The 72,089-nt window shown below is 38.9% G+C and overlaps 2 protein-coding genes and 3 pseudogenes across 2 annotated transcripts; 2 read left to right on the forward strand and 3 right to left on the reverse strand.

Annotated features, from left to right (window-relative positions):
• The window catches only part of LOC143555805 (uncharacterized), a 3,935-nt pseudogene extending 3,830 nt beyond the window's left edge, over positions 1–105 (forward strand).
• A 5,768-nt stretch (positions 106–5,873) lies between these two features.
• Positions 5,874–6,978, forward strand: LOC143555801 (uncharacterized). The gene is made up of 2 exons (XM_077045296.1): positions 5,874–6,147; positions 6,350–6,978. Exons 1-2 carry the CDS (start codon positions 5,874–5,876, stop codon positions 6,976–6,978), a joined length of 903 nt encoding a protein of 300 aa, XP_076901411.1.
• Positions 6,979–19,317: 12,339 nt separating this feature from the next.
• On the reverse strand, positions 19,318–21,334 carry LOC143555810 (protein RTF1 homolog pseudogene; annotated as a pseudogene).
• Positions 21,335–25,017: 3,683 nt separating this feature from the next.
• Positions 25,018–27,072, reverse strand: LOC143555806 (protein RTF1 homolog pseudogene; annotated as a pseudogene).
• Positions 27,073–51,603: 24,531 nt separating this feature from the next.
• On the reverse strand, positions 51,604–52,044 carry LOC143555803 (uncharacterized). Its single transcript, XM_077045297.1, has one exon. It carries the CDS (start codon positions 52,042–52,044, stop codon positions 51,604–51,606), a length of 441 nt encoding a protein of 146 aa, XP_076901412.1.
• Positions 52,045–72,089: the final 20,045 nt, after the last annotated feature.

The following is a 72,089-nucleotide window of genomic DNA, read 5'->3' on the forward strand; positions in this document are numbered from 1 at the left end:
ACCTACAACTTTTTTAGTGGTTTCTAGCTTTTCATGCCATCTAAATCCGGCCTTTTTGGTTTATTATTTATGACTTGTCCATTTTTGTGATTCTAGTAACTACGTTAAAGCTGAGCATTCAAAAAGTCTTTTTAAGAATTGTCATATTTGTGTATCTCATCTTCTATTAGTCTCTAAAAATGTCATCCTCAATTTAGGAAGGTAAATTGGTTTTTAACGGTCCAAACTATGCCGTATTGGTATATAATAGCCCCAACTTAACATTTGGATGGTGATGGTCCCAACCAAAGGTATATTTATTTCCAACGGTCTAAGACTAACAGATGGTTAATGACGTTAGTTCAATGATCACGTGGCACGCCTAGTTGTCAAAAAAGATCTGAAAATTTTTACTTTTTCTTAAATTACATAGATTCGACTTAAATGGGCAACAACTAAATGAATTGATCCGGATTTGCTTGTCAAAACTGGTGTAGCAGGCCGACGAACACCCCTAAAATATATATTTGACTACTAAGAAAAACCGAATCAAGTAATACACGGATAACAATCATGTAAACTTCTTTTCACTATTAAACATAACTAAAGTCATCAAAACACTTTCAAGTTTGTACAAACAACATAGAAACTACCGAAAAACACCATATCAAAACAAAGAAATGATGTCTTGCCTAAGCCCATCTGAGGGTGGTAGCAAGGCTACCACTAAGGGCGATTGGATTAAGTCGCATGCCCAAAAGAATGCTGGATCTGAAATCATAGTTCTAATTAATTCGACACATATATCGATGTTGTTCAGGTCAGCATAATAAAAAAATTATTTATTTTGAACACAACCTGCGTTTTTAATAGAACTTCTATCGAAACACTAAAAAGGAAGAACCTAACGACGTATTTATTTATTTATTTGAATTAATGAATAGAGCAAAAAGAAATCAAAAGATTAAAATAAGTAATTAAGGGATACTGACTACATTGAAAATAAAAGGTGGAGTAAAGTGCTAAAATCATCCTTGAAGTTTTCTCAAATATGCGATTTTCGTCTAAATAGTTTGTTTTTCGCAACTAGACCATTGAGGTTTCCCATTTATTGCCGTTGTCGTTCAAATCACTAACTTCGTTAGTTTTTTAGTGTCAAGTCAAGGATATTTTAGTCTTTTTATATTTAAAAAAACTAATATACAACTTATAACTAATTAAGTTAAATTATTATTTATAGTTTATAACACTATAATAATTAAACTTAACTTTATTTGTAACTCACTACCATCATCAAATTTACAAATTACAACCCACCCTCCACCATCATCAGTTCCTCCCTCATCCCCCACACCACCGCCGTTGATCCGGCCGACACACCTCCAACACTGCTCCTCCTACACTTGAACAATCGCCGTCGTTCACATGGATCACCGTCCGCCTTTGTCTATTGGTTGTCGGGAAAGGGTTTGTACCTCAATCACTGTTACAGACCACCGTCCGCCGCCGTTTGATGCCCCGATTCCGATCTCGTTTACAGATCTCCGATTATCTAAGGTGGGTATAAGGAATTCAGGGCTTACAAAACAGATCGTACGGCGATAGGAACAATGAATCGAGTTTTGCCGATGAATAAATTGAAGTCGGTGGTGGGTACGACGAATTTAGGACTAACGAAAAGATTGGTGGTGCGTTGAAATTGAAGTTGGGGTGCTAAAGATCGATTGTTGAGTGTTTTGCCGATAAGATCGATGATGGTGGTGTTGGTTGATCCTATCATTTTGTGTGAATGGGTTTGTGATGGGTGATTATTGAGTTAAATAATTAATTAAATTCATGAAAATATAAAAGGAATAAAGTACCCTTAATTTAACATTGAAAACTAACGGAGTTAGTGATTTGGACGACATTGATAGTAAATAAGAAACCTCAATGTTCTGGTTGTAAAAAACAAACTATTTGGAGCAAACCTCAAGAACAAATTTAGCGCTTTACTCTAAAAAGTATATAAAAGATTGCAGTGGGTTATTGACTTGAATCAAAGTCATTTACGTTTTTCACTTTCAAGAAAGCTTTCAATTAACGATCATAAGCATGAATACGAACATTGTAAAAGTCGCTAGACGGCCTCTAGGTGACCGACCAAGGAGTTGGGAGTACTCGAGAAATATTCGGACATGATAAATACAACCAAAATTAATTATTGGATAATACATACATTTCAAAACAAGCATAATTTTAAGTCAAAATAAGCATAATTCATGTAAAAAAATAAACATAATTCAAAATGATACATGTTCAAAGTTAAAACTTTAAGTACTAAAGTATTTCAAAATAAGCAAAATTCATGATTTTATTCGGAAAGATTTTAAGCATGCAAAAGACTATACCAAAGTTAGATTAAGCATACATAGAACCAAAGCATAACACTCATGATTTGGTTCAAAATAAGCAATTTCAGCTAACACTAAACCAAAACATCTATATACACACACACTCTAGTTTTTAGCCCAGCGTGCGGGTTACTTTTATTTTTTTAATTGTTATTATTATGAATATATCTATCTATCTATCTATATAATTGTTTACCATAAAATTATACGTGTCGCTCTACTAAATAGATTTGTAGAAGTATACAAAATTTTGTAAACGAACGAACATGAGCAGATCTATCTTTCGTTATTTTATGTTTGTTTATGTTCATTTATTTATGCTCATTTATGAAATACTTAAATACTATCCGGATGAGTCATATGATTAATGGTTTATATGTATTCATTTATGTTTGCTAGTGTTCATTTATGTTTGTTTATCTTTGTTCGGTTATGTTAGTTATCTGTTTGTTTAGAATTTAAACAAACGAACACGATTGCGGGGAGAATTCTCCCAACATGGAAGCTACACGTGGACAAAATCCATGCTTAGAACATGAGCATAGTTAATTACTCTTGCAGCTAATTTATGTATAAATCCAGCAAAATGTTTTATGTTCTGCGTCTCAGCTCATAACTAAATGTGCAATGGCATGAAATATAGGATACCTTAGAAGTAGCCTGCGTAAACAGCTCCTCCACAGCCAAACGGAAGACACGAAACCTGCCAAAAGAATTAGGAAAATAAGCTATCTCATACATACCAACAATATATGCTTGAATAAAAAGTAACAACATAGTTGTTGGCCTAAAAAGTAATAAGTTGCAGGCCTATATATGCTTGAATAATCTGGGCTTAACTTTTAATGCTAAGCACATTTCACAAAACAAAACTAATGATTTCGGCTTTATACATACCGACACAGTAACTAATTTATAATGTCGATGATAGGTGTAGCATCATGTATCTAGAAGCAAAAAATAAATCACAAACGAAATTATAAGTTTACGCGGGTTACTTTTTTTTATTACTAAAGCACCTTTGTGCAGAAATGACAAACGTATTATATACAAGAATTAATAGGTGACCGTTTGATGTTTAATCAGATTTCCCACAAGTTTATACCAAAACTTGTCTGTCGTAGCCGTATTGACCAGCTGTTAAATAAGAATCCGACCATATACAAATAACATCCCGGTGAATAAGATATGCCTGAAATCAATGCATATGATTAAAAACTTCATTATTTAAAGAATACCATTACCAACATATCAATAAACTAGCATACCAATTTAATAGCTTGAATCCAGGAAGCTGTTTGTCTTCTATTGTCATTTTCAGGTGTGAATTTAGAAACTTCATAATTTTGTTCCAAATGTCTGCCACCTGTCGTATTGTTATACGCTGAAGGTGAAAACCATTGCTGACCCTGAATTTAAAAAGAAAATTACAAAATTAACACACATGCTTGCAACAGTTAAAACATACGAACATTGTTAAGATAGTGATCATACTTGAGATGCTCTGATTTTCTGCTGCATTTGATCATGAAATGCTGCGAATTAAAACAATGCATCGTTGAAATGCAGATAAACATCACATACGTAACTAATAATATGGTTAATAACAACTCTTAAAACTTGGTTTATTAGAAAAAGAAAATTAGTTTGTGTTTGCTTAAGTTGGTTCGTTTATATTATTAATATATTCTTTTAAATTATTTAGCTCATTACAATTTACTCTTGTTTTAATGACTTTTTAGGCTTGACACATGAACAATGTAGTTCACATAGCTCAATTATGTCTGTTCGTCTATATTCAGTTATGTTCATTCGTTTACATTCACGATCCATTCGTTTATAATATTACAAATGATAAAAGCGACTGTTCAAATAATAACAAAAATTAAAGAAATATATTTATAAATAGCATTTAATTGATCTCAATCTTTAACCAATCTAGATAGCAACCCTGCTTCTTACTTTGACTTCTGAGGTCAAACTAACCAAACAGGACCATCAAAATTGAAATGGGTTTTTATATATACTGCATAGTTTCTGCATCAGCTCAATCTGTTTCGACCTATAAGCTGAACATGTTTTGACATATAACCAGACCAACCCGTTTTTGCACATGTGTAATAACCATAATAATTACAAAAGGTCCTCACCGCAATTTGCCATTTTTCCAAATGTTAGGCTCTATATGCTTGTTGCTCCCAAACTCTGCACACAAAACATAAAGCGAAGTTGACCCATTTTCATATAAGTTGAAATATCTTTAAGAAATTAATTGGATCGTCACCATGGCAAATAAAATCCCGATAACTGATTGATATAAATAGAACCTAGTCAAATAATTTAAACAATTTGTATGATACTCAAAACTCAAAAAGTGAAATAACCCACAATATGCATTTTTAACATGCAACATACAACAAAAGAAACTAGAATTCATTCAACTGACACAAATTCCCCCCCAAAACATATTACTCAATTTTTCATCAAACATAGTGAAAGATGAAAACGGAACGACCTAGTCCTTCTGGAGTTTTTAAGAGTACAATCATAAAGTGTTTTGAGTTGTGTGCCATCATATGCATTATGAAGCGAGTTATAAAACCAATGGCACACCACATTATCAATACAATCACTGCTACATGATCAAAACTTAAAAAACATTTTAGAATTAACAAATTAATTCGAATTTGGACCATAAGTTAAGTCCCATACCAATTGATCTCATCGATCACACCTTAAATTGTCCATTTGCGAACCAATATTTGTAGAAAAGTAATCCAAACCCATGTGTCACAGGAAGTCCTATTCTCATGCATGCAGTTAGGGGCAGTCCAGTTTTTTTCGTTTGATTATTATTTGAATAAGTTGTAACAGCTAGTTTGTTAGCTTTACCTAGTCTTTGGGTAGTTCAGTTTTTTTTGTTCTTTTCCAGCTATAAATAAGCCTTCATCTGGCTGCATGTAATCATCAGAAAAACTCCCTTTATAAAAAATACTTCCTGTGATCAATTGTGTTCATTGTTTGTGATCTTTTGTGTGATTGTTTGCTCTTTATACCAACATTTTTGGTATCAGAGCACAGCTCTCTCACTGCACTCAACTCAACTCGCCTTCCTCATTATTCAAACCTTAAAAATGGCCCACTACACTTCTTCCGCTGGTGCTGCTAGTGCTACCGTCATCCCTGTCTTTAAGGGTGATGGTTACGAGCATTGGAGCCTTCGAATGAAGACTATACTTTGTTCGAAGGAACTTTGGGACGTTGTTTATCTTGGTGTCACAGCTGCTGCAGATGGATCCGATCTGAGAGAACAAAAAAAACGAGATGCCCAAGCTATGACTATCATCCAGCAAGGTATTCATGATAACCTGTTCTCAAGAATTGCTGCTGCTGAAACCTCCAAAGAAACCTGGGGATATCCTTCGTGTTGAGTTCCAAGGGGACTCCCAGGTACAGTCCGTAAAACTCCAAGGCTTACGTCGAGTCTTTGAAAACCTGAGCATGAATGAAGATGAGGCTGTTGGTGACTATTTCTCACGTGTTATGAACAACGTGGGGCAGCAGAGATCGTATGGAGAAGAACTCACTGATCAAAAGATTGTGGAGAAGATTCTTAGGAGTCTCTCTCCTAAATTTGATTATGTGATTCCCTCTATTGAAGTCACGTTCGAGTTGTCTGAGGTAACTCTGGTGAAGTTGATGGGGTTGCTGCAATCTCAGGAGGAAAGAATTAACTTCCGGTTATCGCTGGGTAAACCGAGCAAAGGGTTGAAAGGTCTGATGAGCAAGGACTGCCGGTAGTGCAAGAACAAAATAGAAATTCTTGGAGAGGTCGTGGACGTGGGTCTCCAAGTGGAAAGAATAGTGGCCGAGGGAGGAATAACTTTGACAAAAGCAAGGTTCCCTAGTGTTTTGTATGTAAAAAATTCGGTCACCTTAAAAACGATTGTTGGTACAATAATGAATCTCAAGTCAAGTTGCAAAAACTGATCAAAAGGAAGAGACCAATGAAGAAGAAGAACACCACCTGTTGATGGTAAGCACAATCCAGAATGATAAAAAGGAGCGGATCTGGTTCATGGACTCAGGCGACTCTAATCACATGATCAGTAGTCTTGAAAACTTTATCGAAATGAACGAATCATTCAAAAGCACTGTGAAATTGGGAGATAAAAAACCCTTGAAGGTTGAAGGTAAAGGCACAGTGATTATGTTCATAGAAGGGGATGACTTTAAAGTACTGGAGAATGTTTATTATGTACCTTCACTTGAGTACAACCTTCTTAGTGTTGGTCAGTTTATGAGAAAAGGGTACTCTGTTTTATTTGAAGATGGGTTCTGTTCGGTACGTAACAACTCTACCAGGAAGAGAGTAATTCGAGCTCCTGTTGCCAACAACAACATGTTCATGGTAGATTCCTCTTTCATGCTTACCATCCAAAACTCACCTGCTGTTCGTAACGATGCTGAAGCACTCAAATGGCACTATCGTTTTGGTCACCTTCATTTTGGAGGGATGAAGCAACTATATGACCACAACATGGTGCAAGGCCTTCCAAGAATCAATCAAAACTTCATATGTGAGTCGTGTATCACATGCAAGTAGGCAAGACTTCCATTCAAAGGTACAAATATACGTGCAAAGTCGAGGCTGGAATTGATCCACACCGATCTCTGCGGACCCATGCAGACACCGAGCTAAGGTAACAGTTTATGTTACCTCCTCTTTATTGATGATCTAACACGAATGTGCTGGGTATACTTTTTCACTAACAAAAATGAAGTTTTTTCAAAGTTTAAACTGTTTAAAGCTATGGTTGAACGAGAAAGTGACAATTCGATCAAAATTTTAAGATCGGATCGTGGTGGGGAATTCTGTTCAAACGAATTTAACATGTTCTGTGATCAAGAAGAATCAAACGTGAGCTCACTGTAGCTTATACACCTCAACACAATGGGGTGGTCGAAAGAAAGAACCTGTCATGAACCTGGCTCGTAGCATACTGCATGAACGTGGGTTACCAATTTTTCTATGGGCTGAAGCAGTCTCAATTGTTGTGTATACGCTCAATCGATCTCCTACCAAGGCACTAGTAAACCAAACCCCGCTTGAAGTTTGGTCCGGAAAGAAACCAATGGTCTCTCATATGAAAGTGTTTGGATGTGTAGCTTATGGGTTGGTACCTGGCCAATTAAGAAGAAAGCTTGATGACAAATCAGAAAGGTGTATCTTTATAGGATATTCCAAGCTGACCAAAGGCTACCGACTGCACAATCCCAAAACAAAAAGATTCTTCATAAAAAGGGATGTTGTATTCCTTGAAGAATCCAAGTAGGGATGGGATGAAAACCAAAAAAATATGCAGGTGGATCCTTTTCCTGGTGATGCGACTACTCAAGAAAGTCAAGAAAGTAACGTTCCCCAACAAGGGTCTGCTTGTACTCCCATTACCCAAACAACTGATGATCTACCTTCTCTTTCCTCACCCACATGTCATAACTCACCCCAAATAGTACACATATATCACATGATCCTAATTCCTACTCACCCATACCTCACCTACCAATTTTTTCCACAACTTCTCAAAGCGTCGACCCCACTAGTAGACAACCCAAGAAACCCACATGGCTAGAAGACTATGTTTCAGGGGAAGGTCTATCATCTGATGGTGATGGAGACTTAAATGCATGTCAATTTTCTTTAAGTACTCTAAGTCCTACCACCTTCCATGAAGCAATTTGTTGGGACTTATATTTTAGACCGACGCATCGAATTATTATTATTATGGGTGAAAAATAATTAATATTTTTGGTCTCAACCAAGGGTGGATGGCTTGAAGACCAACATATGCTAGACTAGTATAAATAGATGTATTTGTTAATTTTTCTAGTATGAGTGTATTGTGTATTGGGTGAGATCTAGGATTTTATCTCTTAGAGAGAGCCACCGCCTCCAGGATGAGCTCTCCTGGAGGTGGCTGATCTTTATTGTATGTATGTGTGTATGTATGAGTGCTCTGAATGACAATCTTTTGACTAATGAAATCATACTACCACTTCTTTATTTGTGTTTCGATTACATATATTTGTTCATCCAGTCTATTGTTCATTGTAATCGATTTAGGCTCTCTCCCAAACACCACTCATCAGTCCAAAACACCTTTCAAGAGTGAATACGATTCGATCCTAGCTCAGATCCGAGCTCCACCGTTAATAACGACCATTATTCACGCTTCCGTACCGGGGCTCGGGTCTTGTTACAATTAAATCTCAAGAGTGGCAAAAGGCCATGCAAGCTGAACTAGATGCAATTACAAGAAACAATACTTGGGAATTAGTGTCTCTCCCTCCTAGAAAGAATCTTGTTGGTGCGAAATGGTTGTTCAAGCTCAAGTCATCTGTCGATGGGAAGGGAGTAAAACACAAAGCCAGGCTTGTGGCGAAAGGCTATTCTCAACAACCTGGGATCGATTACCAGGAAACTTTTGCTCCCGTTGCCCGATTTGAAACAATCCGACATCTTCTTGGTATAGCTGCTCACATGAATTGGCCAATCCACCAACTGGATGTCAAGTCAGCCTTTCTAAACGGTGACTTAAATGAAGAAATCTATCTAGAGCATCCACAAGGATTTGTGATACCAGGGAAAGAAGATAAAGTATACAAGCTTCGTAAAGCCCTATATGGTCTAAAGCAAGCTCCCAGAGCTTGGTATGCAAAAATTGATGGGTATTTCATGGAGCATGGGTATGTTAGAAGCTACAATGAGCCTACACTGTATGTGAAAAGGGATGGTTTAGGTAATGTCATTTATGTCTGTCTCTATGTGGATGACATTATCTGTACATCCTCTTGTGACCAACTTATCTCAGATTTCAAGCCAGGCATGAAGACAACTTTTGAGATGACGGATATGGGGTCATTATCATACTTCCTTGGTCTTGAGGTTATTCAGACCAAGGAAGGGATTTTCCTATCACAAGAAAAGTATGCTAGAGCTTTGTTGGAAAAATTTGAGGTGCCAAAAGACAAGCTTGAGATAACTCCATTGAATACCAATGAAAAGTTGGCTAGTAATGATGGGGCTGACAAAGTCAATGAAGAAATGTATCGAAGTTTGGTTAGTGGACTCATCTACCTAACACACTCCAGGCCTGATTTAGCTCATGCTTTGAGCATGATTTCAAGGTTTATGCAGAAACCTTCGAAGATTCATCTTGGAGCTGCTCGTAGAGTGTTGAGGTATGTTGCTAATACTGTTGACTATGATATATGGTATAGGAAAACGCAAGCTCTTAAGCTGGTTGGGTTCAGCGATAGTGACTGGGCAGGTTGTGTTGACGACCAAAAGAGTGTGTCTGCCTATGTTTTCAACTTGGGGGGTGGTGCAATAGCATGGAGTTCAAAGAAACAAGCTACTGTGGCTCTGTCTAGCACGGAGGCAGAATATATTTCAGCCACGGGAGCATCATGTGAGGCAATCTGGCTAAGAAGAATTTTAAATGATCTTGGTTTCAAACAAGAAGAGCCTGCTGGAATTTATTGTGACAACAAATCTGCAATTCACTTGTCTAAAAACCCGGTGTTGCACAGTAGGTCCAAACACATTGAACTAAGGTATCACTTTATTAGGGAAATGGTAATGCAAAATGAGATTGATCTTCAATTCTGCAGCACTCATGATCAACTAGCTGATGTTCTAACCAAGAGTCTCACAAAAGAAAAGTTTGCATTCTACCGACAGCAGCTTGGAGTTATGGGTTTTGGATTAAGGAAGGGTGTAGAAAAGTAATCCAAACCCATGTGTCACAGGAAGTCCTATTCTCATGCATGCAGTTAGGGGCAGTCCAGTTTTTTTCGTTTGATTATTATTTGAATAAGTTGTAACAGCTAGTTTGTTAGCTTTACCTAGTCTTTGGGTAGTTTAGTTTTTTTTCTTTCTTTTCCAGCTATAAATAAGCCTTCATCTGGTTGCATGTAATAATTAGAAAAACTCCCTTTATAAAAAATACTTCCTGTGGTCAATTGTGTTCATTGTTTGTGATCTTTTGTGTGATTGTTTGCTCTTTATACCAACAATATTCAGGCAAGTGATGCATATCCCTATTTGTAACATTTCGGATTTTTCATATTCATAACCATATTCGTTTACCCGACCCGGTAATATAAATAGGGTATTTTGTATTAATAAAAACTTGTATTTTTTAACTTGGTTTAACTTAGTTTATAATTTCATAACTTTCAATCATGCCAAATAATCCTCAACAACTCTCAAAATTAGGGATGGCAAAATAACCCGAACCTGACGGGTATACCTGAAACCCGAAGCATTCGGGACGGGTATACCCGAAGCCCAACGGGTATTGGCCGTGTACGGGGTTAGTTTTGAAAATTTTTCGCGGGTACGGGCCGGGTATGGGATTTGGTGATACCCGGCTCGATTACCCGAAAAGATATACCCGTTTACCCGAACTATATACCCGAAATATAACCCAAATTTTTTTATTATTAATTTCATTTTTCTTAACCTTTTGTATTTAAGATATGTATTAAAAAGTATTATTTATGTTTTATATGTTATCAAGTTTATATATAAAGTTATACAGTTATTTATGATAGCATTTATATAGATGTAATGTGTCATATTTTAGTTTCTAATAGTTCATATATAGATAAAAATACATACGATAACTATAATGGTAAAAATTCTACTTAAAAATCTCAACGGAATTTTTTTTAACAATCTAATGGGTATACCCGATGCCTGACGGGTAATTACCCGACACATACCTGATGGGTAATGGGCCGGCTATGGGACTGGATTTTATAACCGGGTACGAGTATGGGATTAGCAATACCCGGCCCGAACCCGGCTCGTTGCCATCGCTACTCAAAATCGCTTAAAATTGCTAAAATCGCTTTTATTGAAGTACAAGGACTAATTTTGCCAAATCTTTCATATTTTCGACTAAATTAACGAAACTTAAGCTCCAAGATATGTCAATTAATGTTTTAAAATAGCCCAAGTCGTTTTCTTGATGCTCAAAACGTGATCTTTAAGATATTGGACATGATTTTGTAATAAAAATTGATTATTCGGCTTCCCCTTAAACGAGTTAGTAACTAAATAAAGAATATAAGGGGTTTGTATTTAATCAAAACATGTTTTAAACCTTAAAATCTATTGAAAACAGCAGCCATCACCTCTATAACTCGAAATCCCTCTCCTCCATTGTCGGTTTCTTCAAGAACTTTAAGCTTTAGTTTGACTTTGGTGTTCAGGACCCCTTTGACCTCGATTATCTCCTTGTTCCATTCATACTTTGGGTAAGTTGTCTTCCGTAAATTTGTTCTTATTTTCAATGGTCAATAACCCTCAATCAATTTATGAGATTTGAGGGGATTTAACGGGCTAATGGACTCCGACCCATTTAAAGGCATATTGGTCAACAAAGTTGACCAATCAATTTCTATCACTTCTGGTCGGAACTAGATTTCGGTCCAGAAGACTTTTAGTTTTATCTCGAGATGTGTAGTGACCAAAACTTGACTCCTGACTTGCTTTTCGGATTCTGGTCAGTACCAGCTCGCTTATTTACTGAAAATCTCATAACCGAAGTTCTACACATCCGTTTGGGTTGATTCCAGCGGCTATGTTCTTGTTTTTAACTCTATTTTGTTTTGTATAAGTCTCATGTCTGGTTGGATCAAAACAATCATCCCGTTAATTTCGCTCGTTTATTCTATCTCTTGGTTTTTCGCTTAATCGTCAAGGTGAGAAGTCATTCCCCACTTTTTACAGTTTTAAACATTTTGGGGATACTTGCGTACTTATCAGTATTTACATATTATATATTATTCGCACTAGAAAACTGGGAGTGTTGTGTGTTATCAATTGAATGATTAATTGCTATTTGTTTAGTTGTTTTATTATATTGCTTTTCGGAGAGGTCCATCAAAAGTCTAGCAAGTCAGGATGATCAAATGCCGTCCTAGTAGCCATAGCCCGTGTTCGAGAGGCATGGTCAACTGACACACTTTATTTGCTCATTGTTTGATTGATTTATACTCACAATATCAGTTTTGCTCATTTTATTTATATATTATTATTATTATATCAAAATTGGTGACTTTCTCACTCAACCTCGTGTTTACAAATCTATATTATTTTGTACGCATTTACAGAATTATCATTTGGTTTGAAGTTAAGGTGAAGAAACACTTAGAGAGACCTTAGTTGATGAAATAAAAGATATTTGTGTTCTATTTTTATTTTGGTAATTTGTTTAAACTTTGTGTACTTGATTGAAATTTTGTAATAAATAAATAATTAGATATTGCCATATTTAATTTGTATGATAGTACCTTGTAAGCTGTGAACCAACGGTTCGCACCTCAGCATTTTCGTCCTAGGTTGGGGTGTGACACTATTGATTGATAGGATGGGTTTATGAAAACCAACTAGAATGATATTTAGGGTTTCAATTTCATTTGAATATCCAGCAAAACAAAAACGATAAACAGTGGTAACTACGCATACTAACCCGGAATTATATTTTTGCAGCCTCAAAAAATTGTCTTAGATTGATTAAAAAAGCGAATGGAGACTGTGACTTAAGGACTTGCGGCCACTAAGACTGAATAGGGTTAAAATCATCAATTAGCACCCAAAAACGAATCAATAGGATTGTACTAACCTTGAATCGAAGTATGGAAGCCTTTGTTTACATTTGATTAAACGAAGTCGAAAGGGAGCAGAGGTATAGAGTTACGATTGGTGATTTAGGATTTAGAGTTGGAGTGATGATAGGTGATGATTGTATTAGATAGGTTAGGGATCAGGTATCGGAAGGAGGAGATAAAAAGAATGGTACTCGTCGGATATCCTTTTGAGATGTTATGACCCGTGTAAGGGTTAAACAGGTTAAAAACGGGCTAAATCAATGAGAGCTCTCATTTTAGAAGGGGTGAGGAGCGACATGGGAGCGACACGTAGGATTTTATAGTAGACAATTATACATTGTGTATATATATATAGGGGGAGGATCAAGAGAAAAATCATATTTAGATTAAAAACTCCTAAAGAATTATTTTTAATTAAAAATAAAAAAATATTTTTAAATTTCTGTTTTTGCCATTATTTTTATATTTTCTTACCATTAACTCGAAAAAAAATAAAAAAATTAAAAAATTAAAAAAATTAAAAAAAGCCCGTTGTAATGCACATACGTATTACTGTGCGAAACTGTTGTATTACAAATTTGTATTACTATGTATTTTTAAGTTCAATAGTGTTTAATTGTATATATTCAATACTTGTGTATTGTATATGTGTAGAAGTGTTGTATTATATGCAAAAATAATAATAATAAAATAAAAGTCAATCTAGTGCACATGTGCGTTAATGTTGTATTACACATACGTACTAACGTGTATTCGATGTGCGTATTAGTCTTATATTGCATATATACAATAGTATGTATCAAATATGTGCAATAGTGTTGTATTCTATGCAATACAACACTTTTGCATATATGCAATGCACACTATTACACATGTGTACTACATCGACGAGGATACCGAGATGATTTTTTTTTGAACCAATAACAACATATAAGAATAATGAAAAAAAAAGAAACTTCAAAAAAATTTAAAAAAAAAGGTTAAAAATAATTTTGTAAGAGTTTTTAAGTTTTCTCTTTAAGAGGAGTTTTCACTTGATCCCACCCATATATATATATATATATATATATATATATAACAACGCTTAAAAATTGAAAATAGAACCCTAATATGGTCAGAGATCAGTGGTCTAACATCAAATCAAACCAAAACAGTAAACCAATTCAATAGTCCGGCCACCGGTCTGGAGTTGATAACTACAAAAAATGGTGATGATCCTTTTGACAAATTGAAACCGCTAAAGAGAATCATGAACATTCTTTTGGCGAAGTGTGGTCGACCAAGATACCAATACGATGCATGCGTACGGAATACAGCTCCACCAAAACTTTTTGAATACCCCTATTTAGTACCATGGCGAGGCCTAGGTCTCGGTGACAAGAGCCAAAAGGTGGTTTGTCCAACGATCCTCTACCGATCATTCTTCCGCCAATACCACTGTTTCCTACCGTCCTATGCCGCCAACCCATATTTGTGTCATTCAAATAGCTAAACCACCCGCCAGCATTCCGCTGTCAAGCTCAAAACTTCCAACCACAAAAACAAGTTAAATGATCCACCTATATCAAAATGTTCAACACCAACCATGTTTTCATCAACGTCTCATTCTGAATCTAAACCATCCACTACCAAGATTACATTAAATAACGATCCTCATGTATCAACAACTTTTCTAGGTATTGCTTCCACCCTCTGTCTTCAACGTCAAATTCTCAATCCCATAACTATCAAGAAACCATGAGTGTGTTTCGAATGATCTCAGCATAGTGTACAGTCATGAACGCTATTCTCACCTAATACCTTCGCATGCCGGCCTCCTATTCCTACCCACCCAACTTCCCTACCGGTACCCCGCCTCTCCCCACACACCATGATCATCCAAATTCTTGGTTTGATTTGTGTCGTGCAAATTCTTGTTCGTTAATGGATTTATGTCATGTTGAATGTAGTGAAAATTTGTGTTCATTAATCATGTTGTGTCATGTTAAATGTAGTCAAAATTCATGTTTATTAATCGATTTTGTGTCATGTTGAATGTTGTGAAACTTCTTGCTCAATTTGTATCATGTTGAATGTAGTGAAAATTCTTGTTCATTAATCATTTTGTCATATGTTTCAACAATCGAAAGTATCAGAAGAAACATCAATCACTCCCGTTTGGATCGGAGTAAGTGCTCTATGGTGATGAAAAAGAACATAACCACACATCGTCTTCTTTGTCTCGTCTCAGATCTACAAAATAGAAACACCCCTTAGAAGGGGCCAGAGACCGGAGTCTTTGAACCAACCTCTGATGCTCAAGTCAATATTGGATTCACCATTGCTACATGTGTATGTAATAGAGAAACACAGTAGGTGTAGAGAATATAGAGAGTGAACCACCTGCTCCATGTTATCTATGAGCCCTCATTTTATAGGAGTGTTGTGGGCTTAACCCTAATGGGCCTCTTCTATCTTGGGCTTGCCAAGATTGGTTCGCATGGGCTAGGTTTAACCCATTGTATTTTAGTCCATTTAGGAGGGTACCTATACAACTTATAAGTTTATCTAGTTCGGTATGATGTAGCCCAAGCTATATAATGCTAGACTAATCACTTGTTTTTCTCTATATGATGGTCCCTATTAGCTCAGAAGTTTTAAGATTGGATTTACCCGATGATAGGTATTTTAATCATGGATGCATGGTCTACATGAGAACTTGATTATGTTGGCAAGTGCTACTCGTTTATACATAGAAGACGCGAAGTCTGGATAATATACTTGAGTGTGTTAACAGGTCTCATGAAGTCCCGGTTTTTTGACTTTAGATTTCTAGTGTGGTGTGTTGCAAAATAAAAAAAATGTGATGAGCAACACTATATCGATGTGACATGAGTGCTATCTTCACTAGCCATACACCATGCTAACATAAAAGTGACATCTTCAGCAACATCTCATTTATTGCTTCTTGATTGTTTTCCAGTATATTGTGAGGTTTGAAGATTTTTAGTCAGGGAACTTGACTCGGAGTTGATAACTGCATGGAGTTTTCGTAGTATTGGGTAGTCAAATCATCTTCAAAATCTCCAAGATTCAGGTAAAAGTTTCAAGGTTCCATGAAATACGAAAAAGAAAAGGAAATTAAAGATAAGAGAATCAAGAGTGGAGATGAAAATACATCGATTTAAATAATATATATGCCAAACCTATTAGTCACGTGTCAAGATTTATTAAAAAGAAATACCACAATCCAAGGTTGGGTGTGTGAAACGGTCGTGGATGCCATATGACGACCAACTCAAATATTAGGTTGAAGATGGCAGTGGTCCAAAACTTAATATATATCGGTTTTTTTACCTCTACTCAATTAAATAATATTTTTTATTTTTTCTGATTAATCAATAGTGAACCCCTTCATAGAATGAACTAGTTGTTAGTTCCCTGCGCATTGCGCCAGGGGACTCGTTTATATAGGGTGGAAGCATGTTTGGCCCCAACTATAAGAAAGTACACTAAAAGACTAACATTACAGCATTTACCTGAAGAATTTGGTATTCTGTAATTAGTACTACTAAGATTAAAGCATGACAAAAAAATTACTGGAAAAATACTTTTGATTCAATGAAACACAGCTAGAAGTTCAATGAAACGCCCTCTTTCGATTCAATGAGCACTGCTAAAAATTCGTTGCCAGCAAACGTCCTGCACAAATTGAGAATGCAAGAACCGATGGGGCTTACATATTTGGTTGTGCTATAAAATGACATAAATTTACCAATTCGTCATTTACAATTGAACTCCCAACCGCATTGTTCACATCCTCCAAAATGCAGCTACAAAAAGTTAAGAAGCCAGAAAATGTCATTACCTTGTTAAAACCCATATATAAAATGAAATATCCAGTAATACTAAATGTAATTAAAATGAACACATTGAACTTAAACTTTTATAATGTCCAGATTTCATGTCCTTACGTATGCAATAGATTTTATTCCTAACTTTCGTTTACAAAATCAACGCCTCAATGACACCACAAATACCTTCCGTTAACTTCTTCATAGTCTATAAATACTTGATTTTGGTATATTTAAGGAATGAACATCTTGGTTCACGTGAAAACAACTATAATGAAAACATATACGGGTCACAGCAGATATTTCAAGTAAATGGGTCGGTTTTGGTTGGGCCGCAAATACCTTATGTTCATGAATTCTGGAAATTGGATTTGGGAAGCATTGAACTCCAATCTATTCATGTCAAATCAATTATGGATGTAATACCACTTGTCTAACAAGTAACAACCATCAAGAACTAACTATAAATAATGCTATGAAAGACAAAAACCTTTAAATAAAGTTCCACATAATTAACAAATATTAGACAGCCACTAAAAAACAAAATGCACATAATATAGTTTATGTAAAACAGTTTAGTAGTTTATCTTTATTAATCTATGCGGTTCAAACACCCGAACACCAAATACTCATTGTAGACTGCAAATAACAGACACTTAAATGCTTTATTTGAAAATGATTCAACGTAAAACAATAACAATGATTGAAAAGTTTAAGAAATTCTCACCTGGTCAAATTTCTCTTTGAAATCCACGGTTTCTTTCCACACCTCTTCCTCTTTGTTGCTTTCAGCATTTATACAAAATATACCCTCCACTAAAAACATCCAATTTATCTACATTAAACACAAACATCCAATTTATCTACACTAAAAATACATTGAATTTTTATGTACATACCTTGAGACCCTCCTTGCGTGTACAATCTTTCCTGCATTAGTAAAAGAATTGTAGGGACATTGTTGCCTCTTGAATCATAAGAGCATTGTATTGATTCTGCTGACACTAAATTTTCAAAACCATGACTCTAAAACAAACATTGCAACCCACGCTCATGAAGTTGACTACTGAAATGACAAATCATACATTAAAAATAATTAACGTGTGGTTGTTAGCCAAGGCTCAATTACGGTACACAGCTGCAACATAGGTTACCACGCCGGAAACCGGAGCATCATCACAACCATAAATCATAGAGAACATTGATAGATTCATCAACAAACATCGATATTTGCTAGCCACCACAAAACCCTCAACTTCCACCAAAAATGATAAGAAAATCAAATTTGTATACAAATGAATATACGATTAGCAACTATCAAATGATATTCAAAAATTTTACCTGGGCTTGTTAACCGAGGCTCAGGTCCGGTACGGCTGCAACATACGTTGCCGCGTTAGAGACCGGAGCATCATCATAGCCATAAACCATAGAGAAAATTGCAACCCCATAAGTCAAAGCAACAACCAAGACATCTACACCTTGCAAATTAACCGAAATTCATTCAACATGCAGCATCCTTCAAATAAGGTACTAACTGACCAGTTTGTATATTAACAATTACAACTTTGTTAAGAAGTCAGTGGTCACAGGACCATTTACCGGGCCAGCATCAAAGCGAGACCACCGATGCCATGTCGGGTTCGATTCTAAAACTCCATTTCTCTCTATAGATCTCTTCACCACCATCACCACTTCTAGTGTTCCGGTCTACAATTGGTGAGAGAGAGAGAGAGAGGCTAGGATGGAGACAGGTGGCCGGAAACCAAATCCGCCACCACTCCATCACCTCCTATGATTCCTGAATCAAACTCGACAACGATGATTGAGGCAGAAATGCCATGAGAAACCTTAAGTTTAACAGCCACGTAACAACCTCCAATTTTACTGCCATACCCGTCAGAAAACAAAGAGACAAAATCCAAATCCGAATCCATACCCATACCAGACCACTACACCACTGCCACCTAGGTTTCGAATCAAATCCGACAACAGCAGGCAACAGAAACGATGAACGGCATGGAGAGCTCTGCAGGCGCAAGTGGATTTGGACGAAAGCAATGCCGATAAGTTACCGTTAACGTTAATAGGAAGAGAGAGAAGATGAAGATGAGATGAATGGGTAGCGTAATAATCACTGATACCTAGCAAGACATTGTACAGATAAAGATTCTCGATGTACAACTAAAAAGCACAATAAGCAGTATGTACAAACCACCACTTATGCACAAAGTCTCCCATAAATGTTAGGTCCCTAAAATTTCACCTCGTCGAGGAAATGGAATTCAATGACTCAAGAACTCAGTGCAAATTTGCTTGTCAAAAGACTCAAAACTCAAAACTAGCAAAGCAGACCCGCAAACACCCCTAAACTCGAAAATATAATTGACTGCTAAGAAAAACGGAATCAAATAATACACATATACCAATCATGTAAACTTATTTTAAGTTTTAACATATATTAAACATAGATTAAGTCATCAAAACACTGTTAAGATTGTTCAAACAACATAAAAAAGCACAAATATGGGAATTAAAACGGTAGCTGCATACTCCAAGAAGCAACTTCTAAAGCAAACCCCTTCGTCTCTTGTAATCACTAACCGACAGAGTCAACGCATGCCTCCTCCCATCGTTCTCAGGAACCTGACACCCAACCGTTGCCTCTATCCTCTGTTTCCGAGCCATAAACCCAGCTTGAACCCCGTGGGGCCCACCAAACTTCTGAAGCGCTGCCAATGAAATCAGCAGGTCAAAGTCATGCAACATGTTTGACTCGGTACCTTGATCAGGCGCATTAGTATCCACCAACTTCCCTGCATCAGCAGCCGCCTCCAATGCAGCTGCTGTAGCCACCATTCCGGCTTTGGGCCCCACCCCCGCACCCGTCTGAGCATCCCCTCCATTAGCTTCACCCGCACCCGCCTCGCCCGGCTTTGAAACATAATAATTCCTTGACCGAGTCCACCTTCTAGAAAACGGGTCATAACCCGCTTCACCAGCCTTTAAACCCGTGTTCACCGGCTTCATTTCAGAAGCATTCTTCAAATTCTCGACCCGATTCTTTCGGTTCATTTCTGCAAGTCTTATTGCTTTCTTATCTTTCATTTGACCTTGTCTAGAAGCTTCTAGTTCTAGAAGCTTTGCTTTAATCTTTTCAACTTCCACGTCATCATGCCTCATTTGAGCCACTTCCATGTCTCTCCGTAACCGATCTTTCTCAGCCGCAACGTTTAACGGTCTTCTTATAGTTGACTTTTTCTCTTGCAACATTTGCTTCACGGTTTCTGCTGAGTACACAAACGAGTTTGTTTTTTCAATTGCTTCTCGTTTTTCCATCGCCTCTTCTTTACTAGGCATTCGTCCACCGTGGCGATCAACCTCTCGCATCAGCTGCTCAAACTCTTCTTTGAGAGGCGGCGAGTCGGATATCATAGCCATCTGCCACCTGGCAGCCGAACTCTCGTTTCCCCAAACAACGTTTAGATATTTATGAGTCATCTTGTTTTCTAACTTATATTGTCGGTCAGGGTCCGCTGCATCCACGTTTCTGACTATGCAGAGGCGGTAAATCGGGCCCGATTTTGACTTTCCGATCCCGACACGCACGAAGCAACCGATAATCAACTCTTCAAAAAACGGCTCCGTAAACCATTTTGCCAATTTTGACCTGCGTATCGTGATTCCTTTAACATCCTCGTACTTAAGATCCGGGGAATCGTTTGCAGATTTGTTGTCATCACTGTCCTCATCTTCACTCTGGTTCCCACTATCAGCACGGATTGATGCGATTTCCTTGGGTATGACTGGTAAGTCAGTATCTCTACGTTTCAAATGAGGCTGTGGTTCTTGCTGGCGTTTCTCTTTATTGCGGAGGAGTTTCTTCAAACCATTATTTCTAGCTGACTGGCCAGCTGACCGGGAAGAAGATCGTAGGTTAACAGTGTGAAGCGGGCTGTCTTTTCTTGACTGGCTTGGCTTTTCTTTCTGTTTCTGCATACTGTTCTTCAAAACCTTATCATTTCTCTTGGTTGCACGGTCATGTAATATCATCTCTCTCTTAAGCTCTGACATTTTTGCAAGGCGTTTTCTGTCTTCTTCACCTTTGTAAAGATCACTTCCAACTGAGTCGTCATCACTGTCACGTTCATGATCATACCCTTCACCTCCATCTCCATCATCATCGTCTTCATCATCTTCACGGCTGCTGCTTTGTTCATCATCATGTTCTGCGGGATCCAGTCTTTTCTTCAATGGAACTTGTGAAGCAGAAGGCTTTCTGCCTGCATACGCATGGTCATCCTCGGAGTCATCATCTCTTGAATCATTTCCATCATCAGAATATGAACCCCTACGCCGTCTTCTAGATGGCGGGGGAGTACGGTTTCTTCCTGCTGCTTCTAGAAGCATCTCATCTAAGTCCGCCATGTTTCCTGCATATTAATTATGTAGCAATTCATTTAGTAACTGAAATATAACTACTTCAACCTTAGACAAAACCACAACCTTCTCTATATTATTATGCATCATATGAACTGATATAACTACTTCATCGTTACATAAAACCACAACATTTTCTATATTATTATGCATCATTTTAACTGATTAACTACTTCATCCTTACCTAGAAACACAGCATTTTCTATATTATTATGCATCATTTTAACTGATTAACAACTTCATCCTTACTTAAAAATACGCATCATAGTGAAACAACAAGTTCATCCTTACATAAAACGACAACCTTTACTATATTATTATGCATCATATTAACTGTGATGTCTACTTCATCCGTACAAAACCACATCACATTCTATACTATTATGCATCATATTAGCTGAGACAACTACTTCATCCATACATAAAACCACAAACTTTTCTCTCTTATTATGCATCGTGTTAACTGAAATAACTACTTCATTCTTGTTGTTTCAGGCCCAAGTTAACACAAACAATTCATGTACTTGAACACGCAATAATTTACTTGACACTTTCTGAACTTCAAAGGAATTACAATTAAAATAAAGCTGCTGAATCTCAAAATACATTTAGTTTCTACTCCTAGTTATCAAGAAAAACATAAATAAATACATGCTAAAATAAACCCATGATCACCCTAAATTCAGTTAACAACTTGCAATGTTCAAATTCTCATAATCCCTCTTCCAAAAGACTTGGTCATCTCTTAGACTAATTCAATATCATGACCCGTTTACTACTCGGTGACCCATAAAAACAAAACTGGTAACCGAATTAGCCCGCACTCGACCCGCAACATCAAAGATTAATCCAATTGATAAAGCCACAGCATTTTCTACCTACAACATTTTGCAAAAGGGGGAAAGGACCAATCCGACTGCACAAAAGGGGCGGCAACTATTGAAACTAACCGAGCCTGACACAAAAAAAAAAAGAAAAAAAATTGGTTGACTAACAAGACTCATTTAAAAACGTGTTGGGTTCGGGTTGACTAACATGACCCGTTTACATAAACGGGTCGTTCCAGGTTGACTGGAATTTGTGTGCGGGTTACGGGTTGAAATCTTAGACTCAGGTTCAGGTTGTGCATTTCAACCTGCTAACCCGACACGATTGATACCCCATTAACATTCATTCGAAATTGCATACCAACAGCAACCAAAATTTCACCAGAATGATTATTATGTAAATCGAAACATAGCAAAACCCTAGATCTTCCAACCGGTTACTACTTAGGGCTCAAATAATTCAAATTAAGGCCGATGAAACTTACATTTACCAACCGAATACAATAATCGAAGGCCAAATTACAAGAAAAAGAAAAGTATCGACGATTAATTATGATTATGAATGAGTTAGGGTTTAGAGTTGAAGAAGCTATACCTTGTGTTCTGTGTGTGTCAATAGAACGGACCGGCGCCGGAGTAAAATCGCAGATGGGTTTGATCGTAAAGTTATATTCACAAAATTTTGAAACCCTAGTTGGGACAAGTTATTACTTATGATAAAAAAAAATATATATATATATATATATATATATATATATATATATATATATATTACATTGCTGCATTGTTTCAATTCAGGAAAAACAAGATTATTATGTTGTGATGCGCACAAAATCGGAAAAAGCCGAGAAAAACAAAAAACCAAATTTCGGTTTTTTGTTTATGTGAAAAAACGAAAAACTTAATCTTTGATTTTCGGTTAGGCTTTTGCCAAGAACCGTATCAAACTGTGCTACGCACAACCTAAGGTTGTGTTCTCGCGCACATTGCGGCGGGTTTGTGTTTTTGTTTTTTAAGAGCTAATGGATATACTGTTAGTTTTCCAGTTCATGACACACGATAACAAAAGATAAAGTAAATATGTATGTCCGTTAATCAACATCGGTTTCATCGTGTTAATTAAAAGTTCAGTAAGCTGATTTATGAATTGACCTTCATTATGTTCAACTCACACAATTACCCTCTTTTATCTGTCACAAAACTATACCATAAACTAATCAGTAAGAAAATCTAACTCGTTTAAATCCACACCTTAAACTATTTAACAATCAAACTGTTGAATTCCAAAATTTCAATTGGATCAAACATTCAAACTAATTTCTAATAAATGTGATGTTCCATCATTTATACCTGTTTTACATGAATATTTTTATAAGCTTTTGATCATTGTTATGGGAAAAATACTACCTAAATCGTTCATATTTGATAAATACAGGTTTTCGACCCTTAAGAATGAAAAGTAGTGGATAAACGGTGAAGATTTGAAGATTTCATGATTTGCTGAAGACTAAGAACGGGCCTGCCTACTCATGCATGGATGGGCTTTGCTCCCAAAGTCAAAGTAGCCAAAGTCAGCAAAAGTCAAAGTTTGACCTAGAAGCCGTGCACGGGCGTGCCCACCTTGTCAAGGGCATGCATAAGTCAAGACAAACTCAAAGGATGACAAAACTGACAAGCCCTTACAACAAGTATCAAGAAAAGGACATGCACGGTCGTGCATGCCTTGGCAAAGCCGTGTCTCCAAGCCAAGGGACCAGACTTGCAGAGAAGGACACAATACACATATTGAAGAAGGGACAAGAACGACGTGCAGGGCCGTTCATCCCTTGGCATGGTCGTCCATATTTGGTGACCTTTGGCTATAAGAGAGGACCTCTTCCAACATATTTACCATTCATGTTTTCACACTTCTACTCAAATTCTTTCATTTTTAGGGCATGTGAACAACCTTTAGGGATCGCTCCATAAATGTGCACAACTGCTAAAATAAAATAAATAAGATAAGGGTAAAGAAACTAGTGAATTCACCCAACATGGTAATTCTAGGCTAAATTAATTGTGTTGCTTGGGTGAAGATGGAATTTAGTAGGAATTAATTGTTTATTTTTAGTAAAGTGATGGTTTATGTTCTTGAGAAATTTTCTACTCATTTTTATTGGTTAATGAAACATTTATTTTGATGATTTAGTCGTTGGTTTTGTGAGTGATTTTTTTTGTAGAAAATGGTGTGAAGCTTGTTAGTGTACCCATGATGTGTAAAAACCCATACACTATCCTTGAGAACCCATGTGTAGAGATTGTTTCATTTTGTGGAGTTGTAAAGTTATACAATTTGTGATTAATCCTCGTCTACAAGCTACATTTTTACTTAATAATTCAATAATAAAGGCTTAGTATCTTAGGCCAGGTTTCATGGCAACAAAGCCACATTTAGGAGGGTACCTATACAACTTATAATTCCATCTAGTTCGGTATGATGTAGCCCAAGCTAATTATGCCGGACTAATAACTTGTTTTTGTCTGCATGATGGTCCCTATTAGCTCGGGAGTTTTAAGATTGAATTTACCTGATGATAGGTATTTTAATCGTGGATGCATGATCTGCACGGGAACTTGATTATGTTGGCAAGTGCTACTCGTTTATACATAGAAGACGCGAAATCTGGATAATATACTTAAGTGTGTTAACAGGTCTCATGAAGTCCCAGTTTTTGACTTTAGATTTCTAATGCGGTGTGTTGTAAAATAAAAAAAATGTGATGTGCAACACTATATCGATGTGACATGAGTGCTATCATTACTAGCTATACACCACGCTGACATAAAAGTGACATCTTTTGCAACATCTCATTTATTGTTCAAACAACATAAAAAAGCACAAATATGGGAATTAAAACGGTAGCTGCATACACCAGCAAGCAACTTCTAAAGCAAACCCCTTCGTCTCTTGTAATCACTAACCGACAGAGTCAATGCATGCCTCCTCCCATTGTTCTCAGGAACCTGACACCCAACCGTCGCCTCTATCCTCTGTTTCCGAGCCATAAACCCAGCTTGAACCCCGTGGGGCCCACCAAACTTCTAAAGCGCTGCCAATGAAATCGGCAGGTCAAAATCATGCAACATGTTTGACTCGGTACCTTGATCAGGCGCATTAGTATCCACCAACTTCCCTGCATCAGCAGCCGTCTCCAATGCAGCTGCAGTAGCCACCATTCCGGCTTTGGGCCCCACCCCTGCACCAGTCTGCGCATCCCCTCCATTAGCTTCACCCGCACCCGCCTTGCCCGGCTTGGAAACATAATAATTCCTTGACCGAGTCCACCTTCTAGAAAACGGGTTGTAACCCGCTTCACCAGCCTTTAAACCCGTGTTAACCGGCTTCATTTCAGAAGCATTCTTGAAATTCTCGACCCGATTCTTTCGGTTCATTTCTGCAAGTCTTATTGCTTATCTTTCATTTGACCTTGTCTAGAAGCTTCTAGTTCTAGAAGCTTTGCTTTAATCTTTTCAACTTCCACGTCATCATGCCTCATTTGAGCCACTTCCATGTCTCTCCGTAACCGATCTTTCTCAGCCGCAACGTTTAACAGTCTTCTTATAGTTGACTTTTTCTCTTGCAACATTTGCTTCACGGTTTCTGCTGAGTACCCAAACGAGTTTGTTTTTTCAATCGCTTCTCGTTTTTCCATCGCCTCTTCTTTACTAGGCATTCGTCCACCGTGGCGATCAACCTCTCGCATCAGCTGCTCAAACTCTTCTTTGAGAGGCGGCGAGTCGGATATCATAGCCATCTGCCACCTGGCAGCCGAACTCTCGTTTCCCCAAACAACGTTTAGATATTTATGAGTCATCTTGTTTTCTAACTTCTATTGTCGGTCGGGGTCCGCTGCATCCATGTTTCTGACTATGCAGAGGCGGTAAATCGGGCCCATTTTGACTTTCCGATCCCGACACGCACGAAGCAACCGATAATCAACTCTTCAAAAAATGGCTCCATAAACCATTTTGCCAATTTTGACCTGCGTATCGTGATTCCTTTGATGTCCTCGTATGCAAGAGCTGAGGACTCGTTTGAATTTTCATCCTCACTGTTGCCCATTTCACCTGCTGAGTTATCAACGTCACTCTGTGTCCCACTACTAGCATGCTTTGATGTGTATTCCTTCGGTATGACTGCTGAATCAGTATATCTACGTTTTGGATGAGCCTCTGGATCTTGCTGGCGTTGCTTCTTCTTGCGGATTACATCCAATGCGTCTCCTTTTGCAGCTGCTGCAGCTGGGGCCGGGTAGGATAATAACGTACTCGGTTGCCCGTGTGAGGTGGGCTGTCTTTTCTTGACTGGTTTGATTTTTCTTTCTGTTTCTTTATGTTGTCCTTCAAATTTTTATCATTTTGAACGGTCAGCTAGCTCCATCTCTCTGTCAAGCTCTGACATTTTTGCAAGACGTTTTCTGTCTTCTTCACCTTTGTAAAGATCACTTCCAACTGAGTCATCATCACTGTCACGTTGATGATCATACCTATCATCATCGTCATCATCATCTCCATCATCATCACGGCTGCTGCTGTGTTCATCATCATGTTCTGCAGGATCCAGTCTTTTCTTCAATGGAACTTGTGAAGCAGAAGGCTTTCTGCCTGCATACGCACGATCATCATCCGAGTCATCATCTCTTGAATCACTTCCATCATCAGAATATGAACCTTTACGCCGCCTTCTAGATGGCGGTGGAGAATGCTGGTTTCTTCCTGTTACTCCTGCTGCTTCCAGAAGCATCTCATCCAAATCTGCCATGTTTCCTGCATATTATGTAGCAACTCATTTAGTAACTGAAATAACTACCTCAACCTTATATAAAACCCAAACCATGTATATATCATAATGCATCATATTAACTGATATAACTACTTCATCCTAACATAAAACCACCCCATTTTATATATTATTATGCATCATATTAACTGATAAATCTCCTTTATCCTTCCATAAAAACACAACAATATTACGCATCATATTGAAATAACTATTTCATCCTTACATAAAAGTATAAAACCACAACCTTTTATATATTATTATGCATCATATTAACTGTAATAGCTACTTCATCCTTACAAAAACCACAACATTTTCTATATTATTATGCACCGTATTAACTGAGATAACCACTTCATCCATACATAAAACCACAAACTTTTCTCTCTTATTATGCATCATATTAACTGAAATAACTACTTCATTCTTGTTGGTTCAGGCCCAAGTTAACACAAACAATTCACATACTTGAACACACAATTTACTTGACACTTTCTGAACTTCAAAGGAATTACAATTAAAATAAAGCCGCTGAATGTTAAAATATGTTTACCTGCTACTCCTATTTATAACGAAAAACACATGCTGAAATAAACCCATGATCTCCCTAAATTCAGTTAATGACTTGCAACGTTCATACTCCCATGATCTCCTCCAAAAGACTTGACTTATTCAATATCATGACCCGCTTGCTATTCGGTGACATATTTAAACAAAACCGGCAACTGACTTTACCCGTACTTGACCCGTAACATCAAGATTTATCCAACAATTCTTAGATAAAACTGAAGAGGTATGCACCCGCCTTAACATCGAGCGGGGCGGGTCAACCCACAAGATATAGACAAGAGGCTTGAAATCAGGATGTCATGAAGACACAAAGCCAAAACCTATGCGCGTGGCGCATATCACATATGCTCACGTATCACATATGCTCACGCATATCACACATGCTCACGCATATCACACATGCTCACGCATCACACATGCTCACGCATCACATATGCTCACGCATATCACATGCTTACGCATAACACATCTGCGCATGAAACATCTGCGCGTGAGAATAAAGAGAAGACCTTGCGCATCCCCAGGATAGGCGCATAAAGGCCGCGCGTAAGCGACACATAACAAATGAGACAACAGTCTAATCCAAATCAGGATAAGGACAACCATGATTGTACTCATCAGACAACCTTCCAGAAGGTATCTTTTAAGGAATAAAGAATGTGCTGATGTTGACAGCTGCCAATGAAGGGTGGACAACTCAGCAAAACCCATGTGCCACCACGTGATGGCACATGGGTCAGGTAAAATACTTTGGTCAGAGAATAATCAATGAAAAAGCACCAGGTGTCCTAAGTACACGTGGCGCGAAGCAATAGGAGGAGGCCAAAAAGGCCCTAATTAGGTCTGAGCCCAATCATTGGAAACCCTAATACTATAAATACCACACCACCTCCACAGTTGGGGTCAGGCAAGAAAATATATTCCAAGCCCTTACTCATTTTCACATTCTTATCTTCTCCTACAATATCTTATTCTCACACCGGAGGGTTACCCCAAAGAGGACCCCTCTGTCCCTTTATGAGGGGTAAGCTCACGGTGCTGTTCGTTTTGTAGGTGGAAGAACTCGTATCTCGGAAAACCATCGGTGATATAGCACACTCATACCCGAAGAAACGTTGATCGTATACAAGGTAAGTCGATCCACGCTTCTTCATTGGCGCCATCACCTGTTACAACGGCAACAAAACCACTACTTCATTAATTTTCTCTCTGAAAATCTTCACCATGGTTTCCGGTGTTCAAAACAACGATCAAGTTCTGGAGGATAATGAGCTTGAGGATGTTAATGAGGGACATCAGGTTCTGAGGGTTACCCCAAAGAGGACCCCTCTGTCCCTTTATGAGGGGTAAGCTCACGGTGCTGTTCGTTTTGTAGGTGGAAGAACTCGTATCTCGGAAAACCATCGGTGATATAGCACACTCATACCCGAAGAAACGTTGATCGTATACAAGGTAAGTCGATCCACGCTTCTTCATTGGCGCCATCACCTGTTACAACGGCAACAAAACCACTACTTCATTAATTTTCTCTCTGAAAATCTTCACCACCAGTAACCATCCCTTCAACACAACACCTCATGATCAAACTGAAACTCCCCCAGACGATCTCACGTTCCAAAATCTGACTGGTACAAAACAAAAAGGACCAATGGACCCGGAAGTTGAAACCAATGACCCTAAAGAATGGCTCATAAACGAACAACGGCGTCTAATGGACAAATACAATGAGTTGGTAAAACACAAAAAGTTAGCCGATTTAACACAAAGGCTCGCATTTGATAAACAAACCATTCAGGGAACAGCAAAAAAGACGCGCGCGCTGGAAGACGGTGATTCTGTTCACACCGAACAAGCTGATATTAGTGATGAGGAAGAGGTGCACAGCATGAAGAAGACGCGAGATACTCATGCAGGAGGTTCACAGCTTCGCGCACACATGCACATAGCACCTGGAGCCAAAGCTGATATGGATTTATACACACCATACAACCCACAAGCGAAAGCGCAAGTGGACGTAACCACACCATATAGGCCAGCCATCTTGGTAAAACATTCAAAATTCACTGAGCGCATTGCAAAGGCTCCCATTCAACACAAAACCAAGATGCCAAGTGGTTTAGGCAAGTACGATGGTACAACAGATCCAGATGATTTCTTACAAGGTTTTATAACACTGGAAACTTAGAAAGCTGGACGATGCCAACATGGTGTCACATGTTTGCTCGCTGCCTCACGGGTGCAGCGCGTGTCTGGTTCGAAAGCTTGCCGACAGGACAAATCGATGGGTTCGAAGAGCTATTGGAAAAGTTCCAGGCTCACTTTATACAGCAGCGCAGACACACGCGCGACCCTGATGACATCATGCACTGCGTACGCAGAAATGATAAAACCATTGAAGACTACATAACTCGTTTCAATCAGGAATCTCTTGCAATTGGAGGCATCACTGAACAACTCTTGCGCGTGGCCTTTATACAAGGTGCGCGCAGTGATCAACTCCGCAGAGCTCTCGTGAGCAGAGAAGGCATGCCAACCGCTTGGGCTAAGCTTATGGAAGCATCGCGAGTCTTCGCGCGAAATGAAAAACAAATTGCCCAAGACAGAGCAAGAGATAAAGGGCATCGAACAGAAGCACCACGCAACAATGAAAGGAGGGGCAAACAAAACTCCGTATGGTCCAGGTTGCAACAAACCAATTATTCTCCCGCAGAAAAGCAAGCGCAACAAAGTTCACCCCCACCCCAAAAAGACATTCTTAATCGCGGAGAAGGTGACAAGAAGGAAGGTGGCAGAGAGCCTAACAGACCTCTACCAAGAATATGGACTCCCCTCACCAAAACGCCTTCGCAAGTGTTAAGCACAGAGAATGTCCAGTTTAAAAGCCCCAGGCCATTACTCCATAAGGGACCACCGAACAGTGGCAAATATTGTGAATTTCACAAATCCACAGGGCACAACACCGATGCATGCTATCATTTGAATGATGCAATCAAAAAGGATGTGAAATCAGGCAAGTTGGCTCACCTGGTAAAAAATCCAAGACCAGAGAATGAACAACCAGACGGAGCCTCAGCCAGTAAAAAATTCAAAAGAATCTGTGTAGCTGAAGGAGAAAGCAAGGGCAAAGATCGAGGAAGAGAAGCGCGCAAATCCAAGGGGATTGGCGCGAGCAACAAGTAATCTTTCCAAGAATCAGAGGAGGCCCGTCTATCAGCAGTCCTCTAGTCATCACTGCACACATCGCTCATTATGAGGTGTCAAGAGTCCTGGTGGACACCGGTAGTGAGTCAGACATCATGTATGAGCAATGTTTCAGGAAGTTGGATCCAGAAGACCAAGCAAGGCTCGAAGTTGTGAGTGCACCAATCTCGGGTGTCTCAAACGAAATTATTCACCCCCTAGGTTAGATACAATTCGAACTAACTATGGGGGATGAGAAGCACAAGCGAGCTGAAATTGTCAACTTCCTGGTCTTGCCCACCACTTCATGCCATAGTATGATCTTGGGTAGAGGAACGATTGCCCAATTCAACGCCATACCGTCACCAGCGCATGGCGCGTTGGGGTTCCCAACACCAACAGGAGTAACATTTGTGTATCGAGATCATTTATGCGTAGTAACAAGTATACCTCGAGAAGGGAGAATGAAGCTTCCAGTGGCAAACAACGCGCCAGAGGAATGGATTCTCAACCCAAAATTCCCAGAACAGACAATCACAATCGGAGCTACGATATCAGATGACACAAGAGTGAGAATGAAAAGATTGCTCACAACGTATATGTCAGTCTTCGCGTGGCAACATTCTGATATGACTGGGGTTCCGCGAGACTTGGCGCAGCACTCTCTCAACACATTCAAGTCTGTAGAGCCAATTGCTCAAAAGAAAAGAGTCACGGGAGACGAGAAGGCAAAGGCCATGAATGAGCAAGTAGAAGATCTACTGCGCGCGAATATCATTCGCCCAATACGATACCAAACATGGGTAGCCAATCCTGTGATGGTAAGGAAGAGCAATGGGTCATGGAGAATGTGTATTGATTTCAAGGACCTCAACAAGTCGTGTCCAAAAGATTGTTACCCCCTCCCAAACATTGACATGAAAGTGGACTCTGTGGTGCCATTTAAGCTCAAATGTTTCCTGGATGCCTATAAGGGCTATCACCAAATTCAAATGGCACCACAGGATGAAGACAAGACTGCTTTCAGAACTGACAAGGGTGTTTTCTGTTACACAAAAATGCCCTTTGGTTTGAAGAATGCAGGAGCCACTTACCAAAGACTCATGGACGCAATTTTCAACGAGCAGATTGGAAAAAACTTAGAAGTCTACGTGGATGATTTGGTGATTAAAAGCAGGGAGGAAAAACAAATGCTCAAAGACATCGAAGAAACCCTTCGGCGCCTAAAGGAAATAAACATGAAGCTCAACCCGAGCAAATGCACATTCGGCATGGAAGAAGGGAAATTTCTCGGCGTAATGGTCACCAAGGATGGTTTCATGGTGAACCCAGAAAAGGTGGAGGCTATCCTCGGCATGCCCTCACCATCCACCATGAAGGAAGTTCAAAAGTTGAATGGTAGATTGGTATCAATTAACAGGTTTCTAGCAAACCATGCAAGCAAATCTACCCCATTCATTAACACATTGAGAAATTGCTTAAAGAAAAGCCAATTCAAGTGGACGCCTGAGGCCGAGCAAGCTTTCAATGAGATAAAGGAATGTCTGATAAATCTGCCTACGCTCACAGCTCCACTACCTGGTGAAACTTTAACGTTGTACCTGTCAGCAGGAGAGCGCGCCATTGGCGCAGTATTATTGGTGGATCGCAAGGGAATCCAAACACCAATTTATTATGTAAGTCGGGTGCTGACAGATCCTGAGACGCGCTACATCATAGAAAAGTTAGTTTTATCACTAACGAATGCGTCGCACAAGCTTCACAGATATTTCAATGGTCATCCTATTGAAGTCCTGACTGATTACAACATCCAGCAAGTCTTGCGACGTCCCGCGCTCTCAGGAAGGCTGACAAAATGGGCGCTGGAATTAGGGGAGCACACGATCACCTATAAGCCCCGTCCAGCAATCAAGGGACAAGTCTTAGCTGATTTCATCGCAGAAATCCCTGAAGGAAAAGTCGAAGAGGCTTAGCGCGAAGTAGACCCTCCGCAAGCCAATAATGAAGAAAACGTTTGGAGATTATTCACTGATGGAGCTTCAAACAACGAAGGGTCCGGCGCAGGCCTTAAACTGGTGGATCCAGAAAATCATGAGTATACTTACGCAATCAGGTTGGATTTCAAGAGCACCAACAATGAAGCTGAGTATGAAGCCCTGCTGGCTGGTTTGCGCATCGCACTCTAGTAAAGAGTTAAAAAGCTAGAGGCTCATGTAGATTCATACCTGGTAGCAGCACAACTCAATGGCCTTTATGATGCCAAGGAGAACACCATGCCTCTGTATCTAGAGCAGGCGAAGAAACTCACCGAACAATTTGACTCTTTCAGAATCATACACATTCCGCGCAGTGAAAATAAGTCTGCCGACGCGCTAAGCAAGATGGCATCAACCAGCTTCGATCATTTTGGCAAAGATGTCAGGGTGGAAGTAATCAGCAACCCGTCAGTGGGAGCGAAGTCTGTCCGTGTAATTCATACAACACCTTCATCATGGATAACTCCAATAATGGAATTCTTGAAGGAGGGAAAGGTACCAGACGATCGCGCACAGGCGAGGAAGATAAGACACAAGTCGCAGAACTACGAACTGCTTGATGGTACGTTATATCGACGCTCTTATCTTGGACCGCTCATGAAATGCCTAGACGCTGAGGAAGCAAGCTATGTGATCAGAGAGATACACGAAGGAATCTGTGGAATACATGCTGGCCCGCGCATGGTGGTTGCCAAGGCAATGAACGCAGGTTACTATTGGCCAGGCATGTACTTGGACCCGTTAAAAGAAATCCAAAAATGCAAAGCGTGTCAGAGCTATGCGCCAAACACCATGCGGCCAAAGAACAACTTGATTCCGGTGACCTCTGCATGGCCTTTCCACAAGTGGGCAATCGATATTGTGGGTCCCTTACCACAAGCGCCAGGGCGAGTAAAGTTTTTGGTAGTGGCAGTAGACTATTTCACAAAATGGGTTGAAGCCAAGCCACTGGCAAAAATCACAGCTGAGGCAATGAAGCAATTTATTTGGAGCCACATCGTATGCCGTTTTGGCCTGCCCATGGAAATCGTGAGCGACAATGGCAAACAATTCACTGACAGGAAGATATCCAGTTGGCTCAAGGAATTGCGCATCAACCAGGTCTTCACTTCAGTATACCACCCTCAAGGGAATGCCCAAGTGGAACGCGCGAACCAAAGCTTGCTGAATGGGCTGAAGAAAGGGTTGGAGGGAGAGTCCCATGCATGGGTCGAGGAGTTACCCAATGTCCTGTGGGCGCACAGGACATTAAGCAAAACCAGCAATGGCGAGTCCCCGTTCAGCCTAACCTATGGAACGGAGGCTATGATTCCAGCAGAGATTGGATGCCCATCCTATAGAGTGCTCATGATGAGTAAGACGGATAACGAGCGCGAAAGGAGGTTGGATCTCAATTTACTTGAAGGACGCAGAGAGGTGGCTATTATCAGTGAAGCCAAATACAATAGAAAAATACTACAATCAGCGCGTGAAAAAATGCCACTTCAAGAAGAATGATTTTGTCCTTCGGAACAATGAAGCTAGTCGCGCAATACCTCGGGGAAAGATGTCTCCCAACTGGGAGGGACCTTATCAAGTCTCGGAAGAATTGGGAAAAGGCGCATACGCTTTAAAAGATTTAAATGGAAAGAAGATCCCGCGCACATGGAACGCAGCACAACTTAGAAAATGTTTCATGTAAAAGTTGTCAAGTTTGTAATCAAGGCTTTTTAAGCCATTATGAATAATGATACGCGCTATTTTCTCTTAATATGCGTTCTATTACCTTTTGCATACATGTTTCACACTTCCCTTTATTAATTTTGAGCAATATGACAACATTGTATTGACATCAAACTAAAAATAAAACAAAGTAAAACATACATGCGCGAGCTTCAAGCTCAAACGCGTTAACGGGTTTTAACTCTAAAACGTCAGGGCCTTAGCCCAATAATATGAGCCTTAGCTCAGGGCCTTAGCCCAATAATATGAGCCTTAGCTCAAATTACTCATAGCATCCATCCTACGTATTGCGCAGCTGGACCATAAAAATACCTAAGCACTACTAAGGCAAAGCACATGCCAAAGCATAGTTGTTAGGGTCTCAGGTCGGGGCCGCGCATGGGATTATAACGGATATAAGCAGAGTAACACATACTGACACGTAAAGGCTAAAAAACTCATTCATAATTCCCAATAATAAATGCACGATAACGTCGCGCAAAAGAGGAATAATGAAATGCTAAGGCACATGTCAGCATATTCAGAATATTGCAAAATAACTTGAAATATGACAACTGTTAAGGATTAAGTAAAAATAATTTCCTTACAACCTTGTTCAAGTTTCAATGTGTAAGCATACCCTATATTCAACAAGCACACGCATGCAATAAAAGAGATGAATTGGGAATGCGCAAGATGCGAATAAGGGAAAAACAAAATTTTATTCCGAAACTTAGAAGTTTACAAATTTACAAATGATGAGGTAAAAACTACAAAAAAAAAAAAAAAAAAACAGGAAGGGCTTTTCAAGTCTCTATATCAATATCAGCCTCTTCATCTTCCTCATCATTATTTCCTCACTCAGCATCTGGCGCAGCCCGCTCCTCGTCATCTCCAAACTTACCATAATCAAGCTGTTCGTCTTGAATATAGTCGTCTTCTGTCATGACAGCGTCAGGAGTAGGTCCTTTGGCCACGCCAGAGCCGCTGGCAGAGGTAGCATTGCCCGCGCCATCATCACTGCCACCAGTCCCTTCACATTCATCAAGTAATTTCTTTAACGCGCCAAGATCGGGCTGGTCAGCAAGCGCGGCTATCTGCAAGTCACAAGGAACAGTATGAGTACAAAAGATTATGAAAATAAGTCAAGTAAACTCATTAAGGTTAAAATACCTGCTCAAGGATAGGAATTGGAGTATTCAAGTACTTCTCCCCCACCTCAGCCATGTCAGCGCAGATAACGTCGAGCTGATAAGGGTAGTCGAATGGATTCTTTAGCATGCCATATTCATAACCATCCTTAAACCCTTCAGCCCGACCCACCAAGCGCGACGCTGCATTACAATCCATCACAAGGGTCTGAAACTCGTCTAAGTATTTCATCGCATAAGCGCAACGAGTCACACCCTGTGAAATCAGCCATTGACGATCCTGCGCGAGGGAAGAAACAGACGTCTCAAGAGCAGGGATTTGAGAGTTTAACAACTCAACAGTTTCCTTGGCTTGTTTTAGCTCTTCTTTGTCAGACGCTGCTGCCGCCAAGGCTTCATTCTTTTCCGCTCGCGCAGCATCGAGCTCTTTCTTCAGGCGCGCAACCTCACTCTCCAATAAAGATTTGTCAGTATTAACCTGCGCAATAGTTTGGTCACGCGCCTCTGCTTCCAACTCCAGGTCACGCGCTCGACGTGCGTACTTGGCCGCATCTGCCTCTGCCGCTTGCAGCTTCTCCCGCGCAGCTTGCAGCTCAAGCCCGCACTTCACAAAAGCAGCGTTGGCACTTGCCCGGTTCTCGCTAAGTTCTGCTTGGAGTTTCTCAGCCCTCTCTCGGGCATCAGAAAGATTCCAAGCAGAAACCTTAGCCTCTTGCTTGGCATCCGCAAGGGCATCACGTACCTTTATATAATCATTGCGAAGCTCTTGGGAGGCAGCAAAAAACGAAGACCCAGCAAAAAGGTGGTCATTCAGCAAGTCCACGCGAGCGCGATCCTCTTGAAACCTTCTTTCAGCTGGAGGAACAGAGTGAGCCCAAAAGTCTTCACATACGCCCAAGGATTGAAATGAGCTCTCTTCAGTGATATTCCAGCTCGGGCGGTATATGTGATCGGCTTCCTGCAAACACAAAGCAACGCAAAGAAACGTTTAGTCATCTAAACACTAATTTGGAAGTCTGCACAGCGGAGCAAAATAAGCTTATACCTGAGGAGAACCGGCAGAAAGATTAGCGCCAGCTGATGAGCTCCTGCCTGCCCCATGAGAAAAAGGCTGCGTCACAAAATCTCGTGGCGCTATAGGGCTTGCGCGGACACCATCAGAACCTTCAGAATTAACCTCCTCATCATCCTCTAGAACAGGTCTCTTCTCCTGCGACTTGGAAGAATCAAAAATAGTCTCACGAGGAGGGCTGCGCGCAGGAGGAGGTGAGGGAGGTCTTGACGCTGTTAGAGTAGCGCGAAAAATAGTCTCCTGCTCCTTAGTGATCCCAATGAGGGGAGATTCAGTACTTGTAGGAGCATGAGCAGAACTAGCGGCGCCAGCGCTAGTGGTACCACCAGCAGCTTGTGTGCCAGCTATAATTCCTATGAAAAAACCAACAAGGAGAAATGATTCATGACTTGAACTAAAGGAAAAAATCAGACAATCAAAGCACAATATATACCTTGGCGTACCGCAGTCCGCGAATTAAGCATCGCCATGAAGTCCATTTTCTCCCTTTTTGAGGGCAAAACAGAGGACTTCAAAACAATTTTCGGCATAGCCTTGGCACCTTGCTGCGCTTGAGGTTGAGCCACCCATGTTGCCGGCTCTACAAACATTTGAGTGAACAAAGCTTCATTAATAACTCTATCGGAATCACGCTCATAAAAACCACAAAATATAAACAAAGTATACCTGTTGGAGAAGACGAAACAGCAGGCGCAGCGCCGCTTCCGTGGTCCGCCGCGCGCAGGGATGAGGTGGCGGCACCATACCTCGTGTGGACTGGAGGACTGCCCACACCTTGAGGCAAAGAAGACGAAGAAAACTTGGAGGTAAAACCCTTGGTTTTCTCAAGTCCCTTCGCTTGATAGGAGGAAGATTCTGGGCAACAGAGGCATCATCTTTTTTCTGTTTTTTACCGGCCCCTGCGCCAGTTTTGCCTTTAGCCTTGCGCTTGAGTTTTTGCGCTTCAGCTTCTTCCTCCTCCACTTCCTCTTCCACAAGCTCCAACTCATAATTAGCGAGCGCATCTACAATACGCGCAACAGAAATGTTAAAACCAAATTTGGTATTCTAAGCGCCTAAGCACAAATACAAAAGCTTACCAGGTGCATCGCTGTCAAAGCAAAACTCTAAGTTAACAGGAATAAACATATCGTCAAAACGATCAGGAAAGGCGGGTTCCCCAGGGTTCAGCGCAGCAGATCCACCCTCCATATGCTCGTCATAGGCGGCGTGGATGTATTCCTTGCTTTCTGCATAAAACAAGACAAGTGATATCAGCAAAACGAATTATACTCGCGCAAAATTAATGCAATGAACAAACAACCCACCTGAGCCATCAACATGGATGACAGGCTCAGTCTCGCTGTCAGTCCATCTCTTGCTCATACCAACCCCCACCAACGCTTCCTCGCAAATATTCTTGGCGGGGGATGGTTCAGCAGATAACTTCTTAACCCATGTGCCCGTTGGGTTCTTGAGGACATTGTCATCCGCGGGGGCAAAAGCGATCGCGCGCATAGTCATGCGGATTGGAATCACACCAGCCTTGATGTAGAAAAACTTCTCAGTCCAGTCATGAAGGCTCTAAAATGTGACAGTACAACATCTAACCTTCTGACTGCGCGGAGTAAACGAAAACCAAGAATCTTGAACTTTTGGTTTATAGAAATATTGAAAGCGGCGGGGAGTAGGCTCTTCGCGCTGAGCTTTGCACATAAACTCAAAATGAGTCATGCGCGCCAACCCAAAAGGGTGAACTTGGGATATGTGAATCCCATAAAATTGAAGGAGCGCACCTATAAACCTTGTCATCGGAAGACGAAGGTTACAGTGAGTAAAAAAATGAGAATATAGAGAGATATAGCCGGCAGGAGGATCCGCAGCCGTCTGCCCGGCTGCCGGGAGCAGACAACCATACTCAGGGAGAAAGCCCTGAGAAGCAATAAAACTATCAAGCTCAGGCTGTTTCAACTTGCAGGGGATCTCGTTCCATTTTTTCGCCGTTTATTCTTTCCCCCCTCCTCCGACGAAGCCTCAGCAACCCGAATACCCTTGCCGGTCTTCTTCAAAGTAGACATAACCACTGATTTTACACGGCGTTTACTAGGGGAAATTGTGGTGTCTGGGTTATCAGACATACAATTACGAATCGAACAATATGGCTACTTTAAGCACGGAATTCAGGGACAAAGACGAAAGCTCTTAGTCGGAATGTAAATTGAAGAAGCAAAAGCTCTGAAAATGACAATGAAGATGAAGAAAAAACCACTCAAAAGGTTTGGTTTTATAGGCCCAGGGGAGAGAAAGAGAAACAAGTAATAATCAGATCTACGCTCACGCGCCCCCACTCGCAGGCGCAGGCCAACAAGAGCGCGACACGTGTTCCTGACACTATATGAGGAGACGTGAAAGGCAACTGTAGCACCTCGAGCACGCGAAAGGTCTGACACATAATGTCTCCATCTCTGATACAACTGTATCACCTCGAGCACGCGAAAGGTCTGACACATAACGTCTCTATCTCTGATGCATGTCAGCACCAACCAACCACGTGCATTGACGATTTCGTTTTAACCAAAGGGATGGAATTTCGCGCAACGCGCGTACAAGAAAAGAAAAAGAAAAAACAAGCCCTATTAAAAAAGAAAATTATTAAGTCTAATATCTATCTTACCTCGCTCGCGCGAGACAAGACACACATTAGACTGGGGGGGCTTGAATGGGTATGCACCCGCCTTAACATCGAGCGGGGCGGGTCAACCCACAAGATATAGACAAGAGGCTTGAAATCAGGATGTCATGAAGACACAAAGCCAAAACCTATGCGCGTGGCGCATATCACACATGCTCACGCATCACACATGCTCACGCATCACACATGCTCACGCATATCACACATGCTCACGCATATCACACATGCTCACGCATATCACATATGCTCACGCATCACAGATGCTCACGCATATCACATGCTCACGCATATCACATGCTCACGCATCACATATGCTCACGCATATCACATGCTCACGCATAACACATCTGCGCATGAAACATCTGCGCGTGAGAATAAAGAGAAGACCTTGCGCATCCCCGGGATACGCGCATAAAGGCCGCGCGTAAGCGACATATAACAAATGAGACAATAGTCTAATCCAAATCAGGATAAGGACAACCATGATTGTACTCATCAGAAAACCATCCAGAAGGTATCTTTTAAGGAATAAAGAATGTGCTGATGTTGACAGCTGCCAATGAAGGGTGGACAACTCAGCAAAACCCATGTGCCACCACGTGATGGCACATGGGTCAGGTAAAATACTTTGGTCAGAGAATAATCAATGAAAAAGCACCAGATGTCCTAAGTACACGTGGCGCGAAGCAATAGGAGGAGGCCAAAAAGGCCCTAATTGGGTCTGAGCCCAATCATTGGAAACCCTAATACTATAAATACCACACCACCTCCACAGTTGGGGTCAGGCAAGAAAATATATTCCAAGTCCTTACTCATTTTCACAATCTTATCTTCTCCTACAATATCTTATTCTCACACCGGAGGGTTACCCCAAAGAGGACCCCTCTGTCCCTTTCTGAGGGGTAAGCTCACGGTGCTGTTCGTTTTGTAGGTGGAAGAACTCGTATCTCGGAAAATCATCGGTGATATAGCACACTCATACCCGAAGAAACGTTGATCGTATACAAGGTAAGTCGATCCACGCTTCTTCAAAAACCACAGCATTTTATATCTTATTATGCATCAATTGTTATATAAAACCACAGCATTTTATATCTTATTATGCATCAATTCAGATTAAACCACAGCATTTTCTACCTATAGGCCATAACCATAGTTATTAAAAGCGTTGCGCTTTGGCGCCTAGGCGATTTTTAGGCGAAGTCAGTGGTCCACCGCCTACCATAACTGAAGGCGCTATTTTTGGAGGAAAGTCGGCATTTCTTTCTATCTTGATTTTATTTGATTTCTCTCTTAATCAAACTTATCTAAAATTCATCAGATTAACAAAATTAATTCAAATCTCTCTCTTCTCTGTTTATAATGAACGGCAATTGCTTTGCATATCACAAAACAAAGCACAAGCACGATTTACAGAAGCTAAGCTACCTGAAGAGTCAAGAACTTAGTATGTTTTTACTTCTGTTAACTATGATGAAGAAGCATGATAAAGATGTTTTGTTTTAACCTGCTTGTTAAAGTTATGAACTTGAATTATGAACCTGCTTGTTAAAGTTATGTGGTGGAAATAAGAAGTGTTTGTAAGAAATAATGATTTTGAATAGAACAATTAGAATATGTTAAGTTTGAGTGATGCCATTTTTTTTGAAGTTTTTAATTGTTAATTGTTAACTGGTTAACGCAGGCCTGTATTTATCTTATTGATGATCGTATTTGCAAAAAAAACAAAAAAAAAAAAAAACATAAAAACAAAAAAAAGTAATCATGAATGTAATCATAAAATGATTTTCCCGTTTTCATTCTAAACTTTAGTATGATTTTGGTAAATTTCTTTGTGAAGTTGAAATAATATGCATAAACTGATGGTGTTAAGCACCTCTTGAATGGACTCAAATATTGAGGATTATGCTTTTGGTTATTTTGAGTTTTTATGTGATTTTGTTACTTTATGTTTGATGATTATGCTTTTGAAAGATTTTGGTATTTGAATAAAGTGATATTTGCCATTACAAATTTTGTTTGCGAATTTTTCATTATTTAAGTGCGCTTTTTTTGTCGAGGCTGGCAGTTTTTTTGCGCCTAGGCCCTCGGAGAGGCTTATGCGCCTTAAGTACGCCCTTCACATTTGATAACTATGCCTATAACATTTTGCAAAAGAGCAAAAGGACCAATCCTACTGCACGAAAGGGGGGGGGGGGGGCGGCAACTGTCGACACGACCCGATCCCGACACGAAAAAAGAAAAAGTTCTGGGTCCGTGTTGGGTTCGGGTGACTAACACGACCCGTTTACAAAGACGGATCGGTTTCAAGTAGACCCGGGGCTGAAATCTTTGACTCGGGTTCAGGTTGCACACGATTGGCATTCATTCAATTCAATTCAAAACTGCATACGAAAACAAAGCAAAACCCTTATGGCACAAAACATCCAATTATTCAGGTGAAAGTTAAATTGACCAATTGAATATAATAATAGACTACAACAAAAAGAAAGTATTGACGATTATGAAGGAAATAGGGTTTAGAGTTGAAGAAGCTATACCTTGTGTGTGTTTCAATCGGAGTAAAATCGCAGATGCAGAGATGATAATGATAATTAATATGTGAGAGTGGGGCTTGATAATAAAAATATATTATAATAATTTGGAACCCTAGGTGGGACAAGTTAGTGATTTCAATTAAGGAAAAACAAGCCTATGTTGGGTCCCTGCATAAAACCACACCGTACGGTTCGATTTTGATTTTAGTAAAAGCCGAAATATCGGTTTTGTGTTTTGTGAAAAACCTAATCTTTGGTTTTCGGTCTAAAACAGTACCGTAAACAGCCGTAAGGTTGTGTTCTCTCATAGTGTGTTTGTGTTTTAAGTGGTGGTGGATATACAATTAGTTTTCCAGTTCGTGACACACGATTAGAATGGACAACAAAAGATAAATTAAATATGTCTGTTAGTTATTCAACATTGGTTCATCATGTTAATTAAAAGTTTAATAACCTACACTGTTTTGGAAGCTGATTTATGAATTGAACTTGATTATGTTCAACTCACACAACTATCCTTTTTACCTGTCACAAAAACTAACTTTTGATGTGCCATCATTTATACATATTTTACATGCATATTTATACTATTTTTATTAGGGCTGAGCACGGTTCGGTTTTTAGGTAAAATCGAAACAGAAGTCCTCGATTTTTTTAATATACAAACTGTTTTGTCGGTTTTTCGGTTTTTTTGGGTTTCGGTTTGGTTATAGTTGGTTTTTTTTCCAATTATGTGTAGACATTGCAAAAAAGTTTAAAAATGAAGATGATGACTTTAAGCTTGTAAGAATGTATTTGAGTACCCCAAATATATTAAATAAAAAAAAACAAAAATAGACACATGTTATGTAGAATCATACGAATAAAAAGTTGCTAGAGTAGTAAAGTTTAAATTCAATAAAGTTTTTAATAAAAGAAAATACTAAAAGTTTAGTATTAATCTTCTTTCATTAGTTCATCTTCAAAGTTTAGTCTCATTCTTCATCATCTTCGTAATCTTCATCACAATCAATCGGTTTGGTTCGTTTTTTTAAAAATGAAAAACCGAACCGAAACTGAAAATTCAGTTTTTAAAAAATACAAAAAATTATCCGTCGGTTAATGCTTTGGTTTGGTTTTTTCAGTTAATTCTGTTTCGGTTCGGTTAATTCGGTTTTTTGCTCACCCCTAATTTTTATACACTTTTGATTAGGGGTGTTCAACGATTTATTAGATTTGTTCGATTTGAATTGTTCGGTTATGAGATTTTTGTACTTCTAATCGACAATCGAATCTAACCAAATTCGAAAAGGGGAAAATCGAACTGTAATCAAACCGAATTCAATTCGGTTCGGTTTCGGTCAAAACCGAACAAATCAATTCAAACCGTGTTAATCGAATTCATCCAAAACAACAATTTGGCTTGAATTTAATTTTTGTTTATGTTCCGGATCGACAATCGTTAATGACCATAATAAACAAACACAACATATACATTCTAAAACGAAGGCCATAATAAAGCTTCTAAACTAACCATAAAAGTCGTAAACATAATTAAGCATCCAAAATGATTAATACTCTTCATTCTTCGACGCATAAAAGTTCGCCCAAGGTTGAGATAGTCTTTGCCAATGCTTCCAAAACAAATAAACTTCAAACTTGAGTCCTTTTTTCCAACTAGTGTTAACTTTACAACCTGCATACATAATAAATAATTAAATATTTGTATGTTATTAAGAAAAAATGTTCATAATATTTGAACTATGAAGTACATGAATAAAAAAATCATAATATTTACCAATACATAAAATATAATCAATAAAATTTAGAATTGAGGGCATGGACGTTAGCTAAATATCGTAAATGAGCTTTAAAAAACTGGGCGGGCCATATATAAAATATAATTTATATTTTAATCGATTAATTCGGTTAACCAAATAAATCAAACTAATCGCTTAAAAAAACATATCCATAAATCAAATTCAGAATTTGGTTATAACCAAATCGAATTATGAATTCGAATTCAGTTTTTCAATTATGGAAACGATTCTGTTTTGGATTTTGTTTTTGATTTTCGATTATTCTGAACACCCCTACTTTTGATCATTGTTGTGAGAAAAATACTTGTAAGATCCCGATCCCGGTATTCTACATTGGGTGTTGGATTTACTCATAAACACAGTCTAAATATCACAGTGAATTAAAACTTTTCAGGAATAATTAAAAGCCAACCATATATTGCATAACATTCAGATTTTGTCCTAATTAAAACACAAACTAGTCTTAAAACAAAATATGAAATAACATAAACTCTCCTTTTCTTCAATGCCAGGCCTTCTTCATATGCCATGTGTCTCTCTCAAGCTAGCTCCCTCAATTTATTTGCCTGCGTACATACGCTGAATGATTTCTAGTTAATCAGGCAACATACATTACATTCACATACTTACGTATACGCATCCGAATATACATATTACATGCTTAACATACTTACTTTTTATTCATGCATACTTACATGCATTCATACTTTATCACTTTCATACTTTCATAATTTCATTCCTTCATTCTTTCTTGCTTTAACTTACTAATACATACATAATTATTTCTATGTTTTAAAAAGTCTCTGCCCTACAACATTCGCAAATATTATTAGGGTCTGCAACCCTTTAACCTTTGTATATATTATTAGGGTCGGCAACCCTTTAACCTTCGTAGATAATATTAGGGTCTACAACCCTTTAACCATTCAACCATACAAACCATACATTTCTTGCCATACAACCATACATATGTTTAGTTCTATATATACATATACATATACATCTGCATACATACTCTCAACCCTTTCTATATTATTCAATTAACATTCATAAAAAATTCATGTAGCATACACTTGCCGCTTAAGGTAAGTGTATTAACTAAGCACATAGGAGTATGCACACAACCTTAAAAAACATAGAAGAAAAAGGGGGCTAGAACTTACCTGAATCCTGTTCCTCTTGGAGCTTATGGCCGCACCTCTCTTCAGTTGGGCATGACTAACTGCGTAATAATTACAAGCATCACTTAACTTCTCCTAACCAGATCATACTTTTAGGTTAGTGAAGCCCCTAACAAACGGGTCCGGGAGCAGCACCCCTAGTTGTCGGGTCCTTGGGTGGCAGCCCCTAGCTCGGTACAATGGGCAGAACCCTAGCTAGGGTTAAGCTGTCAGGTCAATTTGGAAAAATTTTATTTTCATTAATAAGGCTTTACTAAAAATTCATTAAAATCGACTTTTTAAACGAATCGATTTCTTTCAAACGAAATCAAATCGAGTTCTTACAAACGAATCGAATCGAGTTCTCACAAACGAATCAAATCGAGTTCCTTCAGACGAATCGAACCGGGTTCTTACAAACGAATCGAATCAAGTTCTTGTCACACCGCGACCCAGGGCCTAGGAGCGTGACTACCAGTTGGTACCTATTTTGTAAATATATCAGAGCAGCGGATTTATTTTAGCGGAAGACTTTTTATAAAATATTAATTAACATTAAAAATTTACTCGGGAATTAAATACCTGAGTATTTGATTACAAAATATTGTTGTATTATTATTACAAGGATTATATTCAAAATTGAGCCATCTTGAGCGATCTTCTATCTTCATGACTCCTAATCCTTGTCTATCATTATCAGCCCTTAATTACCTGCAAGGGTTGGAAAATACGTCAGCTATGTGCTGGTGAAACGTTGACTAGATAAAATAATTTATAACGGTCGTTAAATACAACATAATTTCTCTGTTTCATAATCTCAGCGGGAACGCCTGTCATTCCCGGGATTTGTACCACTGCCCTACACACACAATTCAAAGGTTCCCCGAGTTACATAGCCCATGTTTGGAAACAGTCTTCCCCTAGGGTATGTGACCATGTTGGAGAACTGGTTATGACTGACCTGGTTTTGTATGCTAATTGTCAGTTATGTATGGATCTAGACACATGTGTATTCGGTCTGAGTTGCTTTTTATTATCTATTTTGTGTTATAATGATTTTAAAGACAAGTATTCTCATGCAAACATTTATCAGACTATTTGCAATAAACAACCTGTGTACTACAAGAGTAAAATCAGTTCAGTTGGTAAAAGGTTTTCACGTATTCACCTGTTGTTGTCAGTTCGGTGTTGTTCAGAACCTTTTCCTTCTAGTATGCTATTAACCTATATTTGTTAGAGGTTCGCATAAGTATCTTGATGGTGTTTATTGATTAATCAGCAAACCTTAGGTCTGATAAGCAGACTTTAAAGATGTTTTATTCAGCAAACCTTTAAGTCTGACCTAACCTTAGTAGAGTTATAGTCGTCTTGTGAAATTATACTTGTATTTACATATGATGTTTGAGATACCATGCTTTGGCTTAATAGGTTATATCACGTTGGCAAACTTCTCCAGGTAAGTAAGCAGGTCCCGTGGCTAATTGGGTTTTGTACGAATTACTTACCTTAGGCAAGAAGAGTCTACTAATAATATCCCTCCTTACAATTACTACATGCCCATCAAAATATATAGTTTTGATAACATTACTTCTTATGGAAGTAACGTCATTACTTTAGTAAAACATTGTTTGGAAATCATTTACAATTTAACGACTATACTAGGTTTTAAATAACCATGTATAAAGTAACTAAACCATAATTCCTACCTTAAGCGACTACTCGAGAATAAGAACAAGAACAGATCAGAAATTCTTCGGCATTACCTCGTTTAGATGAGTCGGTTGGTCGTTAATAGGGATTTAGAACCTCGTTTCTAGTAAAAATCTTTGCGAAAACAAGCTCTCGAAACATCGGGAAACTCTCGGCACGGATTTCTAGGTTGTGTGTGTGTGTGTTTTAGAAGGTGTGCTGGGATGAATTGGTTCAAAACCGTAGCTGCCCTATTTATACTAAATTTTGAGATTCTTCGCGTCGCGCGAAGGACAAAACGCGCCGTTCGCGTCGCGCGAAGCAGGGCTTGACATGTCAGACCACGTGGCTTACCAGAATGTCCCACGTGTTAACACGTAGTTAGACACGTGTATTAGATTACTTAACGAGGTTTCGCGTCGCGTGAAGTGCTTTTTTGCGTAGCGCGAAACTCCTTTTTTCTTGGTTTCAGTGCCAGCTACTTCGCGTAGCGCGAAGAAGTTTCAGTACAGCTTCGCGTCGCGCGAAGATTTATGAAAACTAGAATTTTCATTTTTGATCCTTTATCTTTCAGAATTGCCATATTTAGCCTAAAATTAAATGGGGGTATTTTCACGGTGTTACATCCTCCCCACCTTTAGAAAAATCTCGTCCTCGAGATTTCTTGAAATAAATGTGGGTATTTCTTTTTCATTTCTGACTCAAGTTCACAAGTGAATTCCGGAACAAGTCGGGAATTCCATCTAACCTTTACCAGTTTCAGTCTTTTACGTTTAAGGAACTTGGTTTGACTGTCCTCGATTTGTATCGGTTCCTCTACAAACTTAAGTTTCTCATTTACTTGCACGTCTTTCAGAGGCATTGCAAGAGTTTCATCAGCTAAACATTTTCATAGATTCGATACATGAAACACGTCATGAATTCCATGCATCTCCTCTGGTAGTTCTAATCGATAAGCTACAGGACCCATTCTTTCAAGAATTTTAAATGGTCCAACAAATCGCGGACTTAATTTCCCTTTCTTTCCAAAACGTACAACACCTTTCCAAGGTGATACCTTAAGCAATACTTTATCTCATTCTTTAAATTCCAACGGTTTTCGACGTATATCAACATAGCCCTTTTGTCTCGTGCTGCTTTCAATCGTTCCCTAATTTGAATCACTTGATCAGTCGTTCTTTAGACAATTTCAGGCACGGATAATTGATTATCTCCAATCTCAGACCAACATATGGGCGTCCTACATTTTCGTCCGTATAATGCTTCATACGGTGCCATTTGAATACTTGTGTGATAACTGTTATTGTACGAAAATTCCATTAGAGATAGGTGAGTATCCCAACTACTACCTAAATCTATAACACAAGCACGAAGCATGTCTTCCATTGTTTGAATTGTCCTTTCACTTTTTCTATCCGTTTGTGGATGATATTCTGTACTCAAGTTTAAGTGCGTACCCATTGCCTTTTGAAAACTTCTCCAAAAATTAAAAGTGAAACGACTGTCCCTATCAGAAATGATGGATAGTGGCACATCGTGTAATGATACTATGTTTCCTACATATAGCTGTGCTAACTTATCCATGCTGAACGTTTCTTGAATTGGAATGAAATGGGCAGACTTGGTAAGTCTATCTACAATAACCCAGATTGCATCATTTTGACGAGAATTCCTTGGTAATTTCATAATGAAATCCATAGTTATCATATCCCATTTCTAGATCGGTATCTCCGGTTGTTGTAACAAACCCAACGGCTTTGATGTTCCGCCTTGACTTTTGAACATGCTAAACATTTAGCTATATACAAGGCAATTTCCTTCTTCATACCGATCCACCAGTAACATCCTTAAGATTATGATATGTTTTATCACTTCCAAGATGCATCATATACTTCGACTTATGTGCTTCTTCCAGTATCTTTTCTCGTAAATTCCCTACCATTGGTACCCAGATTCTCTTTCCTAACCTGGGTATTTCATCATCCCCTTTAACCAATTGTTCTGTGGTTCCATTTTCTTTTACAGCCTTAATATTTTCTTGTTAACTTCTGAGCTTCTTTGATTTCGGTAAGTGAATCAATTTTAAGTTCCAATCTCAAGGCTCGAACTATTTTTGGTTTGCCATGTTCTTTTCTACTTTAGAGCATCAGCCACAACATTAGCTTTTCCTTCATGGTAGACGATTTCGCAATCAAAATCGTTAAGCGTTTCCATCCATCGTGTTTGTCTCATATTCAACTCCTTTTGATCAAATATATGATTCAGACTCTTATGATCAGTATAAACAGTAAACTTTACATCATACAAGTAATGACGCCATAACTTCAACGTGAAAATTATAGCTCCTAACTCCAGGTCATGTGTGGTGTAATTCTTTTCATGAACTTTCAGTTGTCTAGAAGCATAAGCAATAACCTTCTTTCCTTGAATTAATACGCACCCCTTACCTGTGTGTGAAGCATCACAGTATATGGTAAAGTTATCCTGACCTTCGGGTAAGGCTAAGATAGGTGCATTTGTCAGTTTCTGCTTCAGAGTTTCAAACGCTTCTTCCTGTTTCGGTCCCCATTCAAACTTAACGGATTTTCGGGTAAGTGAAGTCAAAAGGAACTACTATTCTTGAAAAATTCTGAATAAATCTTCAATAGTACCCGGCCAACCCCAGAAAACTTCTAACTTGTGTCGGGGTTTGGGTGTTTCCCATTTTGTAATAGCTTCAATCTTTGCCGGATCGACTTGAATACCTTTTTCATTATCGATATGCCCAAGGAATTGTACTTCGGACAACCAGAATTTACATTTCGAAAATTTAGCATAGAGCCTTTCTTTTCTTAACGTTTCAAGTACGACTCTAAGGTGAACTTGATGATCTTCTTTCGTCTTGGAATAGATAAGAATATCTTCATGAAGACAATAACAAACTAATCTAAGTAGGGCTTGCAGATTCGGTTCTTCATGTCTAAGAAAGCTGCCGGAGCATTAGTGAGTCAAAATTTCATAACAGTGAACTCATAGTGTCCATAACAAGTTCGGAATGCTGTCTTTGATATATCATCTTCTTGAACTTTCAGCTGATGGCATCCTGATCTAAGATCAATTTTAGAAAAACAACTTGCCATGTGGAGTTGATAGAATAGATCATCGATTCTCGAAAACATATATCGATTCTTGATTGTAACTTTATTCAACTCACGATAATCAATGTACATTCTCATCGATCCATCTTTCTTCTTAACAAACAGTATTGGAGCTCCCCGAGGTGAAGAACTCGGTCAAATAAATCACTTCTCCAATAATTCATCTAATTATTTCTTTAGCTCCTTTATTTCGGTCGGTGCTAATCTATAAGGAGATTTAGCAATCAGAGATGTTCCTGGAACTAAGTCTATTCTTAACTCAACCTTTCTATCTAGCGGTATTCCAGGTAGTTCATCGGGAAATACATCTTTAAATTCTGAAACAATTGGAACTTCTTCCATTTTCTGAGTTTCGGGTTCCTTAGTAACATATGCCATAAATACGAGGCAACCTTTACCTAAGCAATGACTTGCTTTGATCTTTGAAATTATTCCAATTCCACCGGCATTTTTTTCACCAGCTATTCGAATAACTTTCTTATTCGGAGTTAATATATTGATAGCTTTCTCGTCGTATAATATACAGGGTTGGTTGGTAGATAACCAATCCATTCTTAAAATTACATCAAAGCCTTCTAACCTCGTAAATTCCCTACAGATTCTGTTTCCTAACCCGGGTATTTCATCATTGCCTTTAACCAATTGATCTGTGGTTCCATTTTCTTTTTCAGCCTTAATATTTTCTTGTTAACTTCTGAGCTTCTTTGATTTCAGTAAGTAGATCAATTTTAAGTTCCAATCTCAAGGCTCGAACTATTTTTGGTTTGCCATGTTCTTTTCTACTTTAGAGCATTAGCCACAACATTAGCTTTTCCTTCATGGTAGTTGATTTCACAATCAAAATCGTTAAGCGTTTCCATCCATCGTGTTTGTCTCATATTCAACTCCTTTTGATCAAATATATGATTCAGACTCTTATGATTAGTATAAACAATAAACTTTACATCATACAAGTAATGACGCCATAACTTCAACGTGAAAATTATAGCTCCTAACTCCAGGTCATGTGTGGTGTAATTCTTTTCATGAACTTTCAGTTGTCTAGAAGCATAAGCAATAACCTTCTTTCCTTGAATTAATACGCACCCCTTACCTGTGTGTGAAGCATCACAGTATACGGTAAAGTTATCCTGACCTTCGGGTAAGGCTAAGATAGGTGCATTTGTCAGTTTCTGCTTCAGAGTTTCAAACGCTTCTTCCTGTTTCGGTCCCCATTCAAACTTAACGGATTTTCGGGTAAGTGAAGTCAAAAGGAACGACTATTCTTGAAAAATTCTGAATAAATATTCGATAGTACCCGGCCAACCCCAGAAAACTTCTAACTTGTGTCGGGGTTTGGGTGTTTCCCATTTTGTAATAGCTTCAATCTTTGCCGGATTGACTTGAATACCTTTTTCATTATCGATATGCCCAAGGAATTGTACTTCGGACAACCAGAATTTACATTTCGAAAATTTAGCATAGAGCCTTTCTTTTCTTAACGTTTCAAGTACGACTCTAAGGTGAACTTGATGATCTTCTTTCGTCTTGGAATAGATAAGAATATCATCATGAAGACAATAACAAACTAATCTAAGTAGGGTTGCAGATTCGGTTCTTCATGTCCAAGAAAGCTGCCGGAGCATTAGTGAGTCAAAATTTCATAACAGTGAACTCATAGTGTCCATAACAAGTTCGGAATGCTGTCTTTGATATATCATCTTCTTGAACTTCCAGTTGATGGCATCCTGATCTAAGATCAATTTTAGAAAAGCAGCTTGCCCCGTGGAGCTGATAGAAGAGATCATCGATTCTCGGAAGCGGATATCAATTCTTGATTTTAACTTTATTCAACTCACGATAATCGATGTACATTCTCATCGATCCATCTTTCTTCTTAACAAACTATATTGGAGCTCCCCGAGGCGAAGAACTCGGTCGAATAAATCACGTCTCCAATAATTCATCTAATTGTTTCTTTATCTCCTTCATTTCGGTCGGTGCTAATCTATAAGGAGATTTAGCAATCGGAGCTGTTCCTAGAACTAAGTCCATTCTTAACTCAACCTCTCTATCTAGCGGTATTCTAGGTAGTTCATCGGGAAATACATCTTTAAATTCCGAAACAATTGGAACTTCTTCCATTTTCTTAGGTTCTGGTTCCTTAGTTACACACGTCATAAATACGAGGCAACCTTTACCTAAGAAATGACTTGCTTTGATCTTTGGAATTATTCCAATTCTACCATCTTTTTTGTCACTAGCTATTCGAATAACTTTCTTTTTCGGAGTTAATATATTGATAGCTTTCTCGTCATATATTACAGAGGCTTGGTTGGCAGATAACCAATCCATTCCTAAAATTACATCAAAGCTTTCTAACTCCATGGGTAACAGTTGCCCTAGTATATCGTACCCAGCTAAGGATATATAACTACTTAAAACTTTAGATATTTTGATTAAGTTTCCGTTAGCAGTTTCTACTTCGTAGTGTTTGTTTAATTTAGCTAGAGGTTCGTTTAATAGACTACACTTATAATCTATAAAACTCTGATTGGCTCCTGAATCAAATAAGACTCTAGCATAAACGTTATTAATAGAAAGCGTACCAGTAATCACATTTGGTATTTCTCCCGCCTTCTATGTATTCAGCATAAAAGCGCGGGCATTTCCCTTCCTTCCGTCATTCTTGGCACCGCTTCCACTGGTTCCACCTGCTGTCGGTTTCTTCTAAGTGCATTCAGAACTAAAGTGCCCTCTCTCACCACAGTCAAAACAAACTATCAGCTTCTTCCTACAGTCCTCTTCCTTATGACCTTGCCTTTCACATAAATTTCAAGTTGAAAATGGGTCAAACTTGCGAACGTCAGTTTTAATAGCTGGCCTTAAACATCTCCCCTCATGTAGATTCCCATAATTTTTGTACATTGGTCGGTTAAACACGGCCGACCCTTCCTTTCCTTTTATCAAATTTCTTTATCCCGTCCCCTTCTCTCTTTTTCTCATTAATACCTTTCCTTTCATCATCTCGGTTTCTAATCATGCTCTCCATGAGATACCCAGCAAGTTCAATCGCAGATTCAGTTGTAGATGGCATATGTGATCGCACGTGATCACGAATTTCTTTAGGTAACCCATAGATGTATCTAGTCACCTTGTTACATTCAGGGGTAACCAGATGAGGTACCAATCTACAGCTCGACCCCAGCAAGGGGCTCTGCCCCTTGGACCCTGTTAGGGGCTGCCGCCCCTAGACCCCGCTACCAGGGGCGTTGCCCCCGGACCCCCGTTAGTTGAAGGGATCATTAGTGTAGATGTATGAAGTAGTAATAATAGATAATTGATACTCGTGACTTGCTACACAGTTAGCCGTGCACAGCTAAGGAAGGGCGTTACCATTAACTCAGAGAGAAAACGACTACTGGTGAGTTCTAGCCCCATTTCTCTTTAAAATGTTTTCGGGGCTATGTGCATACTTGTAAGACTAGAAGTATATGTATAAATATAAATACATTTATAAACATGTATGTTGAAGGTGATTAACTAATGCAACAACAAAAGAAGGTGGTAAGAAATTAGTATATGCTTAGTTTGATAACTAAATACGATTGTAAGAGTCAAATAGAATGTAATGAAAAGAGTAAGGGTGGTAGGCCCTTCTAATACCTGGGCAAGAATAGAATGGCCGACTCTATGATATCGTTGCAAGAGGTTGGGTGTCCGCCCTTATAATATCTGTGCAAGAGGTTGGCTGGCAGACCCTTATAATATCTGTGCAACAATGTAAGAATAGTTGTATGCAATGTAAGAAAGTGTAAGAATAATATAAGAATAGTACTAAATAATATTGTGCGTAAATAAAGGAACGTGTAAGAATTATTCCATGACTTGATAAACTAGAACTCACTCAGCGTAGCCGAATTTTAGTATGCACGTAGGTAAATAGATTGAAGGAGCTGGCTTGAGGATGGCACGTGGTTGGGAGTGGAGGAATGACATATTGGGAAGAAATGTTATGAATTATTATGTTATGTTTTAAGACAAGTTAACTTTGTTTGGACAAGATTCGATGTTTTGTAATGTAATGCATGAAGTTTTAATAATTCCGCGAAAGTTTTAATTAACTCTGATTTTAGAACTGTGTTTATGAGTAAATCCAACACCAAAGTAGGGTTACCGGGAACGGGGCCTTACAAGTTGGTATCAGAGCATAAGTTCGAGAGAAAAAGCATCCAACATGCTTAGACTCGAATAGAGAATGAAACAAAGTGAAGGAAAGAAAGAAGATGACTGTCCAAGAATGCCATGTGTCTCCCAAGCATGCTTAGAAAGTGATCATCTTGTGTAAGTTGATCTTGTGTATAGTAAAGAATGAGTAAGAAAGCTAACCTAATAGCTAGATATAGAAATGCTTGTTTATGTGTGAAGATGTGAAACGTATGATCGACTAACTATTATACGTAGAAACTAGCACAAGTGGACTCACAAAGGGAAGTGTGTAGGACACGGAGAGTAATGTGATTAGCTAATCACAACTGGCCACTGTTATTACCTGTTAGCCTTACTATCCTTCTGCTAAACAATTCCTGAAGTGATGACGTTTGTGTTTTCCTATAGAATTCAAATGGCTGGTGCAAAGAAGACTGCTGAACAAGGAGGGCGCACTTGACGCCGTGGTAGGCTTCCTGTTACCCGAGTACCCTTCGAGGAACCGATCCTTGAGTCCAAGGAAGAAAGAAGCGTGACAGTGCGAGATAAAGGGCATCAACTCGACCCTGCTATCCAAGCTGCCATTACCCAGGCAGTTGCTGCTGCAGTACAGAACCTTTAACAAGAAAAGCCAACTGAGAGCCGTGCGGGAACCATTGAGAGGACAGGGGAAAGTAGCAAGAAAGATGAAGAGGCTGAGAGAGAAGAGAGAGAGAGAGAGAGAGAGAGAGAGAGAGAGAGGAATCGAGTGAAGATCGGTCTGTGAAAGTTAATGATGGTAAGAAGGCCCGAGGTTGGTACAGCTATAGGTTTTTCAAAGGATGCGACCCACCGAAGCTGTCTGGTACGGGGGATGTAATCGCTACTCTCCAATGGATAACCACAATGGACAAGGTTATCCGAATTAGCGAGTGCCGCCCCAACCAAGTCGTGGGTTTTGCTACTTAGTCTTTTGGGGAAGAAGCGATGTTCTGGTGGGAAACTATTGAGCAAAGAAAGACCCCTGCTGAGATTAAGGCTATGAAGTGGGAAGATTTGAAAGAGATGGTCATGAAGAAATTCTGTTCTAATGCTGAAGTTGAGAGGGCGGAAATGAAGTTTCTGAATTCGAGGGCGGGGAAAATGACACACCGCGAGTACACCACTGAGTTCAATCGCTTGTCCAAACTTGTCCCTGACATGGTAAACACTGAGGCAAAGAGGATCAAGTGCTACTTGAGGGGACTACCATAAAATGTTGGCACCTTAGTCCGGGCTAGTAAACCTACAACTTTTGATTCTGCTGTCAAACTCGCAGAGATGGTTTATGATGACCTGGCTGTGGATGATGTGGTGGTGGTGGAAGAGAAGAAGTGGGTTGCTCCTGCAAAGCGACCAGGTATTCAGTTGTGGAATTCGAGGGATAAGAAACAGAAGGTGTGGGAAAAGAAGCCGTGTAAGACTTGTGGAAAGATGTATGGGGGAGAGTGTAAGTGGGGCATAGGAATGAACACATGCTACAAGTTTGGGAAGACAGGGCACTACTCTCGTGATTGTAACAGCGAGCCTGTCTGTTACAAGTGTGGAAAGACTGGCCAAATGGCAAGAGAGTGCACTGCAAATGAAGCTGGGGGAAGCGGAAAGAAGGATGCTGAGCAGTCTAGGCCCAAGACCAAAGCGTACATGTTGACAAAAGAGCAAGCCAAGAAGATCCCTGATGTTGTGACAGGTACGTTCCTAGTAAATGGTGTTTCTGCTTCCGTTTAGTTTGATTCAGGTGCGACTAGGAGTTTTGTAGCTACCTCGTTTTGTAAAACAGCTAAGATGGTTTGTTGTCGGGTGCCTGAAACTTTTATGGTAGAGACCGCTAGTGAGACCTCAGTTAAAATTATGAGAATGGTTGAGAATTGTAAGATAGAGTTGGAGGGACACGAATTCCCTGCTACCATGTATGTAGTGACCCTAAGAGGATTCGATGTAGTATTGGGGATGGATTGGCTGTCTGAATTCGAAGCTCAGATAGTGTGCAAGAGTAGGTTGATAAGACTGAAGTCTTCGGATGGTGATACATTGACAGTTTATGGTGATTAAGAAAGCTTAGGGCTTAATGTCATTTTGATGATCAAAGCCGAAGGTTTGTTAAGGCGAGGGTGCAGTGCCTACCTGGCATATGTTGTCAAAGCTACGCCGAGACAAAGGAAATGAAAGATGTTCCCATACTATGTGACTACCCCGAAGTGTTCCCTGAAGACCTTCCGGGATTGCCACTGGAACGTGAGGTAGAGTTTCAGATAGAGTTAATACTAGGAGCACAGCTCGTCTCGAAAGCGCCTTATCATTTGGCGCCGTCCGAGATGAAAGAGTTGATGTCCCAACTGCAAGAACTCCTCGATAAGAGATTTATAAGGCCAAGTGTTTCCCCGTGGGGCACGCCGGTGTTATTCGTTAAGAAGATTGATGGGAGTATGAGAATGTGTATTGACTACAGGGAGTTGAATAAGCTTACCGTGAAGAATAGATATCCGTTGCCACGAATTGACGACTTGTTTGATCAGTTACAAGGTGCAAGCTGGTTCTTGCGAATTGATCTCAAATTGAGTTATCATCAGTTGAAGGTGAAGGAAGCAGACATCCCTAAGACAGCGTTTCAGACGCGGTATGGACACTACGAGTTCCTTGTGATGTCGTTTGGTCTAACAAATGCTTCTGCAGCATTTATGGACATGATGAATAGAGTATGCCAGCCAATGTTGGATAAGTCGGTTATCATTTTCATCGACGATATACTAATTATTCGAAGAGCGAGTCTGACCATGCTGAACATCTGAGGGAAGTATAAGAAGTTTTGATGAAGGAGAAATTGTATGCTAAGTTCTCAAAGTGTGCATTATGGCTGCGATAGGTACAGTTTTTAGGTCATATAATCAATCCCGAGGGGATTATTGTGGACCCAGCTAAGATTGAAGCAATAAAGAATTAGAAGACTCCGAGAAACCCGACTGAGATACACAGTTTCCTAGGGTTAGCTGGCTATTATAGGAGATTCATTCCGGGCTTCTCCAAGATAGCCACACCGTTGATCGGCATGACCTGGAAGACTGTAGTATTCAGTTGGGGTAAGTATCAAGAAGAAGCGTTCGAAGAGTTGAAGAGAATTCTCACACGCGCTCCAATCCTTGTTCTGCCCAATGGTGAAGAACATTGGTAGTCTGTACTGATGCTTCGCATCAAGGGTTAGTTTGCGTGTTGATGCAACGAGGGAAGGTCATAGCCTATGCGTCTAGACAGTTGAAAGTTCACGAAAGCACATACCCGATGCATGGCCGGGAGTTAGCAGCTGTAGTGCATGCTCTCAAGCTCTGGAGACATTACTTGTATGGTACTAGGTGCACCGTCATTCTTGGCACCGCTTCCACTGGCTCCACCTGCTGTCGGTTTCTTCTTAGTGCATTTAGCACTAAAGTGCCCTCTCTCACCACAGTCAAAACAAACTATCAGCTTCTTCCTACAGTCCTCTTCCTTATGACCTTTCCTTTCACAGAAATTTCAAGTTGAAAATGGGTCAAACTTGCGAACGTCAGTTTTAATAGCTGGCCTTAAACATCTCCCCTCGTGTAGATTCCCACAATTATTGTACATTGGTCGGTTAAACACGGCCGAACCTTCCTTTCCTTTTATCATATTTCTTTATCCCGTCTCCTTCTCTCTTCTTCTCATTAATACCTTTCCTTTCATCATCTCGGTTTCTAATCATGCTCTCCATGAGATACCCAGCAAGTTCAATCACAGATTCAGTTGTAGATGGCATATGTGATCGCACATGATCACGAATTTATTTAGGTAACCCATAGATGTATCTAGTCACCTTGTTACATTCAGGGATAACCAGATGAGGTACCAATCTACAGTACTCAAGAAATTTGGTGTTGTATTCCTAGAGATTTATGCCAATCACTTTATGATTCCAGAGTTTTGTTTTGTAACATCCGTATTTTGAGATCGATAAATAAAAAAAAGAATTTCATTACGTATTGTGTGTGTTGTTATTTAATTTCATTAAGTATAAGAGATTGAGTGTTGGTCCGAGGACTTATTAATGGGCTTAAGAGAATGCATACGGGCCCAAGGCCCATAGGTTGGGGTATTTAAACCCCAACCTTGTCCACCAACCTCATTTTCCATTCTCTCTATTTCTTTCCAAACACACACTCAAGAACATACACACTTTCTCTCTACTAACCGGATCCACATCCGAACCAAAGGAAGGATGAATCTCGTGTGTAAACACCATCAAACAACAATAATCACCACCAAATCCTCGGGTTGGTCCAGATCCGAACCGAACCCGAACTGAAAGGTGAGTCAGGGTTAAAAAGGTTAAGTTTCAAGATTGGTTTCGACATACAAACCGATAGAACGATAGATCGGGATGTAAGATGTAAGAAAAACATAAACTTGGTTTCGACATACATGCGAAGCGAATGGTTTTGCATGCGAATTCTTTCCACAAATCGCATTGCATAGCCATGCGAAGCGAATGGCTTCCATGCGAATGCAAATTCTTCCATGCGAATGAGAATTGTTCCATGCGAATGCGAATGCGAATGCTTCCATGCGAAGCGAATTCTTCTGTGCGAAGCGAATTCTTCCATGCGAATGCGAATTCTTCCGTGCGAAGCGAATTCTTCCGTGCGAAGCGAATTCTTCCATGCGAATGCGTGACTTGCTACACAGTTAACTGTGCACAGCTAAGGAAGGGCATTACCATTAACTCAGAGAGAAACCGACTACAGGTGAGTTCTAGCCCCATTTCTCTTTGAAATGTTTTCGGGGCTATGTGCATACTTGTAAGACTAGAAGTATTTGTATAAATAGAAATACATTTATAAACATTTACGCTGAAGGTGATTAACTAATGCAACAACGAAAGAAGGTGGTAAGAAATTGGTATGTGCTTAGTTTGATAACTAAATACAACTGTAAGAGTCAAATAGAATGTAATGAAAAGAGTAAGGGTGGTAGGCCCTTCTAATACCTGGGCAAGAATAGAGTGGCCGACTCTATGATATCATTGCAAGAGGTTGGGTGGCAGACCTTTACAATATATGTGCAAGAATGTAAGAATAGTTGTATGCTATGTAAGAAAGTGTAAGAATAATGTAAAAATAGTACTAAATAATATTGTGCGTAAATAAAGGAACGTGTAAGAATTATTCCATGACTTGATAAACTAGAACTCACTCAGCGTAGCTGACTTTTAGTATGCACGTAGGTAAATAGATTGAAGGAGCTGGTGGCACGTGGTTGGGAGTGGAAGACTGGCATCTTGGGAAGAAATGTTATAATTATTATGTTATGTTTTAAGACAAGTTAACTTTGTTTGGACAAGATTCGATGTTTTGTAATGTAACGCATGAAGTTTTAATTATTCCGTGAAAGTTTTAATTAACTCTGATTTTAGAACTGTGTTTATGAGTAAAGGGGCCTTACATGTTTGGATTTGATCGATTTAATGTACTGGAAATAACTTTTGCTTGATTAATTCTTTGGAAGTTCTCCAGTCGATAGTTTATAAATTGTTTCTCCCTTTTACCTTGATTAATGCGTTCCACCATTCCAAGGCTTCCCATTTAAACATCTGGGAAGAATATTGAATGCTTTCCTCCTCCGTGCACTTGTTGATGATGACAATAGATCCAACTCCTCAAGCCAACGGAAAGTAACTATTGCCCCTTTGTCGCTGTAAAATTCTTTTGGTTTATACACTTGAAAATCCTTAAATGTATAACCCATGCTGACTTTTATTCTTCTCACTTTGCTTGGTACATTGTCAGTAGTTGAACTTTGATAACCCTCATCTTTCTTTTGTTTATCTGCTTTGGCTTGGTCGTGCACGTTTAGTTAACCTTGCCATACTTTTAGAATTTTCAGTATTATCTTGAATCATTTTCATTAAAGGTGTTACTGCTTGTTTAATCAGAGGTGTAACCGATTCTTTGATCATGTCGCGGATACCCCCGACATATTCTTCAGGTATTGTTTTGTTGTTTTCAGGAGCCGTTGTTTTATTAATTTGACTCCCTTGACTCTCTTGGTTCCTTTGTTCAGACATTCTGTAATTCAATAAAAGGAATGGATTTAAAACACAGTACACACATTGTCTTTATATTACTTTATTTATATTACAGAGGGATAGAAATAAAACATGTTTAAACAACATATATTCCTAATCCCTAGTCCATTTCTTAACAAGATTTTTCATCTTGTCACATTTCTTAATAATATTATCGCTTATCTTCTTTTTCTTGATTCTTTCATTCCTTAACTCATCCATCCTGTATTTCATTTGCTTGTTCAGATATTGTCGGTATAGGACCTTGATACGGTGGAAAGTAAGGAACGCGCCGTTCGTGTAGCGCAAAGCAGGGCTCTGACATGTCAGATCACGTGGCTTACCAGAACGTGCCACGTGTTGACACGTAGTTGGACATGTGTAATAGATTACTTAACGAGGCTTCGCGTAGCACGAAGTGCTTTGTTGCATAGCGTGAAACTCCTTTTTTCTTGGTTTCAGTGCCAGCTACTTCGCGTAGCGCGAAGGAGTTTTAGTTCAGCTTCGCGTTGCGCGAAGATTTATGAAAACCAGAATTTTCATTTTTGATCATTTTATCTTTCAGAATTGACATATTTAGCCCAAAATTAACTGGGGTATTTTCACTGTGTTACAGTTCTCACAAATGAATCGTATCGAGTTCTTTCAGACGAATCGAATAAAGTTCTTACAAACGAATCGAATCGAATCGAGTTCTTACAAACGAATCGAATCGAGTTCTTACAAACGAATCGAGTTCTTTCAAACGAATCGTCGATGTATTCGGTTAATTAAAAGAACCAAGGAATGTCGAGCTGTAGAAGTTCAATTCAGCGCTAACCGGGTGGCAACCCGATATTTGTATGTTTGTATTTTTGTAATATTAGTCATGTAAGTTTATTTGTTTTCCTAGAATGCGCAGTTTTAAGCAAAGATCGAGTGTGGGGAAGAGGCGTTACAGATTGAGGTTAAGAGGTCCTGGTAAGTGAAATTATCACTTGAGGGAGTGCCAGGTAAGTATTCAATGGTTATTTATTGACCAAAAGTGGTTATGGGTTTAGGGTGTGGGTTTTCATCAGATTCTGGTTTTTGGCAGTTTTAGTCCCTGAAGTTCCAAAAATGCATTTTAAGCCATTTTAAGCAATTTTAAGAGTTTCTAATGGCTATTTGGCATGATTGAAAGTTGTGGAATTATAAACTAAGTTAAACACAATTAATTACTAATAAATGCATGATCTTATTGATACGAAAGATCTGAATTACGTTCGCAAGTCGATAAAACAAATACGAATACGATTACGAAAAACCCGAGATGTTACAACACCCACTTATTATACTTTCTAATTTATGCAACCCTTCACAAAGGTGTAGAACTGAACTCTAGACAAGCCTATTTATCACATGTTACATTTTTCCTAAGAGTGTTCATATAACATACAACATTACATGTATGATCAGATATAAAGCCGAGTGTGTGTGAACATTGTGAGAACGTAATGTTTTGCATAAACAGGAGCTCATAAAAACAAATCGTCTTTTCATATATCACTACATATATTCTCATGATTTCAGGTTGGTTGTTTTGTTCCGACTTTTTCCCGGAATTCTTTGGGGATGTTTTAGCGTTGGTCCTATCTTGCTATTTTAGAGAATTTTTATGTTTAGCTTGCTTGAGGACAAGCAAGGTTCAAGTGTGGGGATGTTTGATGTATATAAAAATATACATCTTTAAAGCATCAAATAATCTCCAAAATACCATTTTTTATTATATTATCTAGTTTAAATAGTTACTAATTATATTAATTTCTATTTTCAAGCTTATACCAGCCTCAAACGAAGAAACGAGTGGATAGACGAAGAAAAATGAAGAAATTGTGTATCAGTCAAATCAACACACCCCCGTGTCTCACCTAGCATACTCCCGTGGTCACCTTTCCAAAAAAGGATAAATCTAATGAAGCCAACACAAGGCCATGTCTCACCTAGCATGGGGCTATGGTCACCTTTAATAGAAAAAGACGAAATCTGATGAAGCTGACATGGGCCGTGCCCCATCCAACACGCCCGGTGGTCACCCATTCAAGAAAAGACAAATATATAAGAATCTGGCATCCAAAACACACCCCCGTGCCGCACTCAGCACGCCCGTGCTAATGTATCACATGTACGATCTGAGAAGCAATTAATGCACCTTGACAGCAGGACACGGGTGCTTAAATCAACCACGGGGAGGTTATGTGACTAAAATATAATCACCCGAAGTTGGTAGAATTGGTATTTGAGAAATCAAAGTCAATCTTTATACTTCACTAAAACTACTTGTGTACTTCAATTAACATCTCATGGTAGACACGAAGTTATGCATTATATTTTCTTTTATGTCATAGGGTAATTTACTTAGCAATGGGGGCTATTCTATCTTATATTCTTATAGCAACTTAATCTCATATTCACCATATTAATCATCAAAGAAGAGTTGAGTGGATTCTTGATTTGGATGGTAACCTTCATTTATTGATTTTCTCGTCTAAAATCCCTCTACTTGTTCACCTATTTTAGTTTACCATACTTAGTCTAAAAACAACCTTTATTGATTATTACTTCCGATTAATTTAGAACAAAGATTTATTATTACAAATCATTCGTGTCCACGGATCGATACTTGGTTCTTACCAAAAATATTCTACATATACGATAGGTACACTTGCTTATATGTGTGTGGTTTAGTCTTAGTAGAAATCATTTTTATAAATTTAAAACACGGTCTTGTGTGAAAATTAAAGCAACATTTTATATACAACACTCACAGTACACACCACCTCCCATTCGCTAAAACTCCTTAGCGTATGGGCACTAACTTAACAAATGAGCTCCCATTCGCTAAATCCCTTAGCGAATGGACACTCTAAATAACGAATGAGCCACATTCGCTACACTCTTAGCGAATGTGCTCCTAGAATAATGAATGAGTACATAGTCTAATGAATGGACCCCTAGCCTAGAGAATGGGCCATATTACAATCTGTGCAATGACTAAACTACCCCTAGCCTATTCGATTAGCTACGGACAACAAAGCATGCACTAACAGACTCCCCTTTTCCGTAGTTGTCAAATACTTTATCTACGAATACTTTAACTTCGAATACTTTAACCTAAAATACTTTAACTGAAAACCATCAGTCATGATAAATACGAGCCAACAGACTCCCCCTTGACTGATGATTATCGGGCTTGTGCAAGCAGGCCAATAACTCGTAGCTTCTCGTATCAAATCTCCCCCTCAAGTAAGCAACTCCAGGTGATCATTCCAATCATCCAACTGGCGTATGATATGGATCAAACTTTTAACAATCAGTAGCAAGTCATCAGCTATCCATGAGCACTGGTAAAACAAAAATATCTTTACATTTGACCTCGTCACGCATCTTCATAAACAACCAGATCTTTCAACATCTTTCACTTTGATTTTCGCTCTCTTAATAACGTCTATCCCAAAACATCATTCTTTGAAGCTCTTTTACATCCCATTTGCTTATATGCACTACTGTTTTGGGCATATGATACACAGATCTAACCTCCATTAGTTAATCCTGAACGATCAGATTCTTCAATCCAATGACAAAACTCGTATTAAATTCTTCAATAAGATCAACCCATTCAAAAGTTGCCTCCTTCAACAGAAGTAAACCGCCAAAATACTTGTAGCCAATATTGTCAGGATCAAGTCCTTCAGAAAGAATTAAACGGACAGACACTCGTAGCCTATATAATCAGGTTTCAATCTTAAACAAATCAATCAACAATCAGAAACAATTCCAGTCTTGAACTCAGTCAAACATAGCTTTAAACCATGTATTACCACCCGAATTGAAGTAATTTTTCAAGAAACCCTTGCAAGCGTAGGAAGATACAAGCCAAATAAACTCCTTGAAATTTTTATCTCCCTCTTTTCTTGAAAAATTCGGCAAGGTCTTGAACAAACATCACGCATCACCAATAAACTCCTCTTTAAATTAATCATGTTCTTCCCCTCGGCCAGCAGATACGCGTGAAAAGTCGAACGGAAAATATGTCGCCAAAATTTTCAAGAAGGGTGCCCCACTTCCTAGGAATATCCCAGAAAAATTTCGATTAAGAAAATTTTCCCAATATACTTTTTTTTATCAGGGACACCCATCTTCTATGTGGTACGCAAAACATACCCTCGTTTGCTAAAACAATATCCTCATTCGTTATAAATATCCCCATTAACGAATGAGCTCATACGTTAAAATAGTCCACATTCGCTAGATAAGTCCCATTTGCTAGAAACGTCCTCATTCATTATCAAACTGACCAATATTAGAAAAAAAAATTAGCGAATGACCATGACTCCGTAATGAATGAGCCCAGCAAATTAACGAATGAGTGGTTGGAGCGGTACTGTAGGCATCGGAAAAGCGTGTTTCGCCGGAAAAATCAGTTACGGCGGTCGGAAAAACTGTTTTCATAGACAGAATATGCAAATTCAAGCTCCATTAAAGGTGGACATCATCAGATTTTCACTTAAATCATCATAATTACCCACCAAATTACACACGAAGCTTTGGATTTCAATAACTAATACTAATCAATCATCAATTTCATCAATAACATACTGAATCTAGTCCAAATCCGATTAAACAATAAGTTAACTCGAAGAACACAAAGATCACATCTCGGATCAAAATCACAACGAAATTGGTACATATCAAGAGCAATTCTCGCTCTGATACCACCTGAGAAGCCGTTTACTCCTCCGGCAGGATCTAATTGCATAACATGATACGTACACGAGACGATAAATTACATAGAACGATACTTTATTAATAACGTTAAGGATTCATACATTATGCATACATACGGTTACGCTCGATCCACCTTGATGTGTACCTCGAGGCAGTCCATACTTCTAGAGAGATTTCGGCAGCATAATGTTAATTTAGGAATAAATAAGCCAAAACTCATATCTTAGATGAATATTAACAGCCTATTTATAGGCCCAAGCCCCATTCGTTAACATCACTAACGAATGGGGTGTTCCCGTAATGAATGACCTCCCATTCGCAAAATCCACTTAGCGAATGGGTACTAACTTAACGAACGAGCTCCCATTCGCTAAATCCCTTAGCGAATGGAGGCTCTAAATAACGAATGAGCCACATTCGCTACACTTTAGCGAATGTGCTCATAGACTAACGAATGGGTACATAGACTAAGGAATGGACCCTATTCGCTATACAGTCCACAGCGAATGGGCTATATTTAAATCAATACAACGACTAAACTACCCCTAGCCTTTTCGATCAGCCATGGACAACAAATCATGCACTAGCAATAAGCCTTCATGCACTGGGAAACCAAATCTACCAAAGGGGAAAGTCAAAATCAAAGTTGGAATGGGTTGAAGGGGGTGCATGGGAACCCTATGAGTTTCAATACAGTAGTGTAATGCTATATATAGTATTTGGAGTGCAGCCACTTATAAAACTGGTGTGCACCTGCCAACCAAACAAGGAAACTGGTGAAGTTGCTAAGTTATTGGTTGGTATCATGCATATCCCGGGTTTTGTTCTTGAACTAGATGATTTAATTTTTTTTACCATAAGGCGGGTTGTAATGTTTTTAGGGTTTCTAACACAGTTGCTCTCCTTTAAAACGACATGAGAAGAAACCACGTTGTGATACGGTGACAACTACTACCCCCCCATTTGTAGCATTTCAATTTTTTCCATTTCTTAAATTTGTATTGTATACCCGATCCATTTTAAATTTTTTATTTTCATGAAAGATTATTCTTTTCTTATGATATTTACCATTGATTTGTATTTATTAAGTTATAATCTCGATTTCACATGCTATTTCACGTATTTTATACTTTAATCAAAGTCTAGGGTAAAACTCCCAATTTCTAAACTCTATACAAAAACTTGTTCTTTGCGTAATCACATGATTAAATTTAATAAACTTATCATTCAGTATCTATATTATTATTATTATTATTATTATTATTATTATTGAATCATCAATTATTCATTCAAGTTAATAGTATTTTCATACGTGCAAATACTTGAATATATGTTCATTTCGTTGTTCACATTTTTAATCGTTAATTTGACATTTTGAACATGGTATGTCTAAATTAATATTTCAACGTGTAACATAAATAATTGGGGTTATCTTAAATTAATTTTTATCCTAAGTATTTTACGCATATTTTATTACAAGAAAAGCATATTTCTAGCATATTCCTAACACAACCTCATTTTCCAAAACTTACCTAAATTAATTTTGATCTTATTTCCTAATCTCATTCATCTTATTTTTTCCCTAAAACATTTCTCCAAGAAAGTTTTTAATTTATGTTCTTCGTATTATCTTTGTTCTTGATAATGTTTTATGTGTTCAATTTTCGTTCTCTCTCTTATTTTTCTTTATTGTTATAATGATTCTAATACCATCATATAATCATGTCTATGATACCACCTAATCCATACACCATGGTGTATAGGGTGGAGGAGACAAAGAACATAAGGTGGCAAGATGATCTTTATTGGTCATGACACCTTAACAAGTTCTTACATTCTTAAAGTTTTTTTTTGTTTAATTTATTTTGATCCATGAACCAAAAGAATTTTGATGATACATGACCAAACCTATTTTATTTATCATACCAAAAGTGGTTCATGATTTTATTTTATCAAAATCATTTCCCAAGCATAAAAAACATTGTTATTTACAATGTTCCAGATTTGGCAACTGAATTGTTCGGCAAAGGTTGAGCATTAACTTAGTGATGGCAAACTGGAAAGATGCATGGCCAAAGCCTATCATTAATATTATTGAGTTACGGTTCTGACGACTATTTATTTATTTTTGTATTCTTTAATATGGTTTCACTATTATTTATTTAAAATTAGTGTGAAGATTTGTACCTTCTGTGAAGATCGACTATTTTAGCCTATCTTGGGTCCGAATCTGGAAAAAATTTCTAAAGAAAAGGTGTTTGTTACATATTTATTTTGTTGACAGGAGATTTTTGTTGGGTCGGATTTATGATAAGGAAGATTGGAATCTTCTCAACCTCCTCAGAAAAATGGCTAAGTATGGACTTCGAGCAAGCCTAGACGATCGAGCATGGTTTTACTACTTCGAGCAAGGTCTTCAGAACCTTAAATGGTTAATTCTTCTAAGTGTTAAGGCTTCGAGCAAGCTACACTTCAATGAGCAAGAGTATTCTTCTATCGAGCATGGATCGCCAATCGAGCAAACAGCTTAAACATACAAGTTTTAACCAAGTGTTACGAGCACAGGATGATCGAGCACATGGGGACAAGCATGGATGCAATAAGAAGATGTCAAGTGATCAAAGCAAGGACTTCGAGCATAGTTCAGTTCCCGAGCAAGATTGACATCCGAGCATGATAAAGATTGCTGAATAAGAAAAGTTGAAGACATCAAGAAGAATGAGCTTACTCGATGGATTGGTTCGAGCAAAGCATGGACTAGGCAAGAAGAATGAAGTCTATTGGAAGGGAATATCTTCACTGAAGATATTCTAAGTAAAGTATGCTCGAGGAAAGTCAACGAGCATACCTAGCATAGTGAGTTTGCTCGAGCAAGATTGTTATCTTGCTCGAGGAATCAACACTTGTATTATTTTGTATTTCATTATGTAATGATTAGGAACTTCTAGAAGGAATGTCAGGGTCTATAAATAGGGGTCCTAGGATACCTTTTAGGACACGGATTTCCAGACGGAATATAGGCTGGCACGCGCTGAATACGAAAAACATTTTCCAAAGAATATTCTCTTTGTTTTCTCGTACAATCGCCGCCGCCGTCACACAAAACCCTAGACATTCCTTTCACTGTTCCATTAATGATGTATTTATTATAGTGAATCTTTGTCTATTGAATGAGCTTTGATTGATCATTTATTACTGTTTTGTGTTTATTATTCATACCCCTTCGTTCCCATTCGTTGGATATCCTGATTCCGCCGGGATATCCAACAGGCCTTTTGGGTAATCGAGTCGGTGTGTTGTTGTCAACCTTTTTAAGGTTTCACCCGATTAACGGTACTGACAAGTGGTATCAGAGCTTGAGTAAGCTCACTGAAGGCCACAGGACAGAAGGTTGTGAAAAAGCTTGAAGCTTTACTCTGCTTTCACTACTGCAAACTCCAGATCTACTGAAATGGAAGACCAAGAAGTATCCACAAACAAGATTCCAAGGTTTCTTGGACAAGAAAACTTCATAAAATGGAAGGTGCTCTTTGAAGCAGCCGTGAACTACAATGACCCAGAGCTCTGGACTTTCATCACTGAAGGAAACTACGTTCCCTCAACAGCTCCAAACAACAACGCAACAGTTGAACTGAAGATGAAGAAGAGAGATGATAAAGCTCTGTCTATGTTGAAATTAGGGCTTTCTTGGGAAATCCTGACAACTGTAAATCATCATAAGACCGCAAAAGGTATGTATGATGCAGTTATTGAAATGTTTGAAGGGAATACTGAATTGAGAGACATCAAGAAAGACAGATTGAAACAGCAGCTTGATAGATTCATGATGATTGTGAATGAAATTAGAACAACAGACCTTCAGATATCTGATTTTGATTTGAACAAGAAACTTTTATCATCTCTGTCTGGTGAGTGATACACTGCCAGCAAGTTCATCAAAGAAAAGGCCAGTTTTCCAAACTTTAAATTGGATGATGTAATTGCTTTTCTCAAGGCTGCAAAACATGAGATGATTGAGAACCATATGATTCGAGTGGACAAGCCAAGTTTTCAAATGAACAATGCTCTTGTAGCACCAATGGGCAACCTCTCAATCAAGAATCAAAAGCCTATTATTGAGGAACCAGCAGAAACAAGCTCATCTTGCAGTAGCCCATCAAGATTCAATGTTCAGCTAATTAAAGATGACACGCCATCTCCAGCAAATGGGCAGATTGCATTCATGCAGGACAACCCAACTCAAGGAACAGACTACCAGGCCTTGTTCTCCATGTTCACTGAATCATACCATGCCTTTGTGGCCAAGAATTTGATAAATGCAAGCATTGTGAAAGAAGATTTAGAACAAATAGATTCTGATGATTTAGAAGATATGGACATTAAATGGCAAGCAGCTATGCAAACAGTGAGGAGCAAGAGATTGTATAACAGGATAGGTAGAACAAGCTTCAATGGTCCAACTGAAAGAATTGGATTTGACAAATCGAAGGCCATCTGTTATAACTGTCAACAACCTAGACATTTTGCCAGAGAATGTAACATGCCAAGGCAAGTTGGAAATCAATTGAATCAAAATCAATTCTACCAGAACCAAAATCAAAATTTCCAGCAGCAAAGGAATCAGATTACCAACCAGAACCCCTACCAAAATCCAAACAGACCCCAACAGCAAAGATTTCAACCTCAAAGAAACAACCAAATGCAGGCTCACACAAACCAGAACAGATCAAATCAGAACAGTGTGAACCAGCAGAGAGACCAAGGAATGTCGCTGTTACCAAGGTGCCACAGTGGAGCAATCATGCTGCTGAAATGGAGAGGGCAAATGTTGCATTTATGGCCAAAGTGCATGACCAGGCTGAATCTTCAAATACTCAGGTACAATCTGATGTCTTAGTTTCTGATCTTCTTATTACTATTGATTAACATAATCAGGAGATTGAAAAGTGGAAAACTGAGTGTGGGAGGAAGGAAGCATTCTTGAATGTGTATGAAACAAGTGAAGCAATATATGAAAATCAAATCAAAGGACTTGAAGATGACTGTACGATAGCATACCAGACCCAATCAAGAATGACAATTGAAATTGAAGGGTTGAAGAAGATGTATGCAGAAGAGAAAATGAAGAATGCTGAATTGCTGATTCAAATGGATTTCTTGAAGAACCTTGTTTCTACTGGCAATATCGTGGGTTATGTTGATAAGATGACTGATGAAGAGAAGTATAAAAAGGTGCCACCACCTTTTTGTGACAGCTACCCACTGAAAGTGGACAAGGAGAGTAGAAGTGAATACCTTGAGCAATTCAAAAATGTTTTTGATGACAAGAATGAGTTTGTGAAGCAGTATGCTGATGTGTATGTGGACAAAAATGGAGAATTTTCAGTGAAGAAGTATGAGGAGCCAGAAAATGAGAAGAATGACAAACTGGTAGGTGAAAACAAAAGGTGGAGCGAATACTCCAGTGAAGACAGTAATTGTAGTTGTGGAAGCTCTAAGTCATCCAAGGGCAAAAAGAAGAAAGGATCAAGTAAAAAGAAGAGTGAAAAGATTCCTCTTCTTCCAAAGATGACTTCAAAGATGGAAAGGCTTTATGAGAAGATAAGAAGAGAACATGTAGTGTTTGACATCTGTGCAAGACCACAGCATGATATCAAGAAAAGAACAGAAGAAACTGTGAAATATTCTTATGATCAGTCACATCCTCCAATCTATCCAGTCTTCTCAAACCATGAACTTTTTGACATTGGAGATGTGGAGTATGCTTCAAGGAAAGATCTGTTAAAGATGAAAAGGGAAGCAGTTCAAGAACCCTTTCCAAGCTCAAGCCTGTTGTATTTGTCAAAGAAAAATATCATATGGAGCCTGATCTGAACAAACCAATCAAGATGGACTTCAGCAATTCACTATGTCCTAAAACCTCACTAGGCTTCGATTTCCCCAAATCCAGTGACAAAATTAAAGACAAGCAATTGCTTGAAGATATGGGGAGTTATGCAAAGGTATGGTGCAGGAAGTGTGATGCATATGGTCACCACACTGCTTTTCAGGTATACCTAAATCGGAATGATTTGGTGATCTGTCACTTGCCTGAAGTGTGTGGTTGATGCTATGTGAATAGAAGCAAAGGCGTTAGTAGTAAGAACGTTTAGTTAACGAACTAGTTTTGTTTGTACCACCTAGACTGTAAAACAATGATAGAACGAAGAAATGTAATATAATGTAAATTAGTTTGTAATGTTTCTTTATAAACAATGTGTTGATACCAGAGGTGTCTGTTACATTCCCGTTTTACGATTCCGCATTGTGCTAGTCGGGCTGTGACACAACATGAGTAGAAAATCAACCACTGAAGGATGCCAGTTTCTAGGGAATCGGCTGGTGTCTTGGCAATGCAAGAAGCAAACTACAGTGTCAATCTCCACTGTTGAAGCCGAGTATATTGCTGCCTCTGCTTGCTGTGCACAGGGTTTTGTGGATTCAAAATCAACTGCTGGACTATGGTCTGAATTTCTTACTTACTCCTATCTTAATTGATAATACTGCTGCTATGTTTATTGTTAAGAATCTAGTCCAACATTCTAAAACTAAGCACATTGAAATTAAACATCATTTCATTAGGGATTGTCAGGAAAAAGGGCTAATAGAAATGAAAAGTGTATACATCTGATAACTTGGTTGATTTGTTCACCAAACTTTTAGATAAAACCAGGTTTCATTTTCTGTTAAAATGCCTAGGTATGATAAATGCTGATGAGGTTTAATTTAAGATGTGTGCTTAAGTGAGGTGCTTACTGACTATCTATATTACTCACCTTGAATGTTTGCATGATGAATTGCTATGCTTAAATGATTACTCAAATTGCATGAATCATGTTCTTGTGTGGAATTTCTGTTAATTGTGCAAAGTATAGCTGTTAGTACTTTAATCTGTGCTTGCATGATGTATCTGTGTGATTCTAAGTACTTCGAGCATGAATCTGTGATTGATAATGTGCTTGTTGCTCTTCGAGCACAAGCATAGGCTCCTGTAAGACTATTCTAAGTTATTCGAGCACAGATGTCATTGCTCAGCTGCTCGAGCATAGAATGCTGCCTTGAAAACTTTTGCTAGTGTTTCGAGCATGCCTATGTGGTTGATGGGTGTTTAATGCTCTTCGAGCACAAACGATCCATACTTGAGGTTTTTCTCAAGTAACTCGAGCATGAGTGTTGTCTCCAGTGGTCGAGCATGTACATGTGTTCAGGATAACTTGCTTATTCCTTGCAAATTACTGCCCGATCACAAAAGTTTTTCGGGCACAATCATTGAAATGATATACTTCTAAGGTTGCTCGATAGACTTTCAGGCATGCTCGATGAAGTTCTGAGCATGCTCGATAGACTT

Source organism: Bidens hawaiensis, unplaced genomic scaffold, assembly GCF_021521415.1.
Source record: "Bidens hawaiensis isolate Kalapana, Puna unplaced genomic scaffold, B.hawaiensis_p1.1 tig00018317_1, whole genome shotgun sequence".
In the NCBI taxonomy this organism is placed as follows: Eukaryota; Viridiplantae; Streptophyta; class Magnoliopsida; order Asterales; family Asteraceae; genus Bidens; species Bidens hawaiensis.

Excerpts from the sequence above, each read along its gene's own strand:
- LOC143555801 (XM_077045296.1), top strand. The coding sequence starts at position 5,874 with ATGAATGAAGATGAGGCTGTTGGTGACTATTTCTCACGTGTTATGAAC. Across the intron at positions 6,148-6,349 it reads ACCGAGCAAAGGGTTGAAAG|TTGCAAAAACTGATCAAAAG; the intron begins GTCTGATGAGCA and ends TCTCAAGTCAAG.
- LOC143555803 (XM_077045297.1), bottom strand. The coding sequence starts at position 52,044 with ATGGAGTTAGAAAGCTTTGATGTAATTTTAGGAATGGATTGGTTATCT.